At 36.6% G+C, this 72089-nt stretch overlaps 1 non-coding gene and 1 pseudogene across 1 annotated transcript; one reads left to right on the top strand and one right to left on the bottom strand.

Moving 5' to 3' along the window:
- Nucleotides 1-10705: 10705 nt before the first annotated feature.
- Nucleotides 10706-10813, bottom strand: LOC148567008 (small nucleolar RNA R71). The gene has a single exon (XR_015881713.1). It is a non-coding gene; the product is annotated as a small nucleolar RNA R71 (small nucleolar RNA).
- An 8447-nt stretch (nt 10814-19260) lies between these two features.
- LOC148567007 (serine/threonine-protein phosphatase 7 long form homolog) lies at nt 19261-23167 on the top strand (annotated as a pseudogene).
- Nucleotides 23168-72089: the final 48922 nt, after the last annotated feature.

The following is a 72089-nucleotide window of genomic DNA, read 5'->3' as shown; positions in this document are numbered from 1 at the left end:
ATCACACCCCTATTTTGTTGAACCTTCTTCTGTCCTCCACTAGTCTTTGATATCAACCTTACAATCTTCTTTGTTCTTGGCCTCAACCCATACAATTGGCTTCCACTTTGTTGCTATATGTCGATAAATTTCTGAAGTACGGTTTCTTATCTTCTTCATCAAATCTCATCCCTGCCACTTCACAAATCTCCTTACACTTCGCTACCTTCTCCTTCATTAACTGAGTCTCCCTTTCCTCTTTTACGTAATCTACTTTCTTTTTTATCTTTCCTTTATCTATTGATGGGCTCATTTCTCGTTCAGTCATATTGTTCCCCTTCTCTGCATTTTTAGTCAACCGGTGTACATGGCCTTTCACACCACATGGTCCAAACCCAGGTGGGTAAGGGCATGTATTGATTGTATCAATGGACGTTCCACTTAACGTTTCCTCCTGGCTTTCCTTTTGCTTGGGCTCAGCACCTCCTGTTCCACAGTCTTTGAAGATAGTGGTCTCTCTTTTTTTTTTCGATTGGGCCTCTCTCTCCTCTAGCTCATTTTCATCACATATCTAATTTTTTCTATAATATTATTCCTCTCCCCTTTTTCAACAATGTATAAGTTATAATTCAATTCAAGATTAAAGATTTCATTGGAGAAGTTGACATCATTACCCCATGCACCGGCCCCAAAATTGCAACTGTGATTTCCCAGGATATTAGCATACCCTTCGTTAACTATAGGGTCCCACCCGCCGCCAAGGATTGCTTATTCTTCATTGAAAGGAGTCTCTTAAACTTCCATTACTTCAGATTCAGATTCAGCCATGACCACCCTCCAAGAGGCTTGACTCCCGCGCTCTTCATAGACTACTTTCTGAAGCTATTCCAGGGTGTACTTGTGCACTATATACTTTACTAAATTTTCTAACGAACATTTCAAAGTTTATCTCCTCTATAATTAACTCGATCCATTCTGAAATTCAATCCTACACGTACGTATCAATTAGGATTCTTGCTGAGTTGTAAGAGCATGGCTTCTCTATTATATCATCCATCATCATTAAGTCCCGCCAAATCCTCCCAATCTTCTTGAATGCCCAACACTTTCAGCCATACTCGTCGGCTGAGACATTTCGTGAATCCTATATCGGTTTAAGCTCGTCAAAAATAGATAGCAGTGGCTCATTATGAAATGCTTCCTCTTCGATAGACTCTGTATCAAATGTGAGAATTCACTTATACGGTCCCATATCTCTACATTCTATCCTTCCCGGTCCCTGCTAGTTCTCCCTTAGTTGCTCCATCATCCAGCTAAACTTAATTGCCAGAACCTTCGAGCCAATTAAGCTCCTCTTCATTCTTGGTTATGGTTCTTTATCCACGGTGACCTCCACCCTCCTCCTTTCCACTGTCTTATTGGACCTAACTTCATTCACATCGTTGCTAACCTTGTTGCCCTTAGGTTCGCACTGCGTATGCCTCCACTGATTGCTTACCCCCTTTCCTCGTCTTGCTTTTCCTTCTTCTTCTGCTCTTGCCTCCTCCCACCTTGTTTATTTCTGTCTCTACTAAATCTAGCTATTGTGACGCCATCATTCTTTTAGTTTCTATTCATACTCCATTTACAGTACAAAAAAAATGTTGAGTACCATCGGATTTACTGGTGGATTCACCAAAAACATCCGTTGGTAATATGTTTACTGTCGAAATTATCGTCGGAATAAATTTGACGGTATAAACTTTGTCATTAATTGTTTACCAGTGGATTTTTCATTCGCCGCTAATTACCGTAAAAAAATTTCCGATGGTAATTTTTGCTATCAGATTTTCTCTGGTAAATCCAATGGTAATATATTATTAATTAATAATTAAATTAATAACTTTTGGCGGATTTAACCAATGGTAAATTCAATGGTAAACTTAAATTTTAAATTTTTTAAAAAAAATTGTTTAAAAATTTATAATTTTAAGAACTTAAATTCAAAAATTTCTAAACTAATAAATCATAAAATACCAAACTAACTAACTCAGAAAATAATTAACTCAGATAGTAATAAACTTAAAAAAATAACAATAATAAACAATAAGTCAATAATTAACTCAAAAAATAAACAAGTTAAGATTAACTCATATACTTAACAACAATCAACTAATTAACTAAAAAAAATTAACTCAGATTTAATAATAAACTTACAACATTAATAACCATAAATAATAAGTCAATAATTAACTCAGAAAATAAACAAGTTAAGATTAATTCAGACAATTAACAACAATCAACTAATTAACTCAGAAAATAATTAACTCAGATAATAATAAACTTAGAAAATTAACAACAATAAACAATAAGTCAATAATTAACTCAGAAAATAAACAAGTTAAGATTAACTCAGATAATTAACAACAATCAACTAATTAACTCAAAAAATAATTAACTCAGATAATAATAAACTTAGAACATTAACAACAATAAATAATAAGTTAATAATAAACTTAGAAAATTAATAACAATAAACAATAAGTCAATAATTAATTAGACAATTAAAAATAATCAACCAATTAATTCAAAAAATAATTAACTCAAACAACACCGGAACAGAAATCAGAACAATACAGTTAGAGATCTTACACTTGCAGAACAACAAATAGAAATCAGAATAATAAATACAAGAATAAATGACCATTTGTACCCATGAAAGATGAAAATGCTGACATATGTACCCACACTAAATCGAAACTAAACTTGTACCCACGCAAGACGCCTTCCGTGTGACAAAAGTACACTGCCTTTGGAGGGTTGGAGTGCCACGTAGGGTACTTTTGTCACATGGAGGGCATCTTGCATGGGTACAAGTTTAGTTTCGATCTAGTGTGGGTATATATATATCAGTGTTTTCATCTTTTATGCATACAAATGGTCATTTATTCAAGAAAAATCATCAAAACAAAATTCAAAATCGGAATCATAAACAAAATTTCAAACATAGAATCATCAAAACAGAATTAAAAAACCCTAAATCTAAACTAATATATGAACTAAATTTGGAAAATAGTTAAATCTCTAATACAAACATCCTAATTGTAAATTTTTTAATACATAAAAAATTAAATTAGATAAATTAGGATTTAGGATTTAACTACCCAAAACTAATTACTTTTAGTGAGTTACCTGGAGATAATAGCAACTCAGAAGACTTTTCTTACGTGGTGGTAGCACGGACGGCGAAGTGGCGGCAGTGATGACCAACCAGCAGGGCTGCATTAGGGTTTTTTTAATAAATTAAAAAAATAATAGGAAGAAGGAGGAAGACAACATACCTGGAGGGAGGGAAGAGACAGCTCCGGCGACACAAGTAGCAGGGGGGACAGTGGTGGCAGAAGTGGTAGCGGCAACAATGGTGGGAGCGATGAAAATGGTGGCAACAGAGCAACCAACGCGACATAAGGTGCCCACGCAGTCTTTGGATGCTGTTGGTGGTGGTCGACGCTGATGGATGGGATGCCGGAGGTGGTTTGTGGAGGAAAGAGATAGATAGATAGATAGATAGAGAGAGAGAGAGAGAGAGAGAGAGAGAGAGAGAGAGAGAGAGAGAGAGAGAGAGAGAGAGAGAGAGGAAAAGGTTAGAGAGAGAGTAGTTCAAAAATAAAGGGGGGAGGAGGGTTTGTGATTCGAATTAGGGCAAGATTACCGTCGGATGTAGCGGCGGATAAATCTGACGGTAACGCTTTGCGAATGACCAAACATTGCATTACACTAATTTGGATTATCGTCGGATTTACCAATAAATTCCACGGGAACCCTTTGTGAATGGCCAAAATGCAGTGTTGCACTAATTCGAATTACTGGCGGATAAATCTTCGGTAAATCCAACGGCAATGATCGTGCTAATTTTTCTTTTTTTTCTCCAATTATTACTGGCTAATTTACCGTTGGAAAACCAAATTCGACAATAATTTTTTTACTCGACGAATTTTTTACCAAATCCTCCTGTAAATCCACCGCTAATGTCCCACGGTAACTCCGACAGTATTCAGCATTTTTCTTGTAGTGTTAGTTTTTGTATTGCCCTAACTGCACCTCCTTTGGCTTCATATCTCACAAATGCAAATGGACACCCGTTTCCCTTCAGACACTTTCTAGAGACATAGACATCCACCGTATTCCTGGTCCATCCAAAGACTTTGAACAAAATGCTCTTTGATATGTCTTCCAACAAATTGTCAACAAAGACTGAATGGGACTCCTTTTCTACCTCTTCCTACGCCTTCATATTTGCCCCCCTTTTCAATACTATCTCCCTCTTTTCATCTCCATACCTTTTCTTCCTCCTCAGAATATATGTTTGCCATTCTAGTTTTTCATTATCATTCGAGACTCCTCATCCCGTCTTGTTCAACCTTACATGCGGATCTCGGGTTACATCACTCAAACATATCCCTGTATGAAGTTCCAAACCCTGTTTCCCCCCTTAACACCTGGTGCAACCCCCCGGTCAATCTTCCCCTTATGTCTTCTCCCAGCATAGCTGGAAGCCTCATTGTGTTTCACTCTCGTTCGGTCGCTCTCTATTAGTACTACTATAATAGTATTGTATCCCTTTATTTGTTACAATAATATAAAAAAGTTTAATTTTTTAACTAGTAACATTATTAACGTCTATGTTACTTATTCTATTAACTATTAGTGTCAAATTTAATGATAAGACTATGTTAAACCTATTTGAAAATTTTTAAGACAGAAATGAGACATTTAAAATATTAGGTACCAAATTAGGATTCAGTCCAAATATTGAGAATCAAAATAGTACTTTATCCTAAATTTAAATATTTTTTTTTTGCTTTCCTCTTCATCAGCATAGTGTAAAATATGTTAGAATAATAAAATTATATTAATTTATAAGATACCTCTTTAAACTAGAAAAAAAGACTATTAGAAGTATGTTAAAATTAATTTTAAAAAATATCTTCCTGAATAAGGGAAAAACTAATAAAAGTATATGTTAAACTAAGAATTTTATTTGGACGATGCTTCGATAGTTTAAAAAATAAATATATATGTATTCAATCAATATATATTAATAGTCACAAAAAAATCATATATATATATATATATATTAATAAAATTGAATATATATTAATAAAATTGATTACTTTTTACTATTATTTTATAAATAGTCCTTAAGAAAATAAATTTAACTGAATAATGATGTAAAATAGTTTATATCATTCACACTTTAAAATTAAACTTCAAATTAGTTTTCTATCTCCACTTTTCTATATTTAAAAAATAGAATAAAGTGACAAATAAACCCTTAAGAATTTATAGTTCTAACAGATTAGTCCCTAAAAATATCAATAAAGTACTCCAGAATAATAGATATGGACGTACTATCTGTAAATTAGCTCCTATAATTAGGGTAATAGTCTTAATTTGAACTACTTGTCCACATTTTCTATTGTAGAGGACTTCATTAATATCTTTTTTCTTTAGAGATTAATTTATTCGAAATATAAATGTTTAAGAATTTATTTTTCGCTTCATTTAAAAAAATGATGAAATTGCAAAATGCTTATAAAACAATAATCATACATCTCCTTCCATCCAATATGTTACATGGTTTTGATTTGCCGAGAAAACAATTATACTCTATTCAAAATTTTGTACAGTATTCAATGATTTCACACCTTAAGGGTATGATCATGGTGCATGCAAATATATAATTACAATTTCAAACTTTAAGACATGGCCATGTGTTTTCAATCTCTACCCTAGGTACAAAAAAACCAAGAATTGAGAGATAATTATGATTTCACTAATAACTACAGCTTGTAAGTCTAAATCATTAGTGGAAGGTGACACAATTGAAACAAGGGAGTTCTTTATCGTGGATTGCATCCGTTGAGGCCCTGATCTCATAGTTGGGGACTTAACAAGTTTGACATCAGCATAGCGAACTGTTGGATTTTGGATTCCCTTCCTATGTAAAGAAAAAGTTCAGATATTAGTATTTAAGTCCACGAGAAGGAAGTGGTTAAGATTGAGTTAAGTTTGGAGAAGAAAGGTCTTATTTTTTGAGAGAAAACACCAAAATATTAGAAAGAAGAGAAGAGAGAAAGTATTTTTGCACATACACAAAGCTGTCTCTGTAATTAGTCAATGTAGATCTGTAAACCATTGGATTGAGCTTAAATTTAAACAATGTGTTCCAGACACTTGGTTCTTCGTTTTCACCATTCAGATCTTTAATTTAAGGTTTGTAGTTGGAGATATTAACCATGTAGAAGTAGCTTTATTTTTGTAGTATTTTTATTTTCTTGTTCTTGTTTTGTAAGTTTGGATGCTTGAGTTATTTGGCTTGTTGTATACATATTTTGTGCAATGAATTGTGACTCTCTTATACCCTATTTTGATCATAGTAAAGTTATTTCTCTGGTCTTGGTGACCCTTGGTTTTTTACTTCTTACATTGAGGAGGTTTTTCACATTAAAAATCTTGGTGTGTATCGTTATTTTTGGATTTTTTGTACATTTCACTCCTATTGGTGCGTTATTGCTGCCGCCATTTATTTGTGATTGGATGTTGTTGTTCTTATAATTTTTGCAAGTATGGAATTGTGTATTTTTTTTCCTATTATTTGGCATGAGAGTTAAGTTTGAATGAAACTAATTACCATATATGGAAGAGAAAAATGAAGGAGTTATTGTTTGTCAAAAATTTATATTTATCCATATTTGTTACACAGAAACCAGAGTCTAAAATAGATGAAGAATAGGAATTTGAACACTAATAAGTTTATGGTTTCATTAGGCAATGGGTGGATAATATGTTCACAATCACATTGCTAATAAGACTCATGACCACTTTATGAAATCAAATTGAATCCTTGTATGGTTCCAAGTCTGGTAATAATAAATTGTACTTGTTTAAAATATCTTGATGAATTTGAGATACAAGGAGGGGTCTGATGAGCGGATAATTTATACGCTTTTTGACATTGTTTTTACATAGTTTTCAGTATGATTTAGCTAATTTTTAGTATATTTTTATTAGTTTTTAAATAAAAATTACATTTCTGGACTTTACTATGAGTTTGTGTATTTTTCTGTGATTTCAGGTATTTTCTGGCTGAAATTGAGGAACCTGAGCAAAAATCAGATTTAGAGGTTGAAGAAGGACTACAGATGCTGTTGGATTCTGACCTCCCTGCATTCAAAGTGGATTTTCTGGAGCTACAGAACTCCAAATGGCGCGCTCTCAATTGCGTTGGAAAGTAGACATCTAGGGCTTTCCAGAAATATATAATAGTCTATACTTTGTCTGAGTTTAGATGACGTAAACTGACGTTGAACGCCAGTTCCATGCTGCATTCTGGAGTCAAACGCCAGAAACAGGTTGCAAAGTGGAGTTAAACGCCAGAAACAGGTTACAAACTGGCGTTTCAACTCCAAGAAAGACCTCTACACGTGTAAAGCTCAATGCTCAGCCCAAGCACACACCAAGTGGGCTCCAGAAGTGGATTTCTGCATCATTTACTCATTTCTGTAAACCCTAGTAACTAGTTTAGTATAAATAGGACTTTTTTACTATCTTTGTAAGGGATCTTTGATTAGTTTTATGCTATCTTAGACTTTCATGGGGGGCTGGCCATTCGGCCATGCCTGGACCATTATCACTTATGTATTTTCAAACGGTAGAGTTTCTACACACCATAGATTAAGGTGTGGAGCTCTGCTGTTCCTCATGAATTAATACAAAGTACTACTGTTTTTCTATTCATTTCAAGCTTATTCCAATTCTAAGATATCCATTCGCACCCAAGAACATGATGAATGTGATGATTATGTGACGCTCATCATCATTCTCACTTATGAACGCGTGCCTGACAAACACTTCCGTTCTACATGCAAACAAGCTAGAATGAATATCTCTTAGATATCTAATACAGAGGACCGAGTCCGAGATATTAAAATCTTCGCGGTATAAGTTAGAACCCATGGATGGCCATTCTTGAGATCCGAAAAGTCTAAACCTTGTCTGTGGTATTCCGAGTAGGATCTGGGAAGGGATGGCTATGACGAGCTTCAAACTCGCGAGTGCTGGGCGTAGTGACAGACGCAAAAGGATAGTAAATCCTATTCCAGTATGATCGAGAACCGACAGATGATTAGCCATGCAGTGACAGCGCATTGGACCATTTTCACAGAGAGGATGGGATGTAGTCATTGACAACGGTGATGCCCTACATAAAGCTTGCCATGGAAAGGAGTAGAAATGATTGGATGAAGACAGCAGGAAAGTAGAGGTTCAGAGGAACGAAAGCATCTCTATACGCTTATCTGAAATCCTCACTAATGAATTAAATAAGTATCTATATCCTAGTTTATGTTTTATTTATCTTTTTATTATTAAAACTCTATATCCATTTGAATCCACCTGACTGAGATTTACAAAGTAACCATAGCTTGCTTCAAGCCGACAATCTCCGTGGGATCGACCCTTACTCACGTAAGGTTTATTACTTGGACGACCCAGTGCACTTGCTGGTCAGTTGTGCGAAGTTGTGACAAAGAATTAAGATTATGAACGTGCGTATAAAGTTTTCAGTGCCGTTACCAAGGAATGGAACCGTCACGATTTTTGTGCACCAAGTTTTTGGCGCCGTTGCCAGGGATTGTTCGAGTTTGGACAACTGACGGTTCATCTTGTTGCTCAGATTAAGTAATTTTATTTTAATTTTAAGCTTTTTATTTCTTATTTTCGAAAAATACAAAAAAAATTTCTTCTTTTTTCGTTTTTCCCAATTAAATTTCGAAAAAAAAATAAAAATAAAGTTTAATAAAATAATAAAACCAAAAATATTTTGTGTTTCTTGTTTGAGTCTAGAGTCAAGTTTTAAGTTTGGTGTCAATTGCATCTTTTTAATTTTCTAAAAATTATTTTTGAAAATTTCATGCATTGCATTCTTCATGATCTTCAAGTTGTTCTTGGCCAGTCTTCTTGTTTGATCTTCATATTTTCTTGTTTTGTCTTTTCTTGTTTTTCATATGCATTTTCAATTTGTTAATGTCTAAAGAATAAAAATTTTTAAGTTTGGTGTCTTGCATGTTTTCTTTTCTTGAAAATTTTTCAAAAATAAGTTCTTGGTGTTCATCTTTACATTCAAAGTGTTCTTGGTGTTCATCTTGACATTCATAGTGTTCTTGCATGCATCACATGTTTTGATCCAACATTTTCATGCATTGAGTCTTTTTGATGTTTTTCTCTTCCATCATTAAAAATTAAAAAAATAAAAAAAATATCTTTCCCTTATTCTATCATAAAATTTCAAAAATTTGGGTTGACTTTCTCAAAAATTTTTCAAAATTAATTGTTTCTTATGAGTCAAATCAAATTTTTATTTTAAAAACTCTATCTTTTTCAAATCTTTTTCAAAAAAATTAAATCTTTTTCATTTTTATTTCATAATTTTTGAAAATTTCAAATTGATTTTTAAAAATCTTTTTCTTATTTCTATTTCATATTTTCGAATTTAATACTAACAATTAATGTGATTGATTCAAAAATATTAAGTTGTTACTTGCCTATTAAGAAAGGTTAAATCTTTAAACTCTGGAATCAAATCTTTTTAGTTTCTTGTTAGTCAAGTAATCAACTTTAATTTTCAAAATCAAATCTTTTTAAATTTCTTTTTCAAACCTTTTTCAAATTAAGTTTCAATCACATCTTTTTCAAAATCAATTTCAAAATCTTTTCTAACTTCTTACCTTTTTAAAATTGATTTTCAAATTTTTTTAATCAATCCTATCTTTTTGTTTCAATCATATCTTTTTCAAAACTACCTAACTAATTCTCTCTCTCTAATTTTCGAAAATCCCTTCCCCCTTTTTCAATTTTTTTATTAACTAATTGTTTTAATTTTTAATTTAATTTGATTTCAATTTTAATTTTCAAAATTTAACTTTAAATTTTATTTTTAATTTAATTAATTTTCGAAATTCCCTCTCTCTCATCTCCTTCTAATTATTTATTTATTTACTAACACTTCTCTTCATCTCAAAATTTGAACCCTCTCTTCCTCTTGGTGTTCGAATTTCTCTTCTTCTATTCTTCTATTCTTATACTCACATACAGGAATCTCTATACTGTGACATAGAGGATTTCATATTTTCTTTTCTGTTCTCTTTTTTTTCATATGAGCAGGAACAAGGATAAGAACATTCTTGTTGAAGCCGATCCTGAACCTGAAGGAACTCTAAAGAGGAAGCTAAGGGAAGCTAAAGCACAACTCTCTCGAGAAAATCTGACAGAAATTTTTGAAAAAGAAGGAGACATGGCCGAAAATAATAACAATGCAAGGAAGATGCTTGGTGACTTTACTGCACCAAATTCCAATTTACATGGAAGAAGCATCTCAATCCCTGCCATTGGAGCAAACAATTTTGAGCTTAAACCTCAATTAGTTTCTCTGATGCAATATAACTGCAAGTTTCATGGACTTCCATCTGAAGATCTTTTTCAGTTCTTAACTGAGTTCTTGCAGATCTGTGATATTGTTAAGACCAATGGGGTTGATCCCAAGGTCTACAGGCTTATGCTTTTCCCATTTGCTGTAAGAGACAGAGCTAGAATATGGTTAGACTCTCAACCTAAGGATAGCCTGAACTCTTGGGATAAGTTGGTCACGGCGTTCTTAGCCAAGTTCTTTCCTCCTCAAAAGCTTAGTAAGCTTAGAGTGGATGTTCAAACCTTCAAACAGAAAGAAGGTGAATCCCTCTATGAAGCTTGGGAGAGATACAAGGAACTGACCAAAAAGTGTCCTTCTGACATGCTTTCATAATAGATCATCCTGAATATATTCTATGATGGTCTATCTGAGTTATCAAAGATGTCACTAGACCATTCTGCAGGTGGATCCATTCACCTAAAGAAAATGCCTGCAGAAGCTCAAGAACTCATTGACATGGTTGCAAATAACCAGTTCATGTACACTTCTGAAAGGAATCTTGTGAATAATGGGACGCCTATGAGGAAGGGAGTTCTTGAAATTGATACTCTGAATGTCATATTGGCTTAGAATAAAATATTGACTCAGCAAGTTAATATAATTTCTCAGAGTCTGAATGGATTGAAGGAATCATCCAACAGTACTAAAGAGGCCTCTTCTGAAGAAGAAGCTTATGATCCTGAGAATCCTGCAATAGCAGAGGTAAATTACATGGGTGAACCCTATGGAAACACCTATAATCTCTCATGGAGGAATCATCCAAATTTCTCATGGAAGGATCAACAAAAGCCTCAACAAGGCTTTAATAATGGTGGAAGAAACAGGTTTAGCAATAGCAAACCTTTTCCATCATCCACTCAGCAACAGACAGAGAATTCTGAGCAGAATCCATCTAGCTTAGCAAATATAGTCTCTGATCTATCTAAGGCCACTTTATGTTTCATGAATGAAACAAGGTCCTCCATTAGAAATTTGGAGGCACAAGTGGGCCAGTTGAGTAAAAGGGTCACTGAAACCCCTCCCAGTACTCTCCCAAGCAATACAGAAGAGAATCCAAAAAGAGAGTGCAAGGTCATTGAATTAACCATCATGGCCGAACCTACAAGGGAGGGAGAGGACGTGAATCCCAGTGAGGAAGACCTCCTGGGATGTCCAGTGATCAACAAGGAGTTTCCCTCTGAGGAACCAAAGGAATCTGAGACTTATCTAGAAACCATAGAGATTCCATTGAACCTCCTTATGCCCTTCATGAGCTCTGATGAGTATTCTTCTTCTGAAGGAATGAAGATGTTACTGAAGAGCAAGTTTCCAAGTACCTTGGTACAATCATGAAGTTGAATGCCAAATTATTTGGTGATGAGACTTGGAAAGATGAACCTCCCTTGCTCATCAATGAACAGAGTGATCTGGATCAACTAACATTGCCTCAGAAGAAACAGGATCCTGGAAAGTTCTTAATACCTTGTACCATAGGCACCATGACCTTTGAGAAGGCTCTATGTGACCTTGGGTCAGGGATAAACCTCATGCCACTCTCTGTAATGGAGAAACTGGGAATCTTTGAGGTGCAAGCTGCCAGAATCTCATTAGAGATGGCAGACAACTCCAGAAAACAGGCTTATGGACAAGTAGAGGGCGTGCTAGTAAAGGTTGAAGGCCTTTACATCCCTGCTGATTTTATAATCCTGGATACTGGGAAGGATGAGGATGAATCCATCATCCTTGGAAGACCTTTCCTAGCTATAGCAAGGGCTGTGATTGATGTGGACAGAGGAGAGTTAGTTCTTCAACTGAATAAGGACAACCTTGTGTTTCAAACTCAAGGATCTCCTTCTGTAACCATGGAGAGGAAGCATGAAAAGCTTCCCTCACTGCAGAGTTAACCAAGGCCCCCACAGTCAAACTCTAAGTTTAGTGTTGAACCCCCACATTCAAACTCTAAGTTTGGTATTGGAAGGTTCCAACCTTGCTCTGAACATCTGTGAGGCTCCATGAAAGCTTACTGTCAAGCTATTGACATTAAAGAAGCGCTTGTTGGGAGGCAACCCAATGTTATCTAATTATATTTATTTATTTTCCATTGTTATTTTATGTTTTCTTTAGGTTGATGATCATGTGAAGTCACAAAAACTACTGAAAAATCAAAAACAGAGTGAAAAATAGAATGAAAAATAGCACACCCTAGAGGAGAACAGTATGGCGTTTAAACGCCAGAAACAAGCATCTGTCTGGCGTTTAACGCCAGAAACAAGCATCTACCTGGCGTTAAATGCCAGAACAGAGCATGGAAGTGGCGTTTAACGCCAGAAACAGGCAGCAGTCTGGCGTTAAACGCCAGGATTGCATGTATAGGGTGTTTTACATGTCTAAAGGGTACAGGGATAAAAAATCCTTGACACCTCAGGATCTGTGGACCCCACAGGATCCCCTCAAGATCTGTGGACCCCACAGGATCCCCACCTAACCCTATTCTCTCCTCTTCACACCTTTTCATAACTCTCTTCCCCAAATGCCCTTCACCAATCACTTCAATCACTCTTTCCCATCACCCTCTCACCACTCACATTCATCTTCTCTTCCCCATAAACCCCACCTACCTTCAAATTCAAAATATTTTCCCTCCCAAACCCAACCCTAAATGGCCAAACCCTAAACCCCTCCCCACTTCTATATAAACCCCTCATTCCTTCTTCTATTTCACACAACACAACCCTCTCTTCTTCCACTTGGCCGAAACCTGCTCTCTCTCCCTCTCCTCCGTTTCTCTTCTTCTTCTACTTCTTTCTTTTTTCTTTTGCTTGGGGACGAGCAAACATTTTAAGTTTGGTGTGGTAAAAGTATTGCTTTTATTTTTTCATAACCATTTATGGCACCTAAAGCCAGAGAAACCTCTAGAAAGAGGAAAGGGAAGGCAATTGCTTCCACCTCTGAGTCATGGGAGATGGAGAGATTCATCTCAAGGTCCATCAAGACCACTTATATGAAGTTGTGGCCAAGAAGAAAGTGATCCCTGAGGTTCCTTTCAAGCTCAAAAGGAATGAGTATCTGGAGATCCGACTTGAGATTCAAAAAAGAGGTTGGAAAGTTCTCACCAACCCCATTCAACAAGTCGGGATCCTAATGGTTCAAGAGTTCTATGCAAACGCATGGATCACAAGGAACCATGATCAAAGTGTGAACCCAAATCCAAAGTAGTGGCTTACTATGGTTCGGAGAAAATACTTAGATTTCAGTTCGGAAAATGTAAGGCTGGCGTTCAACTTGCCAATGATGGAAGAAAACGCATGCCCCTACATAAGAAGGGTCAACTTTGGTCCAAAGATTGGACCAAGTCCTCATAGACATATGTGAGGAAGGAGCTCAATGAAAAATTGACTCAAGAAGTAAGCCGGTTCAACTAAGAAGGCATGACCTCAAACCAGTGGCTAGGGGATGGCTAGAGTTCATTCAACGCTCAATTATTCCTACTAGTAACCGGTCTGAAGTTACTATAGACCAGGCCGTCATGATCCATAGTATCATGATTGGAGAGGAGGTGGAAGTTCATGAGATTATACCTCAAGAACTTTACAAGGTGGTTGACAAGTCCTCCACTTGGGCAAGGTTAGCCTTTCCTCACTTCATATGCCACCTCTGCAATTCAGCTGGAATTGACATAGATGGAGTTATCCTCATTGAAGAAGATAAGCCCATCACTAAGAAAAGGATGGAGTAAACAAGAGATCATGGACTTCAACATGAGCATGAGAAGATTCCTCACCATGAAATTCCTGAGATGCCTCAAGGGATGCACTTCCCTCCACAAAACTATTGGGAACAAATCAACACTTCTCTAGGAGAATTAAGTTCCAACATGGGACAACTAAGAGTGGAGCACCAAGAGCACTCCATCATCCTCCATGAAATTAGAGAAGATCAAAGAGCTATGAGGGAGGAGCAAGAAAGACAAAGAAGAGACATAGAGGAGCTCAAGAGCACCATTGGTTCTTCAAGAAGAGGAAGACACCATCCTCACTAAGGTGGACTCATTCCTTAATCTCCTTGTTTATTTATTTTCCTATTTTTTTATTTTTGAGCTTTATGTTTATTTATATTTGTGTCTTATTACATGATCATTAGTGTCTAAGTGTCTATGCCTTAAAGTTATGAATTTGAATCCACCACCTCTCTTGAATGAAAAATGTTTTAATTACAAAAGAACAAGAAGTACATGGTTTCAAATTCATCCTTGAAACTAGTTTAATTATTTTGATATGGTGGCAACACTTTTTGTTTTCTGAATGAATACTTGAACAGTGCATATGTCTTTTGAAGTTGTTGTTTATGAATGTTAAATATGTTGGCTCTTGAAAGAATGATGAAAAGGAGACATGTTATTTGATAATCTAAAAAATCATAAAAATGATTCTTGAAGCAAGAAAAAGCAGTGAATACAAAAGCTTGCGAAAAAAAATGCCGAAAAAAGAGAAAGAAAAAGAAAAAGCAAGCAGAAAAAGCCAAAAGCTCTTTAAACCAAAAGGCAAGAGCAAAAAGCCAATAGCCCTTAAAACCAAAAGGCAAGGGTAATAAAAAAGGATCCAAGGCTTTGAGCATCAGTGGATAGGAGGGCCTAAAGGAATAAAATCTTGGCCTAAGCGGCTAAACCAAGCTGTCCCTAACCATGTGCTTGTGGCGTGAAGGTGTCAAGTGAAAACTTGAGACTGAGCGGTTAAAGTCAAGGTCCAAAGAAAAAAGAAGAGTGTGCTTAAGAACCCTGGACACCTCTAATTGGGGACTTTAGCAAAGCTGAGTCACAATCTGAAAAGGTTCACCCAGTTATGTGTCTGTGGCATTTATGTATCTGGTGGTAATACTGGAAAACAAAGTGCTTAGGGCCACGGCCAAGACTCATAAAATAGCTGTGTTCAAGAATCAACATACTAAACTAGGAGAATCAATAACACTATCTGAATTCTAAGTTCCTATAGATGCTAATCATTCTGAACTTCAATGGATAAAGTGAGATGTCAAAACTATTTCAAGAGGCAAAAAGCTACAAGTCCCGCTCATCTGATTGGAGCTAAGTTTCATTGATATTTTGGAATTTATAGTATATTCTCTTCTTTTTATCCTATTTGATTTTCAGTTGCTTGGGGACAAGCAACAATTTAAGTTTGGTGTTGTGATGAGCGGATAATTTATATGCTTTTTGGCATTGTTTTTACATAGTTTTTAGTGTGATTTAGCTAGTTTTTAGTATATTTTTATTAGTTTTTAAATAAAAATCACATTTCTGGACTTTACTATGAGTTTGTGTGTTTTTCTGTGATTTCAGGTATTTTTTGGCTGAAATTGAGGGACTTGAGCAAAAATCAGATTTAGAGGTTGAAGAAGGACTGCAGATGCTGTTGGATTCTGACCTCCCTGCACTCAAAGTATATTTTCTGGAGCTACGAAACTTCAAATGGCACGCTCTTAATTGTGTTGGAAAGTAGACATCCAGGGCTTTCCAGCAATATATAATAGTCCATACTTTGCCCGAGTGTAGATGACGTAAACTGGCGTTGAACGCCAGTTCCATGCTGCATTTTGGAGTCAAACGCCAGAAACAGGTTGCAAAGTGGAGTTAAACCCCAGAAACAGGTTACAAACTGGCGTTCAACTCCAAGAAAGACCTCTACACATGTAAAGCTCAATGCTCAGCCCAAGCACACACCAAGTAGGCCCCGAAAGTGGATTTCTGCATTATTTACTCATTTCTGTAAACCCTAGTAACTAGTTTAGTATAAATAGGACTTTTTACTATCTTTGTAAGGGATCTTTGATTAGTTTTATGCTATCTTAGACTTTCATGGGGGGCTGGCCATTCGGCCATGCCTGAACCATTATCACTTATGTATTTTCAAACGGTAGAGTTTCTACACACCATAGATTAAGGTGTGGAGCTCTGCTGTTCCTCATGAATTAATACAAAGTACTACTGTTTTTCTATTCAATTCAAGCTTATTCCTATTCTAAGATATCCATTCGCACCCAAGAACATGAGGAATGTGATGATTATGTGACGTTCATCATCATTCTCACTTATAAACGCGTGCCTGACAAACACTTCCGTTCTACATGCAAACAAGCTAGAATGAATATCTCTTAGATATCTAATACAGAGGACCGAGTCCGAGATATTAGAATCTTCGTGGTATAAGTTAGAACCCATGGATGGCCATTCTTGAGATCCAGAAAGTCTAAACCTTGTCTATGGTATTCCGAGTAGGATCTGGGAAGGGATGGCTGTGACGAGCTTCAAACTCGTGAGTGCTGGGCGTAGTGACAGACGCAAAAGGATAGTAAATCTTATTCCAGTATGATCGAGAACCGACAGATGATTAGCCATGCAGTGACAGCGCATTGGACCATTTTCACAGAGAGGAGGGGATGTAGCCATTGACAATGGTGATGCCCTACATAAAGCTTGCCATGGAAATGTAGTAATGATTGGATGAAGACAGCAAGAAAGCAGAGGTTCAGAGGGACGAAAGCATCTCTATACGCTTATCTGAAATTCTCACTAATGAATTACATAAGTATCTCTATCCTAGTTTATGTTTTATTTATCTTTTAATTATTAAAACTCTATATCCATTTGAATCCACCTGACTGAGATTTACAAGGTGACCATAGCTTGCTTCAAGCCGACAATCTCCGTGGGATCGACCCTTACTCAAGTAAGGTTTATTACTTGGACGACCCAGTGCACTTGCTGGTCAGTTGTGTGAAGTTGTGACAAAGAATTAAGATTATGAACGTGCGTATAAAGTTTTCAGCGCCGTTACCAAGGAATGGAACCGTCACGATTTTTGTGCACCAGGGTCATAAGAATTAGATCACTTGAATGAATTTCAAGGAGTTCTTGATCAGTTACTAAGTATGGGAAACAAGTTTGAAGATGAGGTTCAAGGATTGTGGTTGCTAAATACTCTACCAAATTTTTGGGAGACATTTCGTATCTCTCTTACTAATTCTGTTCTGAATGGTAAAGTGAGCATGCAACTTGTTAAAGGTGGAATTTTAAATGAAGAGATGAGAAGAAAGACGCAAAATTCTTCATCACAGTCTGGAATGTTAATCATTATAAACAAAGGGAGAAATCAGAACAGATGTAAAAAGGGTAAAGATAAAAGCAGGACCAAATCCAAGTTAAGTTATAAAAATGTTTAGTGTCATTATTGTCACAAAATGTCTCACGTTAAAAAATATTACTTTTTTGGAAAAAGGAGAACAAAGGTAAGCAAGAAAAGAAGGACGATGACGGTAATAATCGTGTATCTGCTATTTCAGATAATCTTCTTACTATTGATATTATTGATTATGAGTACAAGGTCAATCTTGTTTTTTATGATGAGTTCGGCTAGGTAATTGATAATGGTACCTCAATACATGTTACACCGAAGAAGGAGTTCTTCACTTCTTATACTCCAGATAATTTGGAGTGCTTAAGATGGGTAATAATGGCTTGGTCAATGTGATTGGTGTAGGATATGTTTATCCTGAGATTAATATGGGAATGACGTTGCTACTCAAAGATGTTAGACATGCTCCAGTTGTTCATTTGAATTTGATTTCAGTTAAAAGACTTAATAATGAAGGATTTGTAAACATATTTGGTTTTGGACAATGCAAACTTACTAAAGATAACTTAGTGATGGCAAAAGAAAAAGGTACTTCAAGTTTGTATGTGATGCATGCATGATTGCAAAAGATAGTGTGAATGCGATTAAAAGTAAAGAAGTTTGCAACTTGTGACACAGAAGACTTGGTCATATTAGTGAAAAAAGACTTAATTGTTTAGCTCGAAAGAATGTTCTTTCCGGTTTGAAGAATGCGGAGTTAGAGAAATGTTCTCATTGCATGACTAGCAAACAAAGAAGATTATCCTTCAAGAAGTATCAACCTTCAAGAAAATCAGACTTCTTGGAATTGGTGCACTCTAATATTTGTAGTCCTTTGAAGGTATGCTCTTTTAATGGAGCTATTTATTTTATTACTTTTATTAATGATTATCTAAGAAAGCTTTGGACTTATACTTTGAAGACAAAGAACTAAACTTTGGAAAAGTTCAAACAATTCCAAGCTTTTGGTTGAGAGGCAAATAGGTAAAAAGTTTAAATGGTGGTGAGTATCGTGGACCATTTGATGAGTATTGCAAGTAGCAAGGGATTAGACATGAAACGACACCTCCTAAAATACCTCAGTTCAACGGTTTAGCAGAAAGAATGAATAGAATGTTGATTGAAAGAGTTAGGTGTATGCTTACTGGAGCTAAGCTACCTAAAGTCTTTTGTGCTGAAGCGCTACTTACAGCGGTTCATGTGATTAATTTGGATCCTATAATTGCTTTGGACAATGATGTTCTAGATCATGTTTGGTTGGAAAAAGATGTCTCGTATGATCACTTGAGAGTCTTTGGATGCAAAATATATGTTCATATTCCAAAGGATGAGAGGTCAAAGTTGGATGTGAAGACAAGAAAGTGTATTTTTATTGGGTATGATCAACATGAGTTTGGTTACAGGATTTATGATCCAGTTGAAAAGAAAGTTAGAAGAAGTCAAGATGTAGAACTTATTGAAGACCAGACCATTGAAGACATTAATAAGGTAGAGAAGAACCAATCACACGAGAGTAGTGACTTGACTGATGTAGATCCAGTTCAGCCACTTCCTTCACCAGAACTAGCAGAGAATTAAGATCAAGATCATATGCAGCAAAATGAGCCTTTGGTTCCTGATGATTAGGAGATGGGAGATCCGATTGATGCTCCAGTTGTTGATGATGTTAAAACTCAACCTGAGCTACCTAAAGATCCACCAGGTTTCCATCCTAGGAGGTCTATTAGAAAGCAATGACCTTCAACGAGGTCTCCTTCTAATGAGTATGTGACATTTACTGATGGGTATGTGACCTTGACTGATGGGGGAGAACCTAAATGTTATGAGGAAGTTATGGAAGGTGATGACAATAAAAGTTAGTTAGATACAATGCAAGATGAAATAAAATTTTTGCATGATAATCAAACATTTGATCTTATAAAGTTGTCAAAAAGAAATAAAATGTTGCAGAACAGGTGGATTTATAAGTTGAAGCATGAAGAAAATTTTCAATGTCCAAAGTATAAGACTAGATTAATGGTCAAGGATTATATGAAAAAAAAAGAGAGTTGACTTTAATAAAATCTTTGGTAATAGTATGTTTATAATCCTAACTAATAAACAATAATAATTTAAACAACAAAAATAACAACCACCAATTTAAAAAATAACAGCAATTTGGAGGTGTGCACTACTACTAGAGCATATATGAATTCATATTGATGTAGAATTGGATAGGTTGCATATTCATTGGAGAAAATCCTTGTGAGTGGGTTTACTTCTATTAACTATGCTTATATCATGTAATTAGTGGTTGGATTAATGAGTTGGATATAGATAGGATTGGAACAACAGGGAGGCGACTAAGTCTTTTTCTCTCTTTGGATATCAACTTGTGAGTCTCTATGTTTCAGCGGTGCTACTAGTTATTGTGTAGCAGAAGTCGATGACTTGGTCTCATTTTCACTAGTAGCAGTGAGTATGTTAGAGAATAGAGTCAAAGACTTTCTTCTTTATTTTACTCTTCTGTTACTCCAAGTGATAGGTATTTTTAGTTGGGTTATATTTTAAGCATTATGTAACTATTTTTTTTTAAATATTGACCCAGCTTTGGTGTTTTTGTTGGATATAACCTATTTTGTGTGTAATCTAAATTTGTGGGAAACATTATAAGAGGGTCGAAATTACCAACTCCATACATCAAGCCCAGATGAAAAGGGCAAATTGTAGCTGTTCTAAAAAATAAAAAAAGTTCATCGTGAGAGATGGAGGCCCAATTACAGGGTATTTTGGGGCATTCAAAGCAAAATAATAGGAGCTCCTGGGTGTGGGGGATTGTTGGGGGAATGGACAAGTGTCCACAACTGGTCTAGCCTGAAGGGGGACACATGCCTAGCTAGTTTAATCTCACTCCTTCACGGGTGAACTTGAGTAAATAGATTACCCCAAAGTAAAGTCATTTTCATTCTACTTCATTCAAAAAAAATTTACAAATAGGAAAAAAGGAAGAATGGCCTGCATGAATGGTGTTCTTAGTCCCAGGGTTAAAATTTGAAACTTAAAAGAGTAAAATAACAATGGTGGTTCATGATCTCACTAAACCTGAAGAATACATTGTGCGATTTTTAGATCATTCTATATATATAAGTTAATTTATTTAATATTAATTTTAATTAGTATTAGTGTTGATTGTATTAGTTAGTATTATTTAGAGACTACTAATATGTTAGAGTTTGTTAGTACGGTTTAAAAATGTAGTATAGTTAAGATATTAGTAAAGTAATTAGTGCTTTAATATTTATATATATGTTTTGAAATAACTAAAAATTGTTTGTTGTTAGTTAAAATGTTAGCATATGTAGAGTGAATTATTTTTGAAATATTTAAGGTTAATATAAAATTGATGTGATTAGTTAAAGTTTTAGATTTTGTGATATAATTTTTTTGTAATATATTTAGGTATAATAGAAATAGAAATAATATTAAAAGTTAAGTTGTATTAGAATGAAAATATTAAAAGTTATTATTAATATTTAAAAAAAAGTTTACGAATTTAGATGTGTGATTATATACTAGTAAATCATGATTCATGAATGTTGGGTTGTATAGGTTCATTTGGTTTTCATCTTATGATTTCAGTTAGGAAATGATCTTTTTGTGAACAAAGAAATATATAATTTTTTGACAGTTGGGCTTTGGATACTTAGGTTTATTTTAAGGAAATTTCTTGATAAAAAATAAAATTGAGTGAAAAAATAAATTGTTGTTTTGCAAAAAAAATGATAATTAAAATAGAAAACAATTTGCAAAAGTTTTTTAATAAGTTTAATTATAATTAAATTTGTTTCAGAATATTCTTTTTACATATGAAGCTACTGTATTCAAATGTTAACAAAAATAAATCATTCAAAGTATGAAGGAAAGAGTTATAATTTGTTTATTTTAAGTTGTATTTCCATTCCAAGTATGAAAAAAATTATGATATATGCTCTAAATTTAATTTTTATCGTAATTTTCTATTTGGTTATCAGGGTTTAAGATTATTGGAACCCAGGCATCCAAACGTGCCAGAACCCTGTGATCCAATTACTACTGAACTTTTGAAGGAGACTGGATTTGGACACACATCTCGCATTGGAAGAGTGCAAGGGCATTCGACAATGTTGACAACCTTGGTTGAAAGATGACATCCAAATATACACACCTTCCATCTTTTGACTGCTGAATGCACGATAACATTGGAGGATGTAGCAATGATTTTTGGCCTTCGGTCTGATGGCATGCCAATTTTAGGGTTAACGATAAGTAGTCAAAGCCTCCTAATGAATGAGTGCATGGATCAGTTTGGAAGTGCACCCACAAAAAAAGATTATCGGGGAAGTTTCATTAAGTTGATGTAGCTTAGGCGGTATAAAAATAGTATAGACATGATTGATGTTTTTGCTATACAAAGGTATGTAAAAGCTCACATTATGATGCTGTTTGGTACGACCCTATTCTGTGATAAATCTGGCACAGGAGTCCATTGAAAATTTTTGCTGTTGCTCTATGAATTCACCAGATAAGGGAATTTAGTTGGGATCGGCATGTCTTGCCCATCTGTATCGGTCACTGTCTCGAGCATCATGTTTTGATTGTAAAGACATAGATGGTCTGGTGCTTCTCCTCCAAATATGGGCTTGGGAGTGGATGCCCTTTCTAGCTCCGGTTCCTCGAACTCCACGGTTTCCACTAGCTTGTCGGTATGTGTTACTTTGTATAATGTGGTGCATAGTTTCTTAAATTGATGCTTTAATTTGACTCTTAAATCATTTTTCATAATGACTTAGTTACTTGAGTAATGAAATTTGTTTCGACAGGTGGGTTGATTGGATACTTCCGTCGAATGATTATAGAGTTTGGACAACACGACGGTTTAGGAAGTTATTGGATACAGTGGATGATGCTGTTAGGGTATAGATTCATATATTCATTTAGTTGTCATTTAATCTTTCTTTACAATGCTTAGCATCTGTTGAAATAAAATTTATTTTTTGCCGTGTTGTTGCAGTTTGTGTGGGATTTATACAATGAAGACAGGCTTCCTCCCCACCTGGTGCTGGCCGATATCCGTCTCGACGGATTATGTTGGAATGCAACGGTTTCTTTGATCTCATTTGAGTGCATGGAGTGGCATCCAACCGATAGGGAGACGAGACAGTTCGGTATACAACAAGGCATTCCAGGAGCCCCAAGAGATCTTGGTGGTGCGCATAACAATGTGTTGACCAGACCAAAAAATTTAAATTGGATTGTAGTACACGATAAGTGGATATCAATATGGCAGGATCGCATTGATCACCGACTTACTGATCTTAATGCAGTCGTTACTTATGATGCGTTTGAGTTTTATATGAGTTGGTACAGATGTCAATTTTCATATCACTTGCTATTGGCTGTAGTCAATACTCCTAGTGTCCAACCAGTGCATACACCACCACTATCACAAGCACATCCACAACAAGAAGTTCAACAGGGTCTTGATTTGTTGTCTTCCAACCAAGATGGTGAACAATAGTGGTTTATCCCTGAAGAGGATCAAGCCCCCATGAACCAAATTTGGAGGTTCCTTGATGATACAGATCAATCACATTGGGGCAGTTATCCAGGTCAAAGTGAAATTCTCCAACCTCAATATGATAGGCCATCTGAAGTGATTCCTGGCCGCATGTCTTTAGATTCGAGACTTGAGATCCCATCGATGTCTTGCCATTCTGGGGATCCATCTGGGCATCATTTCTCGTTTGACTCAGGTAAGAGTGGTCTCGGTCGAGGAGTTGAATTTGTTGGTCCCGTAGGTCCTAGTGGGAGCATACCTCATTTTGATCTTAACACAATTGCAGCAACAATTCAAGAGGAGGTCGAGGCAGAGGACGAGGAGCCAGAGGTAGATGCATTTATACGCACCGTAGTGAATGCACCCCGTGATAGGATAGATGATAGTGACGATGAGGATGCTGATGATGATGACAACAACACTCATGATGATGATGATGATGATAATGATGGGGTTGTTAAGGATGCATGTACACCTGCCACATGTAGTTTAAATTGTGTTTACTTTAACTCCATACAATTGAATCTACTAGTAAAGCTTTGTTGTGTTCTAGGTAGGATTTATCTTTAATTCACATTTAGGGAACTCTATATAGTTGTGATTATGGTTTTGTATCATTGTATAGGTGCTGGATGTGTTCGGGATAAGGGTTACGACTTACGGACTGATCCTCCGTGAAGAAGCCATAACCGATATACCCCGACAACAATCAAGAAGAATGTTGGTAGAAAGATTAAGAGTATGGCAAAGGCGGTGAAGAAGTAGTTTACCAAGTAGTATGGGTTTTGTTGTCATTGTGGTTTGTTTTATTCAGGACTTTGTTATTTTGTTTTATCGTGTTTGAAGACATGGACTATATTGAACTTTGTTATTATTGTAGTTTGTTTCTTCTAGGACTTTATTGTTATTTTTATTGTGTTTAAAGACATAGACTATATTGAACTTTGTTGTTATTGTGGTTTGTTTCGTTCAAGAGTTTGTTATTCTTTTATCGTCATTCATAGTAATAATTAGGCGTATGTGTCATTAGAGCTTGATTAGGTTTTTTTATAATGTTATTAAGCACATAAATTATTGTTCAAGGTTTCTACTATTAGCAAATGCTAGCTAGTATAAGTTTTTCTGTACTACATTTAATTTGTTAGATAATTTAAGAAACAAAAATGTTATCTATTGAAAAATCGTGTCCAATAGCTATATAAAAATTTTACTAGGAAAATATTTAATTCAAAAAATATGTAACGACCGTTACCATTTTTAATTAATGTTATTTTTATTTTATAATAAATTAGTTAAAATATTAGATCATATCTATTAAACTTTTGTTTTAAAATAATATTTTGTGCATTTAGATCTATTCAAATTCAATTCTGACTGATGTATACTCTTAGTTAAATCTACATAAAGCATTTACATGAAGCACTAAATTGGTGTGACTACATACATTATCACTTTAATCACTAACTACTTGGTCCATTGCCTCCTGTACTTGATCCACCCCTCTACTACGACTGTGACCCTCTGCACTACATAGCATGCACTGCCTAGGAGCATGCATTTTGCGCATGTCCATTACATTCAAGAATCGTGTGAGTTTTGGATGCCCTTTGCACACTCGTCTAAGGTTAGGATTAGGTATCATCCTTGGTCCTTCAACCACTGGCCATGTAGTTGGGTTTCCCAATGGCTTAAACCTGGTTCTATAGACCTTTCTGACCTCATCCATTCGATAAACCGCATTCACATAAACTTACCAGTCAAGACGCTGGTTCGCACAACATGCAAACACATGGCGACATGGAATTCAATCCACCTGAAAATCACCACAATCAAATTGTTGGCGGTGTCTATCGACTGCGTATTCCATATCGGATGGCATCTCGCGGACCTCGAACACCTCGTTCTACTTGTCAAACATACTAACCTGAATGTTTACGGATGCTCACTGGTTTGTTTCAAGTCGAATCATAGCAGCTTAAAAAAAAAACATGTCCAGCATTAATGCGTGCCTCGGTCTCGGCCCTCTTTCTGGTGAACAACTCATTGAGTATGTAAAAAGTGGCTCTAACAAGTACTGTCACTGGAAGATTGTGTGCCCCTTTCAAGACGCTATTGATACACTCAACTAGATTCGTGGTCATATGTCCCCATCTATGTCCACTATCAAATGCCAAAGCATACTGATGCCGAGGGGCCCTATCTAAGCACAGAGTATATACCTCACCGCAGTCATGTAGTCGTTGGTATCACGTATTAAGTTCATGCACTATCCTAGAATAGCCTGTTTCAAAAAACGACCGTTAGGCATTTACACACAATGAAAAACATTCAAAATTCTATAATGTTAAATTTTATTTACCTATGTTGACAATAAGCTTTTGCAAGTACAGTGCCTTGAACTTTCTCAAAACGTTTGTTGCTATGTGCCTAATACAATGCATGTGGATAGCTTTCGAAGGATCTTATGCTCCATTGCTACTGGCTATGGCTGAAGTAATGGGCTCATGACGATCAGAAATAAGACCCACACTATCCCGAGTCACAACATGTTGGTGCACAAAATTGTGATCTCAACTTCGCCAACAACTTGGTACGCACGATTGTAATCTCAACTCTTTTTCACAATTCTGCACAACTAACCAGCAAGTGCACTGGGTCGTCCAAGTAATACCTTACGTGAGTAAGGGTCGATCCCACGGAGATTGTCGGCTTGAAGCAAGCTATGGTCATCCTTGTAAATCTCAGTCAAGCAGATTCAAATGGTTATGAAGTTTTGATAATTAAAATATAAATAAAATATAAAATAGGATAGAGATACTTATGTAATTCATTGGTAGGAATTTCAAATAAGCATCTGGAGATGCTTTGTTGCTTCTGAATTTCTACTTTCCTATTGCCTCCTTCCAACCATGCGTTACCTCCTTCCATGGCAAGCTGTATGATCCTCTCGGATGAAAACAAATCCATATGCGCTGTCACCGCACGGGTAATCATCTGTCGATTCCTGCTAGCGTTGGAATAGGACCATTTTCCTTTTGCACACTGTCACTTGTGCCCCACATTCGCAGGTTTGAAGCTCGTCACAGTCATCCCTTCCCAGATCCTACTCGGAATACCACAGACAAGGTTTAGACTTTCCGGATCCTAGGAATGGCTACCAATAATTCTAGCCTATACCACGAAGGTTCTAATCTTAGATTAGAAACCCAAGAGAATATACTCCAGCTGTCGTCCAATGACTACGTTGAACATCATGTAGATCGCTTTGTGGTTGTCAGGCACGCGACCTTGGCTAAGCGAGTAACGAAGATTGGGTGATTGTCACGGGACACCCCTTCATTCTAACTTAACTGAATTAAGTACGAGAATATATCTTGGAGAAGAAGAAGTAGGCGTGAATTGAATAGAAAAATAGTAGTAATTGCATTAATTCATGAAGAACAGCAGAGCTCCAAACCTTAATCTATGGGGTGTAGAAACTCCACCGTTGAGAATACATAAGTGAAAGAGGGTTAGGCATGGCCGAGTGGCCAGCCTCCCATGGAGGTCTCAAAGTGTCAAAGTTACACAATATGATCCAAAGATGTACAAAAGACATGTAAAAGTAGTTTTTATACTAAACTAGTAACTAGGTTTACAGAAAATGAGTAACTAAGTGCAGATAGTGCAGAAATCCACTTCCGGGCCCACTTAGTGTGTGCTTGGGCTGAGCATTGAAGCTTTTTCGTGCTTAGGCTGTTCCTGGAGTTAAACGTCAGCTTTGGTGTCGGTTTGGGTGTTTAACTCCAATTCTGGTGCCAGTTTGGGTGTTTTACGCCAAGATGTTTTAGGCAGAATTTGAACGCCAGTTTGGGCCATCAAATCTCAAAAAAAGTATTAACTATTATATATTGCTGGAAAGCCCAGGATGTCTACTTTTCAACGCAATTGAGAGCGCACCAATTGGGCTTCTGTAGCTCCAGAAAATCTATTTCGAGTGCAGGAAGGTCAGAATCCAACAGCATTTGCAGTCCTTTTTCAACATCTGAATCAGATTTTCGCTCAGGTCCCTCAATTTCAACCAGAAAATACCTGAAATCACAGAAAAACACACAAACTCATAGTAAAGTCCAGAAATGTTATTTTTGAATAAAAAATAATAAAAATATAATAAAAAGTAACAAAAACATACTAAAAACTATGTAAAAATAATGCAAAAAAGGGTATAAATTATCCGCTCATCACAACACCAAACTTAAATTATTGCTTGTCCCCAAGCAACTGAAAACAAAATAGGATAAAAAGAAGAGAATATACAATGAATTCCAAACTTATCAATGAACTTAGTTCTAATTAGATGAGCGGACTTGTAGCCTTTTTGCTTCTGAACAGTTTTGGCATCTCACTTTATCCTTTGAAGTTCAGAATGATTGGCATCTATAGGAACTTAGAATTAAGATAGTGTTATTGATTCTCCTAGTTCAATATGTTGATTCTTGAACACAGTTACTTTATGAGTGTTAGCCGTGACCCTAAGCATTTTGTTTTTCAGTATTACCACCGGATACATAAATGCCACCGACACATAACTAGGTGAACCTTTTCAGATTGTGACTTAGCTTTAGTAGAGTCCCCAGTTAGAGGTGTCCAGAGCTCTTAAGCACACTCTTTTTTTTTTGTTATGGAGTGCTTTAGCTCCTCAATGTCTCTTCCTTGCCTTTGTTGCTCCTCCCTCATGGCTCTTTGGTCTTCTCTAATTTCATGAAGGAGGATGGAATGCTCTTAGTGCTCCACCCTTAGTTGTCCCATGTTGGAACTCAATTCTCCTAGGGAGGTGTTGATTTGCTCCCAATAGTTTTGTGGAGGAAAATGCATCCCTTGAGGCATCTCAGGGATTTCTACATGAGGAATTTTCTCATGCTCTTGTTGAGGTCCATGAGTGGGCTCTCTTGTTTGCTCTATCTTTTTCTTAGTGATGGGCTTATCCTCTTCAATGAGGATATCTTCCTCTATGACAATTCCAGCTGAATTGCATAGGTGACAAATGAGATGAGGGAATGCTAACCTTGCTAAAGTGGAAGACTTGTCCGCCACCTTGTAGAGTTCTAGGGATATGATCTCATGAACTTCTACTTCCTCTCCATTCATGATACTATGGATCATGATAGCCCGGTCTATAGTAACTTTAGACCGGTTGCTAGTAGGAATTATAGAGCGTTGGATAAACTCCAACCATCCCCTAGCCACGGGTTTGAGGTCAAGCCTTCTTAGTTGAACCGGCTTGCCTCTTGAATCTCTCTTCCATTGAGCGCCTTTCACACAGATGTCCCTAAGGACTTGGTCCAACCTTTGATCAAAGTTGACCCTTCTAGTGAAAGGGTGAGGATCTCCTTGTATCATTGGCAAGTTGAATGCTAACCTCACATTTTTCAGACTAAAATCCAAGTAGTTCCCCCGAACCATTGTGAGCCAATTCTTTGGGTTCGGGTTCACACTTTGATCATGGTTCTTAGTGATCCATGCATTGGCATAGAACTCTTGAACCATTAAGATCCTGACTTATTGAATGGGGTTGGTGAGAATTTCCCAACCTCTTCTTCGAACTTCATGTCGGATCTCCGGATATTCACTCTTTTTGAGCTTAAAGGGGACCTCAGGGATCACCTTTTTCTTGGTCACAACTTCATAGAAGTGGTCTTGATGGACCTTTGAGATGAATCTCTCCATCTTCCATGACTCGGAGGTGGAAGCAATTGCCTTCCATTTCCTCTTTCTAGAGGTTTCTCCGGCCTTAGGTGTCATTAATGGTTATGGAAAAACAAAAAGCTTAGCTTTTCCCACACCAAACTTAGAAGGTTTGCTCGTCCTCAAGCAAAAGAAGAAAGAAAGGAGTAGAAGAAGAAGAAGAAATGGAGGAAATGGAGGGAGGTGAGTGGTTCGGCCAAGGGGGAGAGAAGTGTGTATGTTGTATGAAGATGAAGGTGGTAAGAAGGGGTATTTATAGGGTAAGGGAGAGAGGGTAGCCGTGTATAAGGGGTTGGGTTTGGGAGGGAAATGGTTTGAATTTGAATAGTGAGGTAGGTGGGGTTTAATAATGGATAGATGTGAGTGGTGAAGAGAATATGGGGAAGAGGGTAAGATTTGATAGGTGAAGGGTATTTGGGGAAGAGTTTTTGATGGGATTGGTCAATGGTATTTAGGGAAGAGTGTTATGGAAAGGTGTGAAGAGGAGAGAAGAAGAGGTGGGGTAGGTGGAGATCCTGTGAGGTCCACAGATCCTAAGGTGTCAAGGAATTTGAGTCCCTGCACCATTCTGGCGTTCAAACATCCATTCTATGCCAATTCTGGTGTTTAACGCCAGCTCTGCTACCTTTTCTGGTGTTAAACGCCACTCTGCTGCCCATTTCTGGCGTTAAACGCCAGCCAGATGCCCATTTCTGGCGTTTAATGCCAGCCTGTGCCAGACAGCCCTTTCTGGCATTAAACGCCCAGAGTACTGCCTATTCTGGCGTTTAACGCCCAGAATACTGCCAGGCTGGGCGTTAAACTCCCATTCTGCTATCCTTACTGGCGTTTAAACGCCAATAAGCCTGTCCTCCAGGGTGTGCTATTTTTGATGCTGTTTTTCATTCTGTTTTTTATTTTTCATTTGTTTTTGTGACTTCACATGATCATCAACCTAAAGAAAATATAAAATAATAATGGAAAATAAATAAATATAATTAAATAACATTGGGTTGCCTCCCAACAAGCGCTTCTTTAACGTCAATAGCTTGACAGTGAAGCTCTTAGAGAGCTTCACAGAGACTCAGAGCTTGATGTTGGCTTCCCAACACCAAACTTAGAAGTTGAGTGTGGGGGCTCTGTTTGACTCTGCATTGAGAGAAGCTTTTCATGCTTCTTCTCTATAGTTACAGAAGAATATCCTTGAGCCTTAAACACAAGGTAGTCCTCATTCACTTGAAGGACTAACTCTCCTCTGTCCACATCAATCACAGCTCTTGATGTGGCTAGGAAGGGTCTTCCAAGGATGATGGATTCATCTTCATCCTTCCCAGTGTCTAGGATTATGAAATCAGTAGGGATGTAATAGCCTTCAACCTTCACTAAGACATCCTCTACAAGTCCAGAAGCCTGTTTCCTTGAATTGTCTGCCATCTCTAGTGAGATTCTTGCAGCTTGCACCTCAAAGATTCCTTGTTTCTCCATTACAGAGAGGGGCATGAGGTTTATGCTTGACCCAAGGTCACACAGAGCTTTCTTAAAGGTCATGGTGCCTATGGTACAGGGTATTAAGAACTTTTCAGGATCCTGTTTCTTCTGAGGTAATATCAGTTGAACCAGATCATTTAGTTCATTGATGAGCAATGGAGGTTCATCCTCCCAAGTCTCATTACCAAATAGCTTGGCATTTAGCTTCATGATTGCTCCTAGATATTGAGCAACTTGTTCTTCAATAATATCTTCATCCTCTTCAGAGGAAGAATACTCATCAGAGCTCATGAATGGCAACAGTAAGTTTAGTGAAATCTCTATGGTCTCTATATGAGCCTCAGATTCTTTTAGTTCCTCAATAGGGAACTTCTTAGTGGCCAGTGGACGTCCATTGACGTCTTCCTCAGTAGAAATCACTTCCTTTTCTTCCTCTCCAGGTTCGTCCATGTTGGTTATATTTATGGCATTGCACTCTCTTTTTGGATTCTCTTCTGTATTGCTTAGGAGAGTACTAGGAGGGAGTTCAGTAACTCTTTTACTCAGCTGACCCACTTGTGCCTCCAAATTTCTAATGAAGGACCTTGCTTCAGCCATGAAACTAAGAGTGGTCTTAGATAGATCAGAGACTACAGTTGCTAAGTCAAGGTGGCTCTGCTTAGAATTCTCTGTCTGTTGCTGAGAAGATGATGGAAAATGTTTGCTATTGCCAAACCGGTTTCTTCCACCATTATTATTATTGAAGCCTTGATTAGGCTTCTATTGATCCTTCCATGAGAGATTAGGATGATTCCTCCATGAAGGATTACAGGTGTTTCCATAGGATTCTCCTATGTAATTCACCTCTTCCATTGCAGGATTCTCAGGGTCATAGGCTTCTTCTTCAGAAGAAGCCTCCTTAGTACTACCTGATGCAGCTTGCATTCCAAACAGACTCTGAGAAATTATATTGACTTACTGAGTCAATATTTTTTTTTGAGCCAGTATGGTAGTCAGAGTATCAATCTCAAGAACTCCTTTCTTTTGAGTTGTCTCATTACTCACAGGATTCCTTTCAGAAGTGTACATGAACTGATTATTTGCAACCATTTCAATGAGTTCCTGGGCTTCCGCAGGCATCTTCTTCAGATGAAGAGATCTACCAGCAGAGTGATCCAATGACATCTTGGACAATTCAAACAGACCATCATAGAATATACATATGATGTTCCATTCTGAAAATATGTCAGAAGGACACCTTCTGATCAGTTGCTTGTATCTTTTCTAAGCTTCATAGAGGGATTCACCTTCTTTCTGTCTGAAGGTTTGGACTTCCACTCTAAGCTTGCTCAACTTTTGAGGTGGAAAGAATTTGGCCAAGAAAGCATTGACCAACTTTCCCCAAGAGTTCAGGCTATCATTAGGTTGTGAGTCCAACCATGTCCTAGCTCTGTCTCTTACAGCAAAGGAAAAAAGTATAAGTCTGTAGACGTCAGGATTAACCCCATTGGTCTTAACAGTGTCACAGATTTGCAAGAATTCAGCTAAAAACTAATGAGGATCTTCCAATGGAAGTCCATGAAACTTGCAATTCTGCTGCATTAGAGAAACTAATTGAGGCTTAAGCTCAAAGTTGTTTGCTCCAATTGCAGGAATTGAGATGCTCCTTCCACAGAAGTCAGAAGAGGGTGCAATAAAGTCACCAAGCATCTTCCTTGCATCTCCACCATTGTTGTTGGGTTCGGCCATCTCGTCTTCTTTTTCAAAAAATTCTGCCAGGTCCTCTCTAGAGTGTTGTGCTTTAGCTTCTCTTAGCTTCCTCTTTAGAGTCCTTTCAGGTTCCGAATCAGCTTCAACAAGAATATTCTTATCCTTGCTCCTGCTCATATGAAAAAGAAGAGAACAAAAAAGAATAGGAATCCTCTATGTCACAGTATAGAGATTCCTTTATGTGAGTAGAAGAATAGAAGAGTAGAATGAAGAAGAGAGAAGATGAAGAATTCGAACACAGAGAGGGAGAGAGGATTCAAATTATAAGAAGAAGAAAAGTGTTAGTAAATAAATAAATAAATAGAAAGAGATGAGAGAGAGAGAATTCAAATTTTAAATTAAAATAAAAGGAAAATATTTTTGTTTTTATTTTAATTATTAGTTATAATTCAAAAATTATAAAAAGGAACAAAATTAAATTATAATTTAAAACAATTAGTTAATTAAAAAGAATTTTGAAAAAGTGGTGAGGAGTTTTCGAAAATTGGAGAGAGAAAAAGGTATTTTAGTGGTTTTGAAAAAGATATGATTGAAATAGAAAACTTTTTAAAATCAAACAAAAAGTCAAGTAGTTAATTGAAAAAGATTTGAAAATCAATTTGGAAAAGATAAGAAGTTAGAAAAGATTTTGAAATTGATTTTGAAAAAGATATGATTGGATTTTATTTTGAAAAAGATTTGAAAAGGAAATTAAGAAGATTTGATTTTTGAAAATTAAAGTTGATTACTTGACTAACAAGAAACTAAAAGATATGATTTTAGAATTTAAAGATTGATCCTTTCTTAATAGGCAAGTAACAATTTGAAAATTTTTGAATCAAAATATTAATTGTTAGCATTAATTTCAAAAATTATGAAATAAAAATAAGAAAAAGATTTTGAAAATCAAATTTTAAAATTTTCAAAAATATTAAGAAGGAAATTGAAAAAGATTTGATTTTTGAAAAAAGTTTGAAAAGATAGAGTTTTTAAATTCGACAATTTGACTTGACTAATAAAAAATAACTAAATTTTAAAACTTTATGACTAAATCAATCTAAAATTTTGAAAATTATGAGTGAAATAAGGGAAAAATATTTTTTTATTTTTGAATTTTAATGAGGAAAGAGAAAAACATCTAAGTGACACTTAACATAAAAATTATGAATCAAAACAAGAAAAACATGCAAGGACACTTTGAATGTCAAGATGAACACCATGAACACTTTGAAGATCATGATGAACATCAAGAACATATTTTTGAAAAATTTTTAAGAAAAGAAAGACATGAAAGACACCAAACTTAAAAATTTTTTAAACTTTAGACACTAATAATTCAAAAATGCATATGAAAAACAAGAAAAGACACAAAACAAGAAAATGTAAAGATCAAATAATGAAAATCATCAAGAACAACTTGAAGATCATGAAGAACAAATGCATGGATTTTTGAAAATTTAAAGAAAAAATCAAAACATGCAATTGACACCAAACTTAAAATTTGACAATAGACTCAAACAAGAAACACAAAATTTTTGGTTTTTATGATTTTATTAATTTTTTTGTATTTTTCAAAAATTATTTGGAAAACAAAAAATAAGGATTTCAAAATTTTTAATAAGAATTCCAGGAATCATGCAATGTTAGTCTAAAGCTTCAGTCTAAAAAGATTAGACATGGCTAGCCAAGTTTCAGCAGGACATTACATACAACAGCCAAATTGATGGGAATCAATTAGCTCCTGTGATGATAAAAGTATCATCTGAAACTCTGGAATTCATTCTTAAAAATTCTGAAGAACAAATATAAATTATATATTATTTTTTTTTTTGAGATTTTTTTCGAAAATAAAAAGAATAAAAACAAAAAGCTTAAAATTAAAATAAAATTACCTAATCTGAGCAACAAGATGAACCGTCAGTTGTCCAAACTCGAACAATCCCCGGCAACGGCGCCAAAAACTTGGTGCACGAAATTGTGATCTCAACTGCGCTAACAACTTAGTACGCACGATTGTAATCTCAACTCTTTTTCACAACTCCGCACAACTAACCAGCAAGTGCACTGGGTCGTCCAAGTAATACCTTACGTGAGTAAGGGTCGATCCCACGGAGATTGTCGGCTTGAAGCAAGCTATGGTCATCCTTGTAAATCTCAGTCAGGAAGATTCAAATGGTTATGAAGTTTTGATAATTAAAATATAAATAAAATATAAAATAGGATAGAGATACTTATGTAATTCATTGGTGGGAATTTCAAATAAGCGTCTGGAGATGCTTTGTTGCTTCTGAATTTCTGCTTTCCTATTGCCTCCTTCCAACCATGCGTTACCTCCTTCCATGGCAAGCTGTATGATCCTCTCGAATGAAAACAAATCCATATGCGCTGTCACTGCACAGCTAATCATCTGTCGGTTCCCGCTAGCGTCGGAATAGGACCATTGTCCTTTTGCACACTGTCACTTGTGCCCCACATTCGCAGGTTTGAAGCTCGTCACAGTCATCCCTTCCCAGATCCTACTCGGAATACCACAGACAAGGTTTAGACTTTCCGGATCCTGGATCCTACTCGGAATACCACAGACAAGGTTTAGACTTTCCTGATCCCAGGAATGGCTACCAATAATTCTAGCCTATACCACGAAGGTTCCTATCTTAGATTAGAAACCCAAGAGAATATACTCCAGCTGTCGTCCAATGACTACGTTGAACATCATGTAGATCGCTTTGTGGTTGTCAGGCACGCGAGCTTGGCTAAGCAAGTAACGAAGATTGGGTGATTGTCACGGGTCACCCCTTCATTCTGACTTAACTGAATTAAGTACGAGAGTATATCTTGGAGAAGAAGTAGGCGTGAATTGAATAGAAAAACAGTAGTAATTGCATTAATTCATGAAGAACAGTAGAGCTCCACACCTTAATCTATGGGGTGTAGAAACTCCACCATTGAGAATACATAAGTGAAAGAGGGTTAGGCATGGCCGAGTGGCCAGCCTCCCATGGAGGTCTCAAAGTGTCAAAGTTACTGGTGGACGAAATTGTGATCACATTAATGTAGTACTCTTTGTTATTGTATGGAATCATTATTATGGCTCTTTACTATGTGTGGACACAACTCCGTTCAACTAACCAGCAAGTGTACTGGGTCGTCCAAGTAATAAACCTTACGTGAGTAAGGGTCGATCCCACAGAGATTGTTAGCTTGAAGCAAGCTATGGTCACCTTGTAAATCTCAGTCAGGCGGATTTAAACATGATACTTTATTAGATTAAAATAAACAATAAAAGGGATAGAGATACTTATGTAGATTCATTGGCAGGGATTTCAGATAAGCGAATGGAGATGCTTTTCGTTCCTCTGAACCTCTGCTTTCCTGCTATCTTCATCCAATCAGTCTCACTCCTTTCCATGGCTGGCTGTATGCAAGGGCATCACCGTTGTCAGTGGCTACATCCCCTCCTCTCAGTGAATCATATGCTCACGCACCCTGTCACGGCACGGCTATTCATCTGTCGGTTCTCGATCATGCTGGAATAGGATTCACCCTCCTTTTGCGTCTGTCACTAACGCCCAACACTCGCGAGTTTGAAGCTCGTCACAGTCATTCAATCATTGAATCCTACTCAGAATACCACAGACAAGGTTTAGACCTTCCGGATTCTCTTGAATGCCGCCATCATTCTAGCTTACGCCACGAAGATTCTGGTTAGGAGATCTAAGAGATATTCATTCTAGCTTAATTCATGTAGAACAGAAGTGTTTGTCAGGCACGCGTTCATAAGGGAGAAGGATGATGAGCGTCACACATAATCATCACCTTCATCACGTTCTTGGGTGCGAATGGATATCTTAGAAGCGAAATAAGAAGAATTGAATAGAAAACAGTAGTACTTGCATTAATCTTTGAGGAACAGCAGAGCTCCACACCTTAATCTATGGAGTGTAGAAACTCTACTGTTGAAAATACATAAGTGAAAGGTCCAGGCATGGCCGAGAGGCCAGCCCCTCTAATCTAAGAACCAGGCGTCCAAAGATGTCTAATACAATAGTAAGAGGTCCTATTTATAATAAACTAGCTACTAGGGTTTACATGAGTAAGTAATTGATGCATAAATCCACTTCCGGGGCCCACTTGGTGTGTGCTTGGGCTTGGGCTTGAGTGTTACACGTGCAGAGGCCATTCGTGGAGTTGAACGCCAGTTTCTGTGCCAGTTTGGGCGTTCAACTCTGGTTTTGGATCCTTTTCTGGCGCTGGACGCCAGATTTGGGTAGAAAGCTGGCGTTGAACGCCAATTTACGTCGTCTATTCTTAGCCAAAGTATGAACTATTATATATTTCTGGAAAGCCCTGGATGTCTACTTTCCAACTCAATTGGAAGCGCGCCATTTTGAGTTCTGTAGCTCCAGAAAATCCACTTTGAGTGCAGGGAGGTCAGAATCCAACAGCATCAGCAGTCCTTTTTCAACCTCTGAATCTGATTTTTGCTCAAGTCCCTCAATTTCAGTCAGAAAATACCTGAAATCACAGAAAAACACACAAACTCATAGTAAAGTCCAGAAGTGTGAATTTAACACAAAATCTATTAAAAACATCCCTAAAAGTAACTAGATCCTACTAAAAACATACTAAAAACAATGTCAAAAAGCGTATAAATTATCCGCTCATCACAACACCAAACTTAAATTGTTGCTTGTCCCCAAGGAACTGAAAATCAAAATAGGATAAAAAGAATAGAATATACTATAAATTCCAAACTATCAATGAAACAGAGCTTCAATCATATGAGCGGGACTTATAGCTTTTTGCCTCTTGAATAGTTTTGGCATCTCACTTTATCCATTGAGGTTCAGAATGATTGGCATCTATAGGAACTTCAGATTTCGAATAGTGTTATTGATTCTCCTAGTTCAGTATGATGATTCTTGAACACAGCTTCTTTATGAGTCTTGGTCGTGGCCCTAAGCACTTTGTTTTCCAGTATTACCACCGGATACATAAATGCCACAGACACATAATTGGGTGAACCCTTTCAGATTGTGACTCAGCTTTGCTAAAGTCCCCAATTAGAGGTGTCCAGGGTTCTTAAGCACACTCTTTTTTTTTTTTTTTGCTTTGGACCTTGACTTTAACCGTTCAGTCTCAAGTTTTCACTTGACACCTACACGCCACAAGCACATGGTTAGGGACAGCTTGGTTTAGCCGCTTAGACCAGGATTTTATTCCTTTAGGCCCTCCTATCCACTGATGCTCAAAGCCTTGGGATCCTTTTTATTTGCCCTTGCCTTTTGGTTTTAAGGGTTATTGGCTTTTTGCTCTTGCCTCTTGGTTTTAAGAGCTTTTGGCTTTTTCTGCTTGCTTTTTCTTTCTATTTTTTTTTCTGCAAGCTTTGCTCTTTGCTGCTTTTTCTTGCTTCAAGAATCATTTTTATGATTTTTCAGATTATCAAATAACATGTCTCCTAGTCATCATTCTTTCAAGAGCCAACATATTTAACATTCTTAAACAACAACTTCAAAAGACATATGCACTGTTAAAGCATACATTCAGAAAACAAAAAGCATTGTCACCACATCAATATAATTAAACTGAGTTCAAAGATAAATTCGAAACTCATGTACTTCTTGTTCTTTTGAATTAAAACATTTTTCATTTAAGAGAGGTGATGGATTCATAGGACATTCATATCTTTAAGACAGAGTTACTAACTACTAATGATCATGTAATGAAGACACAAACACAGATAAGCACATAGAAAACGAAAAAAAAACAGAGAAAGTAAGAACAAGGAATGAGTCCACCTTGGTGATGTCCTTGAGCTCTTCTATGTCTCTTCCTTGTCTTTGCTGCTCCTCCTTCATTGCTTTTAGATCTTCTCTGATTTCATGAAGGATGATGGAGTGCTCTTGATGTTCCACCCTTAGTTGCTTCCAATAATTGTGTGGAAGAAGATGTATCCCCTGAGGTATCTCAGGGATCTCTTGATTTGCAGTCAAATGTTCTACCACTGAGCTATAGACCCTTGATGGAAGCTTTTGTCTTCCCTTTTCTCTTTCTAGAGGTTTCTCTGGCCTTAGGTGCCATCAATGGTTATGGAAAAAACAAAAAAGCTATGCTTTTACCACACCAAACTTAGAATGTTGCTCGCCCTCGAGCAAAAGAAGAAAGACTGAAGAATAAGAAGAAGATATAGAGGAGATGGATGGGAGTGTGTGTTCGGCCATATGGGTGGGATTGGGTGGGAGAGAGATGTTGAATTTTGAAGGTAGTGGGTGTATGGATGTGAGTGGTAATTGGAAAGTAGAAGGGATGATCATGAATGGGAAGAGAGATGATGAGGTAGGTGGGGATCCTGTGGGGTCCACAGATCCTGAGGTGATCCTGTGAGGTCTACAGATCTTGAGGTGTCAAGGCATTTACATCCCTGCACCAATTTAGGCATGCAAAATGCCCTTGCACACAACTCTGGGCGTTCAGCGCCAGGTTGGTGCCCATTTTGGGCGTTCAACGCCCATTTGCTGCCATTTCTGGCGTTGAACGCCAGAACCATGCTTGTTCTGGGCATTCAGCGCCAGGATGCTCCCATTCTGGGTGTTCAGCGCCAGAACTATGCTCTGTTCTGGCGTTTGAACGCCAGACAGATGCTCCTCCAGGGTGTGATTTTTCTTCTGCTGTTTTTGATTCCGTTTTCAATTTTTATATTTATTTTGTGACTCCTCATGATCATGAACCTATAAAGACACATAACTAAGAAAAATATAGTTAGATAAATAAACATTGGGTTGCCTCCCAACAAGCGCTTCTTTAATGTCAATAGCTTGACAGTGGGCTCTCATGGAGCCTCACAGATGTGCAGAGCTTTGTTGAGACTTTCCAACACCAAACTTAGAGTTTGGATATGGGAGTTCAACACCAAACTTAGAGTTTGGTTGTGGCCTCCTAACACCAAACTTAGAGTTTGACTGTGGGGGCTCTGGTTGACTCTGCTTTGAGAGAAGCTTTTTCTGCTTCCTCCCCATGGTTGCAGAGGGAGATCCTTGAGTTTTGAATACAAGGGAGTTCTCATTCCATTGAAGGACTATTTCACCTCTGTCAACATCAATCACAGCTCTTGCTGTGGCCAGGAAAGGTCTTCCTAGGATGATGGATTCATCCTCTTCCTTTCCAGTATCCAGGACTATGAAATCAGCAGGGATGTAAAGGCCCTCAACTTTTACCAATACATCTTCTACGTGTCCATAAGCCTGTCTTCTTGAGCTGTCTGCCATCTCTAGTGAGATTTTAGCAGCTTGCACCCCATAGATTTCCAGTTTCTCTATTACAGAGAGGGGCATGAGGTTTATTCCTGAACCAAGGTCACACAGAGCCTTAAAGATCATGGTGCCTATAGTACAGGGTATTATGAACTTTCCAGGATCCTGTCTCTTCTGAGGCAATGTCAGTTGATCCAGATCACTTAGTTCATTGATGAACAAGGGAGGTTCAACTTCCCAAGCATCAATGCCAAACAATTTGGCATTCAGCTTCATGATTGCACCAAGAAACTTGGCAGTTTGCTCTTCAGTGACATCCTCATTCTCTTCAGAAGAGGAATACTCATCAGAGCTCATGAAGGGCATAAGGAGGTTCAATGGAATCTTTATGGTCTCTAGATGAGCCTCAGAGTCCTTTGGTTCCTCAGAGGGAAGCTCCTTATTGATCACTGGACGTCCCAGGAGGTCTTCCTCCTTGGGATTCACGTCCTCTCCTTTCCTTATAGGTTCGGCCATGGCGCTTATGTCAATGGCCTTGCACTCTCCTTTTGGATTCTCTTCTGTATTGCTTGGGAGAGTACTAGGAGGAATTTCAGTGATCCTTTTACTCAGCTGGCCCACTTGAGCTTCCAGATTTCTAATGGAAGACCTTGTTTCATTCATGAAACTTACAGTGGCCTTAGATAGATCAGAGACTAGATTTGCTAAATTAGAAGCATTTTGTTCAGAGTTCTCTGTCTGTTGCTGAGTTGATGATGGAAAAGGCTTGCTATTGCTAAACCTGTTTCTTCCACCATTATTAAAGCCTTGTTGAGGCTTTTGATCCTTCCATGAGAAATTTGGATGATTTCTCCATGTTGAGTTATAGGTGTTTCCATAAGGTTCACCTAAGTAATTTACCTCTGCTATTGCAGGGTTCTCAGGATCATAGGCTTCCTCTTCAGAAGATGCCTCTTGAGTACTGTTGGATGCAGCTTGCATTCCATGCAGACTCTGAGAAATCATATTGACTTGCTGAGTCAATATTTTGTTCTGAGCCAATATGGCATTCAGAGTATCAACTTCAAGAACTCCCTTCTTCATAGGCGTCCCATTGCTTACAGGATTCCTTTCAGAAGTGTACATGAACTGGTTATTAGCAACCATGTCAATGAGTTCTTGAGCTTCTGCAGGCGTTTTCTTTAGGTGAATGGATCCACCTGCAGAGGTATCCAATGACATCTTAGATAACTCAGACAGACCATCATAGAATATATCCAGGATGGTCCATTCTGAAAGCATGTCAGAAGGACACTTTTTGGTCAACTGTTTGTATCTTTCCCAAGCTTCATAGAGTGATTCACCTTCTTTCTGTCTGAAGGTTTGAACATCAGCTCTAAGCTTGCTCAGCTTTTGAGGGGGAAAGTACTTGGCTAAGAAAGCCGTGACCAGCTTATCCCAAGAGTTCAGGCTGTCTTTAGGTTGAGAATCCAACCATAATCTAGCTCTGTCTCTTACAGCAAAAGGGAAAAGCATGAGCCTGTAGACTTCAGGATCTATTCCATTAGTCTTAACAGTATCACATATCTGCAAGAATTCAGTTAAGAACTGAAAAGGATCTTCAGATGGAAGTCCGTGAAACTTGCAGTTCTGCTGCATCAGAGAAACTAATTGAGGTTTCAGCTCAAAATTGTTTGCTCCAATGGCAGGAATGGAGATGCTTCTTCCATGTAAATTGGAATTAGGTGCAGTAAAGTCACCAAGCATCTTCCTTGCATTATTATTATTTTCGGCTGCCATCTCCTCTGCTTGTTCGAAAATTCCTGAAAGGTTATCTCTGGATTGTTGTATTTTAGCTTCTCTTAATTTTCTCTTCAGAGTCCTTTCAGGTTCTGGATCTGCTTCCACAAGAATGTTCTTATCCTTGCTCCTGCTCATATACAAGGAAGAATGGCCAGAAAAATGATAATAATAATAGAGATCCTTTATACCACAGTATAGGGATCCCTTTGTAAGTAGAAGAAGAGGGGGAGATAAAGGATGTGATGTAAAGGAAGAAACACAACTGTACCAATGGAAGAGATGTGAGATGACATGTAAGGATATGAATGAATAAATAGAATGAGATGAGGGTGGGATAATTTTCGAAAATTATTTTGAAAAAGAGTTAGTGGTTTTTGAAAAATGGTTTTTGAAAAATATTTAGTAATTTTCGAAAATCAAGTTTTTTTAAAAATTAAAATAATTAATAAATTAAAAAGAAATTTTGAAAAAGGGGAGAGATATTTTCGAAAATGAGAGAGAGAGAGTTAGTTAGGTAGTTTTGAAAAAGTTAAGAAACAAACAAAAAGTTAGTTAGTTAGTTGAAACAAATTTTGAAAAGATAAGAAGTTAGGAAGTTAGAGAAGATATTTTGAAAAGATATTTTTGAAAAAGATAAGATAAGAAGATTTTTTTTTTTTGAAAAGATATGATTGAAGTTAGTTTTGAAAAAGATTTGATTTTTAAAATCACAATTAATGACTTGATTCACAAGAAATCATAAGATATGATTCTAGAACTTAAAGTTTGAATCTTTCTTAACAAGCAAGTAACAAACTTCAAATTTTTGAATCAAAACATTAATTGATTATGTTATTTTCGAAAATTTGGTATAACAATAAGAAAAAGATTTTTGAAAAATATTTTTGGAATTTTCGAAAATAACCAAAAATTTTGAAAAAGATTTAATTTTTTGAAAAAGATTTTGAGAAAGATAAGATTTTCAAATTGAAAATTTGATTTGACTCATAAGAAACAATTTGATTTTTTAAAATTTTTGAAAAAGTCAATCCAAATTTTCGAATTTGATGAGAGAAAAAGGGAAAGATATTTTTTTGATTTTTGAATTTTTATGATGCAAAAGAAAAATACTAAAAAGATGCAATGCATGAAATTTTTAGATCAAAACAATGAATGCATGCAAGAATGCTATGAATGTCAAGATGAACACCAAGAACACTTTGAAGATCATGATGAACATCAAGAACACATTTTTGAAAAATTTTTAATGCAAAGAAAACATGCAAGACACCAAACTTAGAATTCTTTAATGCTTAGACACTAAGAATTCAAGAATGCATATGATAAACATGAAAAGACACAAAACAAAAAATCATCAAGATCAAACAAGAAGACTTACCAAGAACAACTTGAAGATCATGAAGAACACTATGAATGCATGATATTTTCAAAAAATGCTAGATGCATATACAAGTGACACCAAACTTACAATATGACTCAAAACTCAAACAAGAAACAGAAAATATTTTTGATTTTTATGATTTTCTAATTTTTTTGGATTTTTATTTTATATTTTTCGAAAAATTATTTTGAAAAAGAAAAATAAGGATTCCAAAAATTTTTAATATGAATTCCAGGAATCTTATGCTCTAAAGCTCCAATCAAAGGGTCAGGCATGGCTTAATAGCCAGCCAAGCTTTAGCATGTAATTCAGATATGACATGCCTGACATACTCATTACCAAAGGAATAGACATGGCTTTGCAGCTAGCCAGGCTTCAACATGCTTCATGAAACACTAGAATTCATTCTTAAAAATTTTGAAGCCATAGAATAATTTATTTTTGAAAACATTATTTTTAGTAAAATTTTTTTTTTTTTTGAAAACAAGTGAGGAATTTTTGAAAGATTTTTGAAAAATTTTTGAAAACAAAACAAAAAGAAAATTACCTAATCTGAGCAACAAGATGAACCGTCAGTTGTCCAAACTCAAACAATCCCCGGCAACGGCGCCAAAAACTTGGTGGACAAAATTGTGATCACATTAATGTAGTACTCTTTGTTATTGTATGGAATCATTATTATGGCTCTTTACTATGTGTGGACACAACTCCGTTCAACTAACCAGCAAGTGTACTGGGTCGTCCAAGTAATAAACCTTACGTGAGTAAGGGTCGATCCCACAGAGATTGTTGGCTTGAAGCAAGCTATGGTCACCTTGTAAATCTCAGTCAGGCGAATTTAAACATGATACTTTATTAGATTAAAATAAACAATAAAAGGGATAGAGATACTTATGTAGATTCATTGGCAGGGATTTCAGATAAGCGAATGGAGATGCTTTTCGTTCCTCTGAACCTCTGCTTTCCTGCTATCTTCATCCAATCAGTCTCACTCCTTTCCATGGCTGGCTGTATGCAAGGGCATCACCGTTGTCAGTGGCTACATCCCCTCCTCTCAGTGAATCATATGCTCACGCACCCTGTCACGGCACGGCTATTCATCTGTCGGTTCTCGATCATGCTGGAATAGGATTCACCCTCCTTTTGCGTCTGTCACTAACGCCCAACACTCGCGAGTTTGAAGCTCGTCACAGTCATTCAATCATTGAATCCTACTCAGAATACCACAGACAAGGTTTAGACCTTCCGGATTCTCTTGAATGCCGCCATCATTCTAGCTTACGCCACGAAGATTCTGGTTAGGAGATCTAAGAGATATTCATTCTAGCTTAATTCATGTAGAACAGAAGTGTTTGTCAGGCACGCGTTCATAAGGGAGAAGGATGATGAGCGTCACACATAATCATCACCTTCATCACGTTCTTGGGTGCAAATGGATATCTTAGAAGCGAAATAAGAAGAATTGAATAGAAAACAGTAGTACTTGCATTAATCTTTGAGGAACAGCAGAGCTCCACACCTTAATCTATGGAGTGTAGAAACTCTACTGTTGAAAATACATAAGTGAAAGGTCCAGGCATGGCCGAGAGGCCAGCCCCTCTGATCTAAGAACCAGGCGTCCAAAGATGTCTAATACAATAGTAAGAGGTCCTATTTATAATAAACTAGCTACTAGGGTTTACATGAGTAAGTAATTGATGCATAAATCCACTTCCGGGGCCCACTTGGTGTGTGCTTGGGCTTGGGCTTGAGTGTTACACGTGCAAAGGCCATTCATGGAGTTGAACGCCAGTTTCTGTGCCAGTTTGGGCGTTCAACTCTGGTTTTGGATCCTTTTCTGGCGCTGGACGCCAGATTTGGGTAGAAAGCTGGCGTTGAACGCCAGTTTACGTCGTCTATTCTTGGCCAAAGTATGGACTATTATATATTGCTGGAAAGCCCTGGATGTCTACTTTCCAACGCAATTGGAAGCGCGCCATTTTGAGTTCTGTAAGACCCGGTCAATTAACGGCTAACTAACCCATAAAATGAGAATTTATTCTAGAAAGCCAAAAATGTTATTTTTATGGCTAAATGTGATAGAGGAGATTGAGACGAGAATTTCGGTACCAATTTTATAGAAATCGGACCAAGATTGGACCAAACGGGCCAAACCGGTCCAACCGGACCCAAAGTGGGCCCTTGGCCCAACTAAACTAAACCAAAACCCTAGTTTTCAGCACTCTCTCTCCTCACAACACACTAAACACGCTGAAAATGGAGGCCATGGAGGGAAGAACACTCTCTCAAGTTCTATCTCTCACTTGATCTTCAAACCACCATAACTTTTGATCTAGAGCTCCGATTGCCGCTCCGTTTGCGGCCACGCTTTCACCGCGGAGAGCTCTACAAAACCCATACAATTAATCTTGAGGTAAGCCACGTTTTACTGTTCGAAATTCCAGCCCTTGATTTCGAGTTTCATGAGTAAAAATGTGAGATTTTGGGTTCTTTGATGTTATAGGACCCAACTCTCTTGAAGGAGACGGTTAATCTTGTCTCTTTGGACCTTGGGTGTGGTAAGATTCTCAACCCTAGTGTAATTTGTTGTTCTATGAGGTTTGGGCATTGAGATGTTGTGTATGGGTATGATGATTGTGGCTTAGGTTGTGTATATGTGAATATTGGAGCTTGATTGGTGATTTTGGAAAGCTTGGAAGAGGGTTTTGTGTGATAAAATCTGTTCTTGGAGGTGTTGAGACCTTGAGAGCTTGAGGAAAAGTGGTTTGGAAGTGCTCCGGTTGAGCTTGGGAAATCGGCTAAGGTATGGTTTCGATTTCCCGTATCTAATATGTAATTGGTAGGAAATACTTAGGCTAGAGGCCCTAAGATAGGCATTGGATTGTTAGTGTTGTTGAATGGTTGAGATATATGATGTGTTCATATATGTGATTATGAATATTGATGCCTTGATTGTGTGATATATAAGAAATGCATGTTGTGATATATGCTTGATGGATGATTAAGGTTGAATTGATGGGTGGTGCCATATTGTTGGTGAGTATGATGATTATGTATAATGATGGTTGATTGAAAATTGATATTGTTAGAAATTGGGACGAGAAGGATGTATGACATAATATTGTGTTTATCCTTTGGCCTTTTGGTTGAGAAGTGTTAAAATGGTTGGAGGTAGTTTTGAGAATTTTGGTAAAATGTCAATGCGTGAGTTTAGGATGGCTTGTTGTTGATTTTGGTACATTTTGAATGATTTCAAAGAGAAGGGTTGAAATTGGCATGTTTTGATTGATCTTGAAAAGAGTTGAAAGTGGCTTGTTTTGAAAATGGCACTTTGTGGTTTTGAATGAAAATATGATTTTTGGGCATACTTTGACGGGACATAACTTGGACTACGGATCTTTGATTTATGCCAAATCTGTTTAGAAATAAAATTGGATCCGGGATGTCCATGCCGTTCGAAGAACGGGTGAAAAATGATTTAAAATGAGAGAGTTATGACCGTCGGAAGATTGGGAGTTGAATCTGTGAATTCTGCAGCTTTTAACTTAGAAAATTTTTAGCAGAATAACCCCTCGCGCGTAGGCGCACTTGGCGCGTATGCGCCGTTCTTCGAGAAAGCATCATCCACGCGTGCGCGTGGAGTGCGCGTACGCGTGGCCCTGTTTTCATCCCAAAGTTGATTTTTGAGTTTTAAAAGCCAAATTTCATACTTCTAAGCCTCCGATCTCACCACTTATGTCTTAAATCATTATGATATGCCTAGCATGAGGAAAAGGGCTAGTGAATGTGGTAACTTGCGAGTGAAGCAAAGGAAAAATGAATGATCCATGAGGATCAAAGATGATTATGTGAGATGTGGAGGATGGCGGTGGAAGTGCTTGTTATGCCATGGGCCGAATGGCCGTAATTGTTAATGAATTGGCTGGTTATGGATTTAACCGTGAGCCGGATGGCTGGATTATGCCGTGTGGCGACGGAGCCATGTTTATGGCTAAGTATAAATGCATATATGCTGTTGAATGAATTGTGAATGTTGGCACTTCCACCATTGGAGATGAGGGTTTCCCTGGGTAGTAGCAATGGCTAGCCACCATGTGCTCCAGGTTGTGACTCGAAGCTCTGTTAACCCAATGTCGTAAGTGTGGCCGGGCACTGTGAAAGGCCCGGATGAGCTCGCCCCCATAAATATTCACCAGTGAGGGTGATGGATATGGATCATGATTATGATCAAGTTTATGATGAGTATAACTCGAGTTGGGGATGCACGACAGAGGGACAGTCCAATGGTTAGCTACCAGGACTTGTCGGGTTGGCTCTATAACCGACAGATGATTTCATCAGCCACTAGGGACAGGCATGCATCATAAGCATACTACATGAATTGTTTGAGATTGCCTATTTGACTGCATATTACTTGCTAATTGCCTAAATGCCTTATCTGTTCCTATTTGTAAATCTCTTGTCTGATATAACGTGTTTGCTATATTATACTCCTGCTGGTGGTTGGGAGGTCTGAAGGAATTGGAAAGGGAAGTATTAGTTAGACTGAAGAATCTTTAGTCAGTTGCCACTTACGGTTTAGCTTGTTTATAAGCTTTGATATTATCTGAAGGAAGTTCTAGGATTGCCTTCGGCTTTCCTCTATTATTATGTATTATATATGTGGAAGCTGTTACCGTGCTGGGGACCTCTGGTTCTCACCCATGCGGATTTTGTGGTTTTCAGATGCAGGACGCGAGGCTTCTCGTTGAGGCATGCTGGAGACTTCTGGATTAGCGAAGATCCTTTGTTCTCGGGACTCTGTTTTGGGTTATATATCTTGTTTAGATACTTTTATCTCCATTAAATAATACAAACTGTGATGACTCCTTCTAGAGGGGATTTTTGGAGAATAGGTTTTCTGTATTTGTGTCCCTTTGGGTTTCCTTTGGGGTTTCCTTATTTTATCATATGTATATATTGCTATGCTCGGACCGGTTCTCTTCGCAGCCGGGTTTTGAGTCTTGATATTCTTGTTTTTGACACTCTTTATATATATGATCTCGCGTTAGCTTATCCCGGTTCGTTACGTTATCGATCAGAGTGTTGCGCGTTCGAGTTACGGTTTTTGTTTACCCCTTTTTTTTTTCAAAGGCTCCTAGTTATAATCAATCATTCATACTACTATTCGTACTAGATTTTGTTTTAGAGGTCGTAATACCTTGTCATCTCTGAATTATGACTTAAGCATAAGACTTTGTATGGTAGGGTGTTACATTATGGTATCAGAGCAGTTCGTTCCTGTAGAGCCTGAGAAATGGACTGACTATGCTTCTGTGCATTCTCTGTATGTGTGTTATGTGCTGTTAGTATATCTACTTGATATAGTTAGCATAAACGTTCATGAGCATGCATTTGGGACTTTGAAGCACTAAACTTCCGATATTGAGACTGATCAACTTAATATCGATTGTTTGGTGTGTATAGGAACCAGATGGCGCCTCGTGGACGCGGTAGAGGCCGTGGGAGAGGACATACTAATGCTCGTGTGCCGGAGAATAACCCTAATGACCCGGTGAACTTTATGACTGCGTTTGAGAACATGGCTGCTGCTATGCAAGCCACTGCTGAGGCTCTTGGTCAACAGATGAACAACCATGGTAATGACGGAGGTAGAGTTCAGGGTCCGATGACACTGGCGAACTTTTTGAAGGTTAATCCCCCGAAGTTCAAGGGAACCACTAGTCCGACTGAAGCCGATACATGGTTTCAAGCCATGGAACGAGCACTGCAAGCGCAGGTGGTACCTGAAGGGCAGCGTGTAGAGTTCGCTACCTATTTGCTCACTGGGGAAGCGTCACATTGGTGGCAAGGAATCTGACGCCTCCTGCAGCAGGGTGATGATTATATCACCTGGAATGTCTTCCAAGAGGAGTTCTATAAGAAGTACTTTCCGACTTCTGCCAGGACAGCCAAGGAGCTTGAATTGTTGCAGCTGAAGCAGGGTACTATGTCCGTATCGGAGTATACTGACAAGTTTGAGGAGCTGTTCAGATTCTCTCGTATGTGTCAAGGGACTTCGGTGGAATATAAGGAATGGAAGTGTGTTAAGTACGAAGGAGGACTCCGGAGCGATATTTTCAGTTCAGTGGGACCAATGGAGATTAGGACTTTCTCCGAATTGGTGAACAAGTGTAGGGTTGCTGAAGAGTGTGTGAAGAGGGCAGCCACTGAGAAAGGAAATCACAAGGGATCATTTCTACAAAACCGAGGGAAGAGCTTTGCACCTAGAGGTCCGCCCTTCAAGAGGGGAGGTTCTTTTAGGAGGCCCAACAACAACAACTCCCAAGGGAAAAGGTTTGGGAAGCAGCCTCAGAATGATCAAGCTTGTACTAGGTGTGGAAGTCACCATCCGGGAGTACCATGCAAGGCCGGATGGGGTTTGTGCTACAATTGTGGAAAGGCGGGGCATAAAGCCGCAAGTTGTCCGGAGAAGCAAAAGCAAGGTGCTGGGAAAGCACAACAGACTGGTCGGGTGTTCACAACCTCAGCTGTGGGTGCAGAGGGATCCGAGACACTCATTCGAGGTAACTGTAAAATGGCTGGTCAAACTTTAAATGCTTTATTTGATTCGGGAGCATCGCATTCATTCATTGCATTTGAGAAAGCCCATGAGTTAGGATTGAAGATCGTAACCTTAGGTTATGACTTAAAAGTGTATAATGCTACCCATGAGGCCATGGTAACTAGGCTAGGATGCCCGAAAGTTTCGTTTAGGTTCAAGCAGCGTGATTTTGTCCATAATTTAATCTGCTTACCGATGATCGGTCTTGATCTTATCTTGGGATTGGACTGGTTATCTGGGAACCATGTCCTGCTTGATTGTTCTACAAAGTCGGTGTACTTTATGCCAGAGGATACAGAAGGGCCGGTCGTGGTGAATAATTATTACTTGAATTCGATGATGGTGAACTGTTCTGGAATCGAATGTCAGGGTATCCTGTTGTTAACCGCTGGTGTTTCGGGTGATGATCAAAAGTTGGATCAGATTCCGGTAGTGTGTGAGTTTCCGGAAGTGTTTCCCGATGATATTGAGGAATTTTCACCTAACCGAGAGGTCGAGTGTGCTATTGAGTTGGTGCCTGGGGCGGGACCAATCTCAAGTGCTCCTTATAGGATGTCACCGTTAGAGATGGCCGAGCTAAAGTCTCAGTTAGAGGAATTATTGGGTAAGAACTTTATCCGACCAAGTGTTTCCTCGTGGGGTGCTCCAGTGTTACTGGTAAAGAAGAAAGATGGAAGTATGTGGCTCTGTGTGAATTACAGGCAGCTGAACAAGGTCACCATAAAGAATAAGTACCCATTGCCGAGGATTGATGATCTCATGGATCAGTTACAAGGAGCTGGGGTTTTCTCTAAGATCGATTTGCGATCCGGTTATCACCAGATAAGGGTGAGGGGTGAGGATATCCCTAAGACCGCTTTCAGGACTCGTTATGGTCATTACGAGTATACTGTAATGTCCTTTGGGTTGACGAACGCTCCTGCAGTATTTATGGATTACATGAATAGAGTGTTCCGTCCGTTTCTGGATAAATTCATTGTTGTCTTCATTGACGACATACTAATTTACTCCAAAACTGAAGAAGAGCATGCGGAACACTTGCGGACCGTGTTGCAGATTTTAAAGGAGAAGAAACTCTATGCGAAACTGTCTAAGTGTGAGTTTTGGAAGAGTGAGGTAAAGTTTTTGGGTCACGTGGTGAGTAAGAAGGGAATAGCCGTAGATCCAACTAAGGTGGAAGCTGTGATGGATTAGAGGCAACCAACCACAGTAATTGAGATAAGGAGTTTTCTGGGTTTAGCTGGCTATTACCGAAGGTTTATCAAAGGCTTTTCGCAATTAGCCTTGCCGTTGACAAAGTTAACCCGCAAAGACACTTCGTTTGTTTGGACTCCTGAGTGCGAGGAGAGCTTTCAGACATTGAAGAAAAAGTTGACCACTGCACCTGTGTTAGTGTTACCTGAGCCGAACGAGCCTTTTGAGGTGTACTGTGATGCATCGTTAAAGGGTCTAGGGTGCGTGCTGATGCAGCATCATAATGTGGTGGCGTATGCCTCACGACAGTTAAGACCTCATGAAGTTAGTTACCCTACGGACAATCTGGAACTCGCTGCAGTCGTGTTTGCCTTGAAGGTGTGGAGGCATTATCTCTATGGGGATAAGTTCCAAGTCTTCTCCGATCACAAGAGCTTGAAATACCTCTTTGATCAGAAAGAGCTTAATATGAGGCAAAGGAGGTGGATGGAATTGTTGAAAGACTATAACTTTGAGTTAAATTACCATCCTGGAAAGGCGAATATAGTGGCGGATGCGTTAAGTCGGAAGTCGTTGTATGCGTCTTGGATGATGCTTTAAGAGGAAAAGTTGCTCAAGGAATTCGAGAGTCTAAAAATTGGTGTTCGAAAAGTATCCGGAACCTTGTGTTTGAACCGATTAGAAATCTCGAGTGACTTTAAGTACAAACTCCTAAAGGCTCATGAAAATGATGAAGCGTTATGGAAGGTGTTACCGGCTATCGAGCAAGGAAAACAGTGGAGAGTGTCGGAAGAAAAAGACAGGTTATGGAGATTCAAGGGTAGGATCATTGTGCCGGATGTTGGCACTTTGAGGCAAGATATCTTAAAGGAGGCACACAAAAGCGGATTCTCCATTCACCCGGGAAGTACTAAGATGTACCATGATTTAAAGGCGATGTTTTGGTGGCCGGGTATGAAGAATGATGTGGCGGAATATGTTTCAAAGTGCTTAACTTGTCAAAAGGTAAAGATTGAACATCAAAGACCTTCCGGGATGTTGCAACCCTTAGAGGTTCCGCAATGGAAGTGGGAAAGTATTGCAATGGACTTTGTGTCGGGATTGCCAAGGACTAGGACTGGTTTTGATGCTATCTGGGTGATCGTGGACCGACTGACGAAGTCAGCTCACTTTTTACCCGTTCGGATGACTTACACCCTTGAGGAGCTAGCTCGGTTATACATAAAGGAGATTGTGAGACTTCATGGTGTACCTGCTACTATACTCTCTGATAGAGATCCTCGTTTCACTTCGAGGTTCTGGGGTGCATTTCAGAAAGCTTTTGGAACCCGATTAAGCTTGAGTACAGCTTACCATCCTCAAACAGATGGTCAATCCGAGAGGACGATCCAAACACTAGAGGATATGTTGAGAGCTTGTGTTTTGGACCAACCGGCGAGTTGGGATCGGTATATGCCATTAGTGGAGTTTGCATACAATAATAGTTACCATGCGAGCATCGGAATGGCTCCGTATGAGGCGTTGTATGGGAGGAAATGTCAATCTCCACTATGTTGGTATGAAGCTGGAGAGAAAGGCTTGTTGGGGCCGGAGATGATAGCTGAGACCACTGAACAAGTGAAGAAAATCCGAGATAGGATGCTTACGGCGCAGAGTCGCCAAAAGAGTTACGCCGATCAGAGGCAGAAGCCCTTGGAATTTGAGGAAGGAGATCATGTTTTCCTTAAGGTTACTCTGACCACAGGAATAGGTAGAGCGATTAAAGCGAAGAAGTTGAATCCTCGATACATTGGTCCATTTCAGATCCTGGAGAGGATTGGACCGGTGGCATATCGGATGGCTCTACCACCCCATCTTTCAAACCTGCACGACGTATTTCACATGTCGCAGCTTCGAAAGTACACTCCTGATGCTAGCCATGTGTTAGAACCCGAATCGGTTCAGTTAAGAGAAGATTTGACGCTTCCAGTGGCTCCAGTCAGAATTGATGATACTAGTATCAAACGGTTGCGTGGAAAAGAGGTTTCATTAGTCAAAGTGGCATGGAGTCGAGGCGGTGTTGAGGAACACACTTGGGAACTTGAGTCGGAGATGCGAACGGATTATCCGCACTTATTCTCAGGTAATTGAATTTGAATTTGAATTTTGTGGGCAAAATTCCCAATTAGGTGGGTAGAATGTAAGACCCGGTCAATTAACGGCTAACTAACCCATAAAATGAGAATTTATTCTAGAAAGCCAAAAATGTTATTTTTATGGCTAAATGTGATAGAGGAGATTGAGACGAGAATTTCGGTACCAATTTTATAGAAATCGGACCAAGATTGGACCAAATGGGCCAAACCGGTCCAACCGGACCCAAAGTGGGCCCTTGGCCCAACTAAACTAAACCAAAACCCTAGTTTTCAGCACTCTCTCTCCTCACAACACACTAAACACGCTGAAAATGGAGGCCATGGAGGGAAGAACACTCTCTCAAGTTCTATCTCTCACTTGATCTTCAAACCACCATAACTTTTGATCTAGAGCTCCGATTGCCGCTCCGTTTGCGGCCACGCTTTCACCGCGGAGAGCTCTAAAAAACCCATACAATTAATCTTGAGGTAAGCCACGTTTTACTGTTCGAAATTCCAGCCCTTGATTTCGAGTTTCATGAGTAAAAATGTGAGATTTTGGGTTCTTTGATGTTATAGGACCCAACTCTCTTGAAGGAGACGGTTAATCTTGTCTCTTTGGACCTTGGGTGTGGTAAGATTCTCAACCCTAGTGTAATTTGTTGTTCTATGAGGTTTGGGCATTGAGATGTTGTGTATGGGTATGATGATTGTGGCTTAGGTTGTGTATATGTGAATATTGGAGCTTGATTGGTGATTTTGGAAAGCTTGGAAGAGGGTTTTGTGTGATAAAATCTGTTCTTGGAGGTGTTGAGACCTTGAGAGCTTGAGAAAAAGTGGTTTGGAAGTGCTCCGGTTGAGCTTGGAAAATCGGCTAAGGTATGGTTTCGATTTCCCGTATCTAATATGTAATTGGTAGGAAATACTTAGGCTAGAGGCCCTAAGATAGGCATTGGATTGTTAGTGTTGTTGAATGGTTGAGATATATGATGTGTTCATATATGTGATTATGAATATTGATGCCTTGATTGTGTGATATATAAGAAATGCATGTTGTGATATATGCTTGATGGATGATTAAGGTTGAATTGATGGGTGGTGCCATATTGTTGGTGAGTATGATGATTATGTATAATGATGGTTGATTGAAAATTGATATTGTTAGAAATTGGGATGAGAAGGATGTATGACATAATATTGTGTTTATCCTTTGGCCTTTTGATTGAGAAGTGTTAAAATGGTTGGAGGTAGTTTTGAGAATTTTGGTAAAATGTCAATGCGTGAGTTTAGGATGGCTTGTTGTTGATTTTGGTACATTTTGAATGATTTCAAAGAGAAGGGTTGAAATTGGCATGTTTTGATTGATCTTGAAAAGAGTTGAAAGTGGCTTGTTTTGAAAATGGCACTTTGTGGTTTTGAATGAAAATATGATTTTTGGGCATACTTTGACGGGACATAACTTGGACTACGAATCTTTGATTTATGCCAAATCTGTTTAGAAATAAAATTGGATCCGGGATGTCCATGCCGTTCGAAGAACGGGTGAAAAATGATTTAAAATGAGAGAGTTATGACCGTCGGAAGATTGGGAGTTGAATCTGTGAATTCTGCAGCTTTTAACTTAGAAAATTTTTAGCAGAATGACCCCTCGCGCGTAGGCGCACTTGGCGCGTATGCGCCGTTCTTCGAGAAAGCATCATCCACGCGTGCGCGTGGAGTGCGCGTACGCGTGGCCCTGTTTTCATCCCAAAGTTGATTTTTGAGTTTTAAAAGCCAAATTTCATACTTCTAAGCCTCCGATCTCACCACTTATGTCTTAAATCATTATGATATGCCTAGCATGAGGAAAAGGGCTAGTGAATGTGGTAACTTGCGAGTGAAGCAAAGGAAAAATGAATGATCCATGAGGATCAAAGATGATTATGTGAGATGTGGAGGATGGCGGTGGAAGTGCTTGTTATGCCATGGGCCGAATGGCCGTAATTGTTAATGAATTGGCTGGTTATGGATTTAACCGTGAGCCGGATGGCTGGATTATGCCGTGTGGCGACGGAGCCATGTTTATGGCTAAGTATAAATGCATATATGCTGTTGAATGAATTGTGAATGTTGGCACTTCCACCATTGGAGATGAGGGTTTCCCTGGGTAGTAGCAATGGCTAGCCACCATGTGCTCCAGGTTGTGACTCGAAGCTCTGTTAACCCAATGTCGTAAGTGTGGCCGGGCACTGTGAAAGGCCCGGATGAGCTCGCCCCCATAAATATTCACCAGTGAGGGTGATGGATATGGATCATGATTATGATCAAGTTTATGATGAGTATAACTCGAGTTGGGGATGCACGACAGAGGGACAGTCCAATGGTTAGCTACCAGGACTTGTCGGGTTGGCTCTATAACCGACAGATGATTTCATCAGCCACTAGGGACAGGCATGCATCATAAGCATACTACATGAATTGTTTGAGATTGCCTATTTGACTGCATATTACTTGCTAATTGCCTAAATGCCTTATCTGTTCCTATTTGTAAATCTCTTGTCTGATATAACTGTGTTTGCTATATTATACTCCTGCTGGTGGTTGGGAGGTCTGAAGGAATTGGAAAGGGAAGTATTAGTTAGACTGAAGAATCTTTAGTCAGTTGCCACTTACGGTTTAGCTTGTTTATAAGCTTTGATATTATCTGAAGGAAGTTCTAGGATTGCCTTCGGCTTTCCTCTATTATTATGTATTATATATGTGGAAGCTGTTACCGTGCTGGGGACCTCTGGTTCTCACCCATGCGGATTTTGTGGTTTTCAGATGCAGGACGCGAGGCTTCTCGTTGAGGCATGCTGGAGACTTCTGGATTAGCGAAGATCCTTTGTTCTCGGGACTCTGTTTTGGGTTATATATCTTGTTTAGATACTTTTATCTCCATTAAATAATACAAACTGTGATGACTCCTTCTAGAGGGGATTTTTGGAGAATAGGTTTTCTGTATTTGTGTCCCTTTGGGTTTCCTTTGGGGTTTCCTTATTTTATCATATGTATATATTGCTATGCTCGGACCGGTTCTCTTCGCAGCCGGATTTTGAGTCTTGATATTCTTGTTTTTGACACTCTTTATATATATGATCTCGCGTTAGCTTATCCCGGTTCGTTACGTTATCGATTAGAGTGTTGCGCGTTCGAGTTACGGTTTTTGTTTACCCCTTTTTTTTTTCAAAGGCTCCTAGTTATAATCAATCATTCATACTACTATTCGTACTAGATTTTTGTTTTAGAGGTCGTAATACCTTGCCATCTCTGAATTATGACTTAAGCATAAGACTTTGTATGGTAGGGTGTTACAAGTTCTGTAGCTCCAGAAAATCCACTTTGAGTGCAGGGAGGTCAGAATCCAACAGCATCAGCAGTCCTTTTTCAACCTCTGAATCTGATTTTTGCTCAAGTCCCTCAATTTCAGTCAGAAAATACCTGAAATCACAGAAAAACACACAAACTCATAGTAAAGTCCAGAAGTGTGAATTTAACACAAAATCTATTAAAAACATCCCTAAAAGTAACTAGATCCTACTAAAAACATACTAAAAACAATGTCAAAAAGCGTATAAATTATCCGCTCATCAGTTACACAATATGATCCAAAGATGTACAAAAGACATGTAAAAGTAGTTTTTATACTAAACTAGTAACTAGGGTTTACAGAAAATGAGTAACTAAGTGCAGATAGTGCAGAAATCCACTTCCGGGACCCACTTGGTGTGTGCTTGGGCTGAGCATTGAAGCTTTTTCGTGCTTAGGCTGTTCCTGGAGTTAAACGCCAGCTTTGGTGCCAGTTTGGGCGTTTGACGCCAAGATGTTTTAGGCATACTTTAAACGCCAGTTTGGGCCATCAAATCTCAGGCAAAGTATGGATTATTATATATTGCTGGAAAGCCCAGGATATCTACTTTTCAACGAAATTAAGAGCGCGCCAATTGGGCTTTTGTAGCTCTAGAAAAACTATTTTGAGTGTAGGGAGGTTAGAATCCAACAGCATCTGCAGTCCTTTTTCAGCCTCTGAATCAGATTTTTGCTCAGGTCCCTCAATTTCAGCCAGAAAATACCTGAAATCACAGAAAAACACACAAACTCATAGTAAAGTCCAGAAATGTGATTTTTGAATAAAAACTAATAAAAATATAATAAAAAGTAACAAAAACATACTAAAAATAATGCCAAAAAGGGTATAAATTATTCGCTCATCACATGTCTTCTCAAATTAGAAAGGAAAAAGTACCATGCATCAGCAGTCTCCCTTTTGACAATGGCAAAGGCAATAGGGACAATATTCTCCCTTGTAATTTCCATATAAGTCTGTGCCATCTATTTGCACAACAGGTTTACAATGTCTGAATGCTCTAATATAAGGCTAAAAACTCCAGAACACACTATATACACGGGTATCCTGAGCCAACTCATCTCCTCGATAAACAGGCAATCTTTTGAACTACACAGCTGCTGATGGTTCTTTGTTACACATAGCTTCAAACCATATTGGCAGAGCCTCATATGAGGCCTCCCAACCACCAAAAATCTTTTCCACTGCTTTTTGTTTTGCCAACCATGCTTTGCGATAGCTGATGTTGTAATTGAACTTTGCTTGCACATTTGCAACCACAGATCGCACTTTCAGAGATGGGTCAGCTTCAACTAATGGCTTTATCGCTTCTGCGATTATGTCTGAGTCCAGCTTGCAGAGGTCTTGAGAAATGGTAGATCTAGTGTAACTTTGGCTACCGTTATAACGACTTATTTCCCAACAATATTTCTTTTAGATCAAACTTACCCTGATAAGCCAATCACAATTGTTGCCATATTGTACACATTTGGCATAAAATATCGTTGGTTCAAACTCGTATACCCGGTAGTCAACTCCTCTATGAATTGTATAGTCTTTGATGGCTACAACCACAACTTTTATGGAACTGAATTTCATCCCAATAACAAATTCGCCGTCTGCAACAATAGGTGGGTCTGCAACAATGCCACAAAAAGCAATTATACAATATGATTTACCAACCATGGTAGAATCATCATCATCTTAGTACAGAAAATATATCTACTCTCTTAATATCATATTCACATACCATCAGTCACATACTCAGCAAACTCTAGTGTATTCAACGCCGCAAGGTCCAAAGAGCGCATAAAAGACGACTCTCCAAATGGATGTTGGCTTGCTAGGACATTTGCCACTTCTTCTACATCTGGCTCATTAATGCAATCAACATCGTCTCCATCTACGTTTGGATCATCTATTTCATAGATGCATTCAAATTCATCTTTGCTTTCACTATTATAGCCTTCCCAATCCATGTCTCCATCGGCTTCTTCAACACCATAAGTCAAGTGTTCGAACTCAACGTATAGCTCGATGACAAAGTCTTGTGGTTGACTTTCGTGATATATTGAAAACATTTCTTGCATCGTTGCTTCATCAATGAAATACTTCATCTTAAATTGTATGAATCCTCCAAATACTATTACAGGATACCTGTACACAACACTAGTCACTCTTTTTAATATCTGAGAATCTATCCTTTCACAAATTATATCTTTTAGTTCTTCAAATAATATGGTAAAAAAGAGCAACAATATCACATGAATTCTCACACATAAATTTTACACTTTTAGATGTTTGAAATAAAATTTGGCCATTATAATACACTCTCAAACGAACTCTATCACCCATTTTTTCCAATATTTTTTTTAAAAAAATTAGTTACAACAGCAACATATTTGCAAGAATGAAAAAAAAAAACAGAGACGTAGAGTAGGAAGAAGAACAACAAGACAAGAAAGACGAATGCGAAGCCTGGCTGAGACCTTATTTGTACCGGTATGCAATTCATTTATTTTCTGGACATATCGCCCCGTTTATATGTCAAGTCACCCCACCATACCTCAAGTCGCTCCCACTATCTATAAATTCACCCCCTCCATTTTGTTCTATTAAAAAAAAAAAAAACTCCCACACATGTGCAGTAATCGCCCCCCTTCCCGCTTTCTAGTTTTTCTTTGTCGTTTTCCATTCCTCCACAAATCGCTAGTAGCGATTGTAATTTTTGCCTTTATTCAGTATTCAAGTAAAACACGAATTCACATTAGAATGGAGAATAACACCAAAAGCACTCCAATATTAAAAAAAATGAGCCTAACTAGGTTTATGGAGCTGGTTATACTATTGACCATGTGGTGTAAACAGTGAATTCTATGTCTGTAAAAGTAAACATTAATTAGAACTTAAGTTGGCATTAATAGAACTATTTTATGTTATGAGAATTTAACTTTACCACCAAAAAGTTGGATAATTGCGCTAGCAACTTTTTCAGTAAAATCTACTTTTTATTTGGTGTCCTGTTTCCAGAAATTTTTTTAATAAAATAAAATAATTAAATATAACATTAACACAATTCTAGAAATATTTACGTTTTTGCATTTCGTTATTTGTCTTGTTTACTTTGGTTGCGAAGAATATATACATTAAAATCTAAAATGGGTACAAATAAAACTAAAATAAAGAGAAATTAAAATTACATATTTTTCCTAAATCAAAATTGAAGACACGAATATCCTTTTTAATAAAATATATAAACCGTGACACTTAACTTTAAGTTAAAACGTAAATCCTTGTGTCTTGAAACGATTTATGCTTACAAATTTATTTTGGATTGATAATTAATCGTGCTAGAGTGTTGTGAGGCTATAAAAAACACACAAATTACAACAGTCTATTGTAATTTATGTTCAAATTGAAGCACACAACAAAAAAGGACGATTTATATTTCAACTTTCCATTCTCTTTTTAATCTAGGCTAAGACCGTAAAACCCATGTGCATCCACTTAAAAGATTGTATCCTTTACCTTAGCTTCATCAAAAGCTAGAAAACTTATTTTGATTTAATAATCCAACTCTTATTGTTTTATTGACCTATTTAAAGTCTTAAGAAGAGTCCAACTAGTTAATAATAATTTAATTATTTAATCAAGATATTTAGTTAAAAATAAACAAAATATTTTTTTGTATAGATAGAAAAATTGTTAACTTTTATTTAAATCATAGCTAACTAGAATATTTAATTAGTCATTATTGTTTGCTGTACATAAATTAAACTATTATTTCTTTAATTCTCAAATAAATTTTATTTCTTTACTTATTAGAATAAAAAAAAATTGTAGTACAAATAGTTACTTTCTTCAATTAATTTACTAATTTATCTCTTTCTCTCTCTCTCCCAATTTGAACATAAATCACAATAGCCTACTATGATTTATGTATTTTTATTATTTTGCAACATTCTAGCACCATTAATTATCAATTCAAAATAAATTTTTAAGCATAAATCGTTTTAAAGTAGAATAATTTACCTTTTAATTAAAATTTGGGTCATTTAAAATGATTATATATATAAAATTAAAGACGAAATTCGTATTTTTAATTTTTATTTAGAGAAAATATGTAATTTTGGTTCCTCTTTATTTTATATATGTAAAAAGTCCTAAAATTCAAAAAAATAAAAGTAGAGTTGCAAACTTCTTGTGCTTTGTTACGTCAAGTACATTATACTTTGAATATTTAAAATTAAATTCTCATTCTCTTAACAAATAGAACAAATAACATTTTTAATTACTACTCTGTTATAGAAGTAGGTAGTAGAAGTATAACAAATAAACCAAAAAAGAGAGAGAACTTTATTATACGCAGATAAATTCATCTAATAGGTTGTTAATTGATGAATGATCAACCTTTTCTATTTTAAATCTAAGGCAAAAACTTTTTAGCTATAGCAGAACACAGGAAAGTGCAACGACAAAAATCAGTAAATTGTGGAGGAAGTACTAGTTGGCATCTTCCTTGAGCTTTACGGCGAGGATGCTTGCTAATACAAGCAAGAGTACACTTCGTATCTTCACAATTATCACTCAATAAAAAGTCTTCAGTACATGTTTTCCCGAAAGCGGCGGTGCAATCGCCATTTTCTTGCTTGCACCGGTCACTAGCCACCATAACCATGAGAGCACCTATATACATATATATTTATATATGTTATTACAAAACATTGTTTGTGTCAAAATTTTAGAGTATTGTTTTTCGAATGTTATCTTATTTATTATAACTAGTTTTGGAGGATTATAGTTATGATCATTTTTTAGATTTCATTACCAATAACAATAATCACTGATTCGTCATATAGTCTCGCGAATAAAAAGGTTCAATAATAGAAAAAAAAATACTAAAATTTTAACATTATTCACAAATTACAATTTGCAAGTAATATATAATATTTCTTAAAAGTATAATATACTTTTTGGTCCCTTAATATAAGTGCAAGAATTATTTTTAAAAGGGTAAAATATGTTTTTTATTCTTAATATTTGTAATTTTTTTTAAAAATATTTCTAACGTTTAATTGTATTCAATTTTGTCCCTAACATTTTTGGTTTATATCAAAATTATCTCTGGATATTAGCTTCATCTAAAAAATATTGGGGACAAAGTTAAAGATATTTAGGGATGGTTTTAAAACAAATAAAAAATGTTAGAGACAAAATTGAATAAAATTAAATGTTAAAGATATTTTTAAAAAATTATAAATATTAGGGACAAAAAATATACCTTATCATTTTTAAAAAGTTGTTGCTGATTGTTAATCACAAAAAAAATAAACTTCAAAAAAAATTATCACAATATTACTCACTTGATGTGAAGAGGAGGAGTAGAGTGGCATAGAGTGAGAAGTGGTTGGCCATGCTTGCTAAGAAATTCTATAACGAAAACAAAAAAACACTCTTCAGAAGTTTTTTGATGATATATGATAATGTTGGAAATTCTCAAATTTCTCAAAACTATAGAACTCTATTTATATTTGGCTATTAGTTCTCATTAAAGCCTAAAAGTCTAAATAAAATAAACATTTAATTTAATTTTCATTTAAATTTAAATAAAAATAATAAAAATTTATTCTATTAAGTATTTATAACAATAAATGAAATTATCTATATATGTAAAGAGTAAAAAAGTATATGTAAAGTACTAAAACTGACTATGAAAGATTATAATACTTACAAATTTAACTAAGAAAAAATTAAAAAACTAACTTATATCCATAAAAGATAGATTTCACTTGACAAAATTAATTAAATCTTAAAAAAATTATTTAAAAATTTTAAACTATCCTTCTGAATAAAAAAATAAAGAAAAAAAAAGAAAAGACATAAAGACTAATTAAACCACTTTTAATTTTTTCTATTCTTGTTCCCTTTATTTGATTGATTACTTACTATTATTGAGTGTCACAACCATTCTAAGTATTTTCTCCAATAAAACTCACAAATTCAACATCATCACCTTCAACCCTAACATCACTACCGTCACTATCTTTATCATCAACACAACCAGTGTTGCCACTTTTGCTATTTTCTATTACAGATTGTAAATTTCGAGTAATTAGTAATTAATTAATTAATAAATTAATTTTTATTTAAAAAATTAAAAAATTAAATTTTATAATTTAATAATATAAAAATAATTAAAATATAAATTTTAACACTAATTTCAAAAATTTTTATCTAAAATTGGATTAAATAAGTCGAACCGAATAAATCGGGTCCAAAACCCAATCCACTTACCCATTAACTAAGAGCATAAGCTTTTCTTCCCCCAAGCACAGGGGAAAGTGGGAAACACGCTGAACACTCAAGAAAAAGGGGGAGAAACACCAAATCCGCACTCAAAATTCAATTGGTCATAACTTTTAATTCGGGGCTTTTATCACTGCACTGTTTGCAGCCACACGATCACCGCGTTGAACTCTACAAAATTCACTAAACAATTTGGTAAGTACCTCACTATTTTTTTCTCAATCTTTCTCCTTATAATTTCAAAAATTAGGGGTTTGATTTTGAGAGATTATGTGATTTTTGTGGTTTAGTGCTGAATTAACCTTGGAGATTCACTGGATTTTGTCTCAAACGATTGTTGGTAAGGTGAAAAATTACTAACTCTTGTTAATTAATGATAGTTATGAATCCTATGTTGATTGTGAGTAATATTATTGATATTAGATTGTATACATGTGACTTGGAACTAAATTGATGGAGTTGGAATATTGAGTTGGGTGTTGGATGCTGGAAATTCTTGTGGTGGAGGCTTGGAGCTTGTGAATTGAGGACTTTTGGGGTGTTTTGGCACTAGGGAGGAATCAACCAAGGTATGATCTTAATTTTTCGTAGATAATATGTAATGTCATGTGAAAATATAGGCTAGACAACCATAAGATAGGTTGGATTATGCTAGTATGTGAAGGTTAGTAATTGATGCAAATGTTGAACTTGTTATAATGTTATGTTGAGTAATGTGGTTGATGTTTGATGACATGGTGATTTTGAGAAATAACAATGAAACATTGATGATTGAGCATAAAGTGGTATTGGACATGAATTGTGGGGTTGAACTTAATGAAATTGTATATTGGTGTACCATGGAGTGAATGAGAAGGATTGAGATATGGTTTAGCTTGTTTTGGTGCTGTTTAGAAGCTTGATATATTGGTCTTGAATTGAAAACTTGGTAAAAATAAAGGTTTGTGATTTTTGAGCAAAATTGATTTTTGATTGAACTTCGGCGGGGCAAAATTGATTTCAAACTATTTTCTAACTTCCAAACCTCTATGGTTGCCTTTTGAGTTCCAAATTCAGTTTCCACTCATGGTGAGAGGGGTAAAATTTGAGAGGGTGTTGGCTTGGTGGTGAAGAAAGATTGTGAAGTGTTAACTGAAACAATGAATGGTTGGTTGATTGAGGAAGTGCGGAATATTGAGACTATTATGAATGAAGGCTAATTGATGATGATTGATTAATATTGAATGGATATGATAAATGAGACATGATTGACGATAATTGATGATGAGCAGGTTTATGTTTTCTCTCTGTTTGTAAAGTGTATCGGGCACTATATCCCAAGAGCGTGTCGGACACTATATCCCAAAGAGCGTGGCGGACACTATATCCTAAGAGTGTGGGAGCACTTTACCCTAGGAAGTGTATTGGGCACTATATTCCAGGAGCGTAGTGGGCGCTATATCCCAAGAGTGTGAGAGCACTTTATCCCAGAAAACGCGACGGACACTATATCCCATGAGTGTGACAGGCACTATATCTCAATAGTATGACGGGCACTATATCACAAGAGTGTGGAGCATGTCAGAGAGATGATATATGGGTTAGCTAGTGGGTATATCGGGTTCTGGCAAAGCAATCGACATGTGAGCTCACAGCCAGTAGAAAAGGCATACATCATATGCATTTGTTTGTCTTGTTTGAATTTTTATTACTTGGGTTTGCCTATTTGAATATCTATGCTTATTTGCTATATGTACTATTTGCTATAACTGTATTTTTATCTGTGTTTTCCTTGTCTATATTGTATGTCTGTACAACTGAGAGATCCTTCGTCTGGTGGAGGAGTGACGAGGGTAGTTCCACCAGTGTTTCGGAGGGCTGGAGGAAGCAAGATTTGAAAGGTTAAGTTAGACTTTGAATTGTAACCTGAAACCTAAGATTATATAACCAAAATCTTGTTTAGCTTGTTTTTCAAGTTTAAATTCTGAGTGTCGGAGCTCTAGGATCGCCTCTACCTTTTCTGAGACCTTATATATTATGTATGTTAGAACCATTACCATGCTGAGAACTCATGGTTCTCATTCGATACAAATGTTATTTTCAAATGCAGGTCGAGAAGCACCTCGCTAGGCGTCTAGAGTCTTCGGAGCAAGCGGAGTTGGTTCTTTTGGGGATTCTATGTCTTGTATTAGGTCATGTTCATGTGTGTGTCTTGTATTAGGTCGTGTGTGTGTGTGTGTGCGCGCGCATGTGTGGTGCGTGTGTGTGTGCATGTGTGTGTGTATGCGTGCTCCTTAGACTCTCTTTTTATATATTTTTGGATATTGTACCTCTTAGAGGATACTTTGGAGAAAACAGGTGTCAGTTGTGTTTTGGGTTAATTTTTGGGTATATGTATATATGTATATGTACTTATACTCCGGCCGGCCTTGGCTTCGCAAGTCGAACCCGGAGCTTGCTATTCTGTATTTTGGTACTCTATCCTTTATATATATTTCATGTCTTATTCTTATCTGTTTATCGGTTTACTTGATTCGAGTGCGATGCGCTTTTCTTTTACGGTTGTTATTTAAACTTTTATTCAAGGCTCCTAGATATAATTTTCTTCCACTATATCTATACATATATTTTATTTTTAGAGGTCATAATATCTCACCACCTCTATTTTTCAAACTTAAGCGTAAAGTTTTGTGTGGTAGAATGTTAACACAGATTCCATCAATTCATCAGATATTATATGCGGCAAGCCAGTCAGCTCTCCAAACTTGCTGTTACAAGAATCTTTCTTGTTGCTCTTGTCTTTCTTCTTACCTTTTAGAAGCTTGGTGTTGTGTGCTAACTAGTAGGTGAAAATAAAACATAAGAATGAAAAGTGTGCCCGATAAGTTCACAGGTGACAGAGAGGGAGAGATAAATGGTAGCATTGGAGTTGATGTCATTGTTGTAGTAGTGGTGGTGAAGAGGTAAGAGATTATAGGTGGAGTATGGTTAGAATTTGGATAAGGTTAGATTAGAAGGGATAGTTTAGAAATTTTCAATAGTTTTTTTGAAAGAGCAATACTACATAGTCAAAAATCACAAACAATAAATATAATATATATTCAATAATATTTTCACTTATAAGAGATTGCGAATCACTCTCTTTAATTAATTGACATAATTAATTTTCTTTATAAATATCTCTTTTCATTTAATTATAGCAAAAATCAATTCGAATTTTATGGGAATCAAGTCACAAAAATCTCTCATTATTAGTTTATTACATCCATAATTATACAAAAAAAAAGAATTTTAAATAAAAGTCTTAAATCTTTATATCATTAACCCTAAAAAATATTTTATCAAAACAAATTATATAAAAAATATAAAATCTCAAATTTGTTAGTCTCACTTTATTGATGATCAAAATCGTAAAAAATTATTGATTTATGACTTGCAAAATAAAAAAAAATAATAATAAATAATAACAAATTAATTTCAATTCATGAATTATGCTTATTATATGTTTGAAGTTAGGAAGGTTATACATATAAAATTATAGATATTAAATTAAAGATATTTTAATAACTTCTACTATACAATTTCTATCTTTATATATAGATTATATATTATAAAATAAAAAATAAAAATAAAATATGAAAGAAAATTACGAAATAAATTATTAAATATAATAATTAACTGGTAAGATAAAAATCAATAAATAAATATATATACATATGAACATCAACTAAAAATATTAAAATAATTTAAAATTATGATTTACTAATGTACATGTGAGATAATTTAAAAAAAGACATATCTTAAAATTGGATAATATTAATCATAAAAATTCGTTAATTATAAATATTATATGTATAAAAATATAGACATTATGAGGATGAAATAAAACAAGAAAAAAAATAAAGAAAATGAATTAAACAAATTGTGTGCATTATAGGATGAAAATTGACATAGACATGGTAATAAAAAAATCCACCAGATTTAATAGAATTGCTAATAACAGACAATATCTTCATATTAATAGTTGCTTAAACAATTTGAAAATTATTAATGTACTTTATATTGTTACTATTAATGTAATTATTAATTCATATCTTATTCAATTATTATGAAAAAATGAAGAGTATGAGAAGAAGAATAATAAATATGTGTTGTAATTTAAAAAGTTAATACATGAATTTTTAGGCTGTTTTTGATTTTTTTTTTGTTACTAAATATTTTTGAATATTAAATAATTAATGTTATACTATTATAATTAAATATATGTATTACCATGAATAGATTACAAAAATAATTTTTTAACAGATAATTGTTGTACATTATCATCTATTTATAAAAGATGCATTTTTTATCTATTACCTATTATCATTACAATTATATTTTTGCTATTCATCCTTTAAAAGGCTACATAGAAGGAAACTAATTTGAAAACATGAATCAAAATATGTCATATTACCAAGTTTTAGGTTTATTTTTTTCTATTCAAACATTTTATGTCAACAATTTGATTCCTATTGCATATTGGTTATATTCCTTATTTAATTTTTTTCTTATAATCAAAATTCCTAATTGATTACATTGTATTAGGAGAAAAGTAATTCAAATCCTCGCACAAAAATGCACATCATCATTAAATTTTTCACTCAATTTTACATATTCAAATATTTATACTCACGGTTAATTTATTCCAACTGTATCTAGAATATATTTTTTAATTGATTTTTTTATAAATAAAATTTTTAATTTATTACCCTCCAATGTTCAATTATATACTAGGATTAATTCATCCTTTAAATACATCTATAGAGATAACAAATTCAAATGACTGCATCAAAATATGTCATATATTTTTAAGCTTCTTTCTCAATTCTACTTATTAAATTTTCTATATCAAATATTAATACCCTATTAAATCTTAGTTACTTCAGTTATTGATTTTTTTATAACTAAAATATCTAGTTTATTATATTTTCAATTTATATCATGTGATTTGATTTTTTTAATAGAATAATATATTGAATCTCATTATAAATAATTAATTATTTTCTTATAAATGTTATTGTATTTAAAATGCATTACATAATTATTCTTTCTTTTTTATTTAAACATTAACAAATCTAATTATTTATTAGATGATTTTTTTCTAAAAATAACATATGTATTAGAATTATTGATTAACAAAAATATATAAAAAATCATGATAATTACCGAAATATCTATTTTAGTCATAATTTAATCATTAAAAATATATTAAAAACTTATTTTATGTGAAAATGATTTAATCATTCATGGAAAAAGATATTTAATTATTAAATCATGTGTTAATATAAGATATGAATTAGGATTATTAGAAGAATTATTTAAAGTCAGTAGTATTTTAATTATTAAATATTAATTTGCGCATAATTGAATAGAAGATACTTTTTTAAAAATGATTGAAAATAAAGAAGTATGGATTATAGCTTTAGAATATGCCATGTCAACACCCTACCATATAGAACTTTATACCTAGGATGTAAAATAGAGGTGGTGTAGTATTACGACCTCTAAAATAAAAATATATAATAATACATAACAAAGGATATAGTGTACTAGGAGCCTTGAAAAACGGATTAAGCGAAATTCGTAAAATAAAAAGCGCAACGCTCAGAACAACGTAACGTGCGTACCAAGAAAACTAAAGTTCAAAGGCATAAGTAAACAGAGAGCCGGAATAGAGGGTCAAGAATACAAAATAACAAGCTCCGAACTTAGCCTGCGAAACTAAGGCTGGTCGGAGAATATTTACATACATACAAAAGTATCCCAAAATACCCAAAATACAGAAATAAAACCTTAACTTTCCTTAAACCTCTAAGAGGAACAAAATAAATAAGTTTCTTGGAGAGAAAGCTAAATACATATATACATAAACAGCTAATCAAAAGAACCCAGGGACCACTCCGCTTCAGGGATCTAGATGCCTAGCGAGAAGCCTCTCGACCTGCATCTAAAAATAATAACACGGTATGGGGTGAAAACCGGAGGTTCTCAGCATGGTAAAAGTGCCACACATATAAGATATAAGGTCGTGGGAATGCCAGAGGCAATCCTAGAATGCCAACACTCAGTTATAAAACTTAAAATTTAAACAGAAGCCATAAAGAGGCTAGGTGTTCTAAGGAATTCTAAACTTACTTACTTACTTAAACCTAACTTTATTACCAAACCGGTCCATCCTTCCTCCATTCCTCCATCACCAATGACTTAGTAGAGACAGACAACCAAACAAATTCAAGCACAAGTAGAAAACAGGTAGTGCAGGTAGAAAATATAACAAATAGCATAATATATATTTAGTTAGGCAATCCCAAGTAAGGCATATCAAACAAACAAACAAAATGTATATGATGAATATCTATCCTACTGGCCGTGAGCTCACGTGTCGGTTACTTTGCCAGAACCCGACACATCTGGTAGCTAACCCAGACATTAGTCTCTAGGTTGCGCATCTCCAAGAGGATCATAAATGAAGGAGAGTGCCTTTCTACCTTCTCCTGGAGGTTTCACGAAGGAGAGTGCCTTTCCACATCGAAGGAGTGTGCCTTTCCACCTTGCAACCAGAGAAGAATGTGGGGGAAACAATACAAAGGAGAGTGCCTTTCCACCTTCCACACATCTACATCACGACAAGAGAGGGAACTTCCGTCCTCAACTTGCCGTATCGACCATTTTGGTTACACACAGTCATCCCCAAATCTCATCATTTATCATCATCATTTCCTTACATTCGTTCTTTATAGCTATAACAACATGTATTCATTTAGCTTTCACATCATTCTCTTGTAATTCATCACGTTTACCCTTTTCTTCATCCCTAAGTTACCTTAATTTCCTAGTTCCAACTAATTACTAAGCTTACTAATAAGATCTAGGGTTAAAAGAATAAAAATAGAGGTTTAGAGATCCGAAACCATGTTTGAATCATAAAAATACAGGTGCTAGAAAAACAGAGTGTGTGCAGATGCACACAGGTGTGCATGCGCACAGTTTGTGAAAGGCAGAGCGTGTGCGTGCGTGCACACACCAACCAGGAACTACTTGGTGTGCTTGCACCTCACCTATGCGAGCGCCACTAGTAGAAAGTATATCCTGGTGCATCCGTACGCACAACTAAAATTGTTGCTACTGCTGGGTGCGTGCGCACATCAGTGTGCGTAGGCACACACCAGAATTTCTGGTTCTGCTGTATTTTAAAAGATTTCAGTTTTTTGCACCAGATTTCCGGCGTCCATAACTTCCTCTACAGGATTCGGTTTTATGCAAAATTTATATTGTTCTCAAGCTTATAAAACCTTCTTTGATCTGAAGCAAATCTCATCTTCATCCAAAATTTGAGATTCAAGTTATGGACTGCCGAAGTTCATTAAAAATAAGTTTTTGTCAAAATTTACCAAACCTGTATTTTTACTAAAATCTCATTCCATACCAGAATATTACACCACCCAAGCGTTACCAATACTCAACTCCATACCTCCCATTCATTTTACAACACACTACACCCAATATTCTCAATCATTCAATAACTCCCTACATATACACATACATCTTCATAATCCCTCAACCCAAATCAATGGCAAACATACTCATGTATACACATAATTCCTTTGTCACACATTCCAACATATACACTTAACCCTTTTATTCAACAATTACCAACAATAAATACTCCATACTACTCTCATGAATGGCTCAACATTTACATCAAAAATTGCTAATTTATATCAAGGACACTAAATCAACTTCCATCAAACTTAATTGAATTCATCATCAAACACCAACACCACACTTTCAGCAAAATCATCAATCACTACTCATTCTCAATATTATTCAATAAATCCATCAAAGTTACTAAACATTAACATATTTACACATTTCAACTTATCCTAGGGTCGTCTAGCCTAAGTTTTCACAGAACATTACATATTAAATACGCGAAACCTAAACCATACCTTGGCCGATTTTTGCGTATTATCCAAGGTAACCCACAAGGCAAAGTTGTAAGCCTCAACTGCCAAAAATCCACCAACTAGAATTCTCACCAAGCTTCCAACATATCCAATTACCTCATATCACACATGCATCTAACATAATTATCACAAGCATATTCCAAAAATTCAATACCCAAAATACCAAATTAATGAATAAACTAGAGTTCTAGGATTCTCACCTTACCAATAGAAAATTGGGATAAGACTCGGCAAGTTCACCAAGTTAATTTGATCTTAAACACCGAAATTGAACAATTTTCAACATAAATTTTCGAAATTGGGGGAAAGTGGCTGAGAAGAAAATAGTGATTTATCTACTAAATTGTTCTATAGGTTTTGTAGAGCTCATCGCAATGAACGCGTGGTCGCAAACAGTTCGTCAATCGGAGCTCCGGATCAAAAGTTATTGAGAAATGAAATTTGAGTGAGGGTTTTGGAAGTGCTTACATGCTCTCTCCCTTCATGCTGAGCTTCCCAGCATGTTTGCATGCCAAATGGGGGAGGAGACTGAGCTGTGCTCATTTGATTAAGGGGAGTTAAGTTGGGCTTGGGCCCAATACGGGCTCGGTTCGACCGGTTCAGTTTGTTCGGTCTAATTTTGGGCCAAATTCTTTGAAATTAGTGTCAAAATTTTTATTTTAATTAACTCTATATTATTTTAATATAAAATTTATATTGCCAATTTATTTTATTAAAATTTAATTTATTGATTAATTATTTGCTAATTTAACGGAGTTTACATCCTACCTACCTAATTAAGAATTTTGTCCTCAAAATTCAGATTCAGTTATTTGGAAAGAGGTGTGGGTAGCCTGTTCGCATACTCAGAGTTTCTTGAAGTTGACCTCTTTACTCGAAACGTCCATCTCCTTTTATTTAAAACTAACTTAGGTTGTAAGACATGACTTTATTTTAGAAGCGTGTTTCAGAAGTTACGAAATATGGAGGACGTCGAATAGGTTCGAAAGGTATGGAAGAAAAACTATTTGGTATGCCACAGACCATCAATATTCTCATAAAATTGAAAAGGGCTAACTTAGTGGGGTTTAACTTCTTAGTTTTGATTGTTTTTCCGATTCCAGTTTGTTGAAGTAATCTTAATTCGGCTTTTTCGTTATCTCAGTGCAGAACCTTCAATAGTTGCAGCATTCCAATTGGCTTCTGGTGGTCATTCTTTACTTCCTCATGTGTCAAACACGCAGTTACATGCATCGCCACTTTGTTCTTCATCCCTGGCCACCCAAAAATGTCTTCTTTGATTCGTGGTACATTTTATTAAGTTCAGGGTCAATTTGAAGATCTTCTCTCATAAGCTTCGGATAGTTTCTCGTCTCAACTTCCGATTTTGACACATAACTCTCTCTTGGTATCTTGTTGATTCAACAGGCTTCAATACTCTTAGTAGCTCCTTATCACCATTATTACGCTCCCCAAGTCCTTGACTTTACGATCTCTATTTCGGCATTAGGCATATAAATCTCTTCTTAATTCCCTTTTGTTTACCAGACTTCGATATCTTTAGTGGCTTCTTATTGTCTTGTTACACGTCCCGTATCTTATTGTTACCATGTTGTAAACTGGCAATGGATTTAGTCCGACACTTCCAACCACATTCTCATTCTCAAACTTAGAACTTTAACTCATCTAACATTTTCTCATTTGGAATTAACGTCCAAGAATCTCTTAGAAACTTCTTTCTTAGGGCGTTTACTACAACCTCACGATGTTGCATCAGCACGCATCTTAAGTCCTCCAATAATGCATTGTAGTAATTCCCTAAATGGTTCATTAGGCTCAAGTGATACAAGCATTGGCATAAAGATCAATCTTCTTTCTATGGCTCGAAGCTTCCATCGTATCCTGGTATTTCATTCACACGGTGTACCTCATTGCATCTATTTAGTCACGAGCGATACGATCGGCGAGGATTAAGGCTCTAAATTCCCTAGTAATATCACTG

Source organism: Arachis ipaensis, chromosome B4 (assembly GCF_059453495.1).
Source record: "Arachis ipaensis isolate K30076 ecotype BB chromosome B4, ASM5945349v1, whole genome shotgun sequence".
Taxonomy (NCBI): domain Eukaryota; kingdom Viridiplantae; phylum Streptophyta; class Magnoliopsida; order Fabales; family Fabaceae; genus Arachis; species Arachis ipaensis.
Note: the sequence above shows the minus strand (reverse complement) of the source record. Positions and strands in the feature narration are given on the sequence as shown.